The sequence below is a fragment of the Trichomycterus rosablanca genome, unplaced genomic scaffold, assembly GCF_030014385.1.
Source record: "Trichomycterus rosablanca isolate fTriRos1 unplaced genomic scaffold, fTriRos1.hap1 scaffold_149, whole genome shotgun sequence".
Lineage (NCBI taxonomy): Eukaryota > Metazoa > Chordata > Actinopteri > Siluriformes > Trichomycteridae > Trichomycterus > Trichomycterus rosablanca.
The window spans coordinates 21,489-93,577 of record NW_026946977.1 but is presented as its reverse complement, the minus strand read 5'-3'; the positions used below and the strand labels follow the sequence as shown (position 1 = coordinate 93,577).

Below are 72,089 nucleotides of genomic sequence, written 5' to 3'. Positions count from 1 at the left end.
TTTATATTCTCTTAGAGTTGTAGCATAATTTGATCGAATTTGATTATTGTTTGGTTCTCTGTGTTTTTGGTTTGATAGATGTCTTAATGTCTGCCTGATTATAGTCTTCATCAAACCATTCTTCCTTTTGTGCTTTTTGGTTTGGTTTGGTGTTTATAAAATTGAGACCTGCAATTTTAGCGGATTTATAATATATTCCATTAATTTGTGAAACAGCTCCATCAACACCTGATTGGTTTAATTCAAATGATTCTAATAAAAATTTGTTAATATGATTAATGATTTTTGAGGAACCAACAGCGGATTTAAATTTAGCTTCGCTGTCATGATTCCATCTGAATGTTCAGTTTAACTGGGATGTTTTGCAGGGCTCATATTTCATGATTTGATGCTGACTGATTCGTTTAAGATAAACATTAATTTGACAGTGATCAGAAAGTGGGAGTTGTGGTCTGACAGTGAACGCACTAATAGTGGAGGGGTCCATGTCAGTGATCGCATAGTCGACTACACTAGCTCCAAGAGCTGAACAGTATGTAAACCTCCCTAAAGAGTCCCCTCGGATCCTACCGTTAAGAATATACAGACCTGAGGATCGACAGAGGTGCACTAGTTCTTTACCATTCCTGTTCAGGGCGTGGTCAGGACTGTTTCTTTTGGAGCAGATAGTGCTGAAGTTGATGGATGTTTGTTTAAATATATATTTGTTACCAGTAGAATCGATGGTATCGTTCTCATTGCCTGTTCTGGCATTTAAATCTCCAACAAGCATGACATTCCCCTGGGCCTGAAAATGTCTGATTTCTTGCTGAAGATTCTCAAAGAAACAGTCCTGATAGTACGGAGACTCCAGAGGGGGGGTGTAAGCTGCACATATGTACAGGTCATTTTCACATTCAATTATGTTTTTATTTAATTTTAGCCAAATATGTGTTGAATGTCTTTTGGTTTCTGACAAATATGGTGATAAATTGTCCTTATACCATATTATAAATTTGGGGGACAGTGAGTGTTGGTGTTATCTTTACACCATGTTTCAATTAATATAATAATTTCCCTGTAATTTGGGGGACAGTGAGTGTTGGTGTTATCTTTACACCATGAAGTTTACTTTCCTTCATCTCTATTAACTCCATCTCTAGGAGTGAGAGGCAGTCCTGAATGCGCTTGACTGTAGCGGGTGATCTGGGCGCTGCAGGGCTGGTGGTAGTTGAGGCTGTGTTGGAACAGGCTGCTAGAAGAGGGCTGGAAGCTGAGTGTGGGGGTGTGGTAGACAGCACAGCACTGGATGTAGGGGCCTGAATTGGTTTGTTTCTTTCAACAACTGACCTCAGTCTTTGGAAGTCCTTTTCAAATTTCTGAAGTTGTATTTCAGGTCCCTGGATCATAATGGTTCCAGTTTTATAAAAATTTACGTTAAATTTAGGTGTGGTGTCAAGGTACAGCTGTCTAATTGTTTTGTTTCCACACATTTTATAGTTCCTCTGGTCAGCTAGAAGAGTAGTGTGCCAGATATCTGGGTGATCAGTGTAGAACACCAGGTCAGATTTAACTTCTCTTCCATTGACCAGAGTGAAATCAGCTCGGAGTGTCTCAGGGTGTTCTCTCAGTATTTCTGCCTTGTATTTTTTCTTTTTACTCTCACTGTTGGCCTCTTCAGGGTAGCTGATAGTTAGAGAGCTGAGGCTGTGCTCAGTTTGCTGGCTCAGTATTGTGTTCATTTTCAAACTGACACAGATTCTAATGGCAGTTGGTGGCAGTTGAAGATTCTATCTAACTGAGTTACAGCTAACAGTCCTTATAAATGTTTAAAATACACAAAAATATACACAAAAATAAGCTTACCCCCTTTCTTATTAGCCAACTCAGCCTGGTTTGTTGATTGGTTGTTGTTTTCCTGTGATTTTCTTGTTTTTTTCCAGATTTCTCCATTTTTTTCCTCTGTCTGTTAGTCAGTCTCTGTTGTTTTGATTTGACTGAGAGGGCCTGAGTTGAAAGGTTAAACTTGTTAGTTGTATTTCTTCTTCTTCTTTTTAGTTGATGGATCCAAAAATTGCTCTAAATGTGCCTGATATATTCATCCAGAGTTTAGATTACTGCTAACCGTCGTATATGTCCAAAAAATCAACAAAAAAGCTTAAAATTTCAGGAGCTCATATTTCTTGCTGTTGTTTAGAATTCTCACTCACTCTCTCTCCTGATTTCAACTCTCTGCGCATGCGCGGATTTTCCATGGCGATGTGTGGAGTTTTTTCTGGCTTTGCTAACTTTCTTACCTTCATCTACTTTATTTATTTTATTTTATTTTGTTAGTGTTAGCATATTAGTAGTGTAAGAAGGTGACCGATCGCTTTAGCTGGTGGAGGTTTTTGTGCCAGGCTGGCCGACATGGCCAACGAGGCCGGCGTGGAGACGCTGTCTCTACGCCATGGCGTCAGGTGTGTGGAGTGGAGTGGAGTGACGGTAGAAGACGTGCTGTTAGCGGTCGGAGAGCAGGTAGGATGTGAGAATATTTATTCAGCTTCTCGCATGAATAAAGCGATGGTGGTGTTCTTAGAGAAGGAGACTTGTGTGAATCAACTGATTGAATCGGGAATCTAGATACGAGGAGTGATGGTGCAGGTCAGCCCGCTGAGTGCACCTGCTACCCGTGTTGTTGTCTCAAACGTTCCTCCGTTTATTAAAAATGAAGTAATAATGAGAGAACTGTTGTGAACTGAACGTCCCAGATGTTTTGAGTGTGGCGATATTGGACACAAACAGTTTGGCTGCCCACATGTAGCAGCACAGCAACAGGATTTAGAAACTGATAAAGGGACCTCATCTGAGGGCCAAGAGGTAGATAGAAGTGGTGGGGAAGTGGCTCAGGCTTCAGGAGCCGATAGCAGGCTTGGTTCTGCAAGTACTGATGTTGTGGAAGGGGGTGAAGTTGGGCTCCAAATAGAGGAACAGACTCAGGTGGATCCTCATTGTGTCAATAACACTATCAAAAATAATGAAAAGGATAAAAAGATAAACAATAATACTTCTGATTGTGATCCTCTTAAAAACGGTAATAGCAGCCACCAAAAAGCTAAACGTAAAACTGATAAGAAAGGGAGAGAAGATGAAGACCCTGTTTTGGAGCAGAATTTAAGCATAGATAGCACTGCACACGAGGAAGGGTTTTGCGAACCAGTAGAAGTTGAGTTTGATTCGGAAAAAGAGAGTGTGTTGTCGGATTGCTCGGGGATGTCCGAGATACCAGCTAGTCTGCCTAGTCTGCCAGAATTGGCGGCTCAGGCCGGGACATCAAGTACAAGGTTGGGGGAGTCGGGCGAAATGTATTCACTCTCGGAGATAAACACTTTTCTGAAGGTTACAAAAGGGAAAAGAAATGTGTGTTTAAGCAATTTTTTCCCAGACTCACATAAGTTTATTCGGTCAGTGCAGCATGTGGCCAAAAATGAGACTATTAAGATGCTTTCACCAAAAAGAAGGTTCCGTTTAAAAAAGTGGACAATGGCAGTGCGTAAAAGTCTGCAATAACTCCTAAGATGGATAGGTCTTGTCTATTTTTGTTATATACTATAAACGTTTCTGTTTCTGGCTTTTTCTTTTTCCTCACTATGCATTCTTTACACATAGGGTCTCTAAACATAAATGGTGCTAGAGATGTTAATAAACGTGGAATGCTTGATCAGCACATACAGTATAAAAAGCTGGATGTGTTGTTTTTGCAGGAAACCCACAGTGATGAAAGTGATGAAATACAGTGGAAAATGTGGTGGAAAGGTCCCATGTATTTAACACATGGGACAAGCAGAAGTGCAGGTCTAGCCATTTTAATCTCTCCTGGATTATCTTTTAGCTTAATATCAAAAAAGGAAGTTTGTAAAGGACGCATGTTAATAATTAATGCGAAAATTCATGAGCAAGAATATAGGTTTGTGAACGTTTATGCACCAAACATAGGTAGGGAAAGGGGAGTTCTATTCACTACACTGAGAAAAGAACTAGGTCAGTGTAATCAGGATGCTATCCTTGTACTGGGAGGTGACTGGAATTGTACTCTAGATTTTATAATGGATAGGAATGGAGAGGAGCCTCATATGATGTCAGTTAGTGTATTAAAGGACATATTTAAAGAATTTAACCTGACTGATTGTTGGAGAATAAAACATCCTACTCTTAAGCAGTTCACATGGATAAAAACAGTTGGGGGGAAAACAAGTGCTGCTCGTCTGGACCGTTTTTACATGTCAAATTCACACTGTAATAGGCTTGTTAGTGCCTCCGTTGAGCCAATCAGTTTTTCGGATCATAGTGCTGTTATTATAAATTTAGCTGTCATGTCTAATCATAAACAAGCAGCTTACTGGAAATTTAATGTAAAGCTGTTACAAGATGATAATTTTTGCTCTAGCTTTTGTACTTTTTGGAATAAGTGGTCTGAAAGGAAGGCTGATTTTAACTCACTTAGACAATGGTGGGATGTTGGAAAAGCCCAGATTAAGCTGTTTTGTCAGCAATATACAGTACATCGTATACCACAGCAGAAAACAAAAGAGTACTTGCAGCCCTTGAACGTAATATAGCTCAGATGCAACAACAAATTGTGGGCCAAACCTGAGAGGGTCTACAGGCTGAGCTAGAGGAATTGCGACGTGATGTGAGTGCCTTTCTCCTTGATAGAGCAAAAGGTGCTCTTGTTAAGGCTAGGTTTAAGACGTTAAAGGAGATGGATGCTCCAAGCTCATTCTTTTTTAATCTAGAAAAGAAGTATAGTGAGAGTAAGCAAATACATGCATTGTACATGTCAGATGGCCGTTTATCCTCTGAAATAGGTGAAATGAGAGAAAGGGCTGTTGAATTTTATTCTGACTTATACAAAGCAGAGCAGTGTGATGATGCTTGTGCTGACACATTATTGGCAGACAGACCCATACTGGATGAGGAAGATAAGGATTCATTGGAGCTTCCCCTTACCTTAGAAGAGCTTGAAAATGCTGCTTTTAAAATGGAATCAGGTCGTACCCCTGGCATTGACGGCCTGCCGGTGGACTTTTATAAGACTTTTTGGAAACAGATTGGCCAAGACTTATTTAATGTGTTTTTAGAATGTATACAAATAGGTGAGCTCCCGCTCAGTTGCAGGAGAGCAGTACTGACTTTGTTGCCCCAAAAAAGGGGACCTATGTGAGCTCAAAAACTGGCGTCCTGTGGCACTATTGTGTGAAATCTTTTCAAAGGCTCTGGCAAATAGAATAAAGAGCATTTTGCACACCATCATACACCGAGACCAAGCGTACTGTATTCCTGGTCGTTCAATAACTGATAATTTGTTTTTAATAAGAGACATTATAGAACTGTCAAAAAGGCTTCCTATAGATCTTGGCCTGATTTCCATAGACCAGGAAAAAGCCTTTGATCGTGTTGATCATGGCTATCTTTTTAACACGCTTTTAAATTTTGGCTTTGGAGAGAACTTTCTTCGGTGTGTTAAGCTGCTGTACACTGGTGCCTATTGTCTCGTGAAGGTGGGAGGGGGACTAGCTGGGCCTATTGAGTTGGGGAGAGGAATTAGACAAAGATGTGCAATGTCAGGTCAGCTTTACTCCCTTGCCATTGAGCCTTTTTTGCGGTTAGTGAGAAAAAAGGTGAATGGAGTAAGTTTACAAGGGTCAGCCCGTATTTCGGTCTCGGCCTATGCGGATGATGTATCTGTTTTTGTGTGCGGCCAAGAAGATGTACAACAAATAGAGGATTGTTTATGCACATATAGTAGTGCATCATCTGCCAAAGTGAACTGGAGTAAGAGTGGAGCCTTGCTCTTGCCCTTTTTGTACTCTGTACAGCATCTTTTTGTAGACTGTTCACGTTTGAATGTGTTGTTTGGTTTTTTACACAGACTCTGTTTGAGTTTTGGAGTAGAATTCAATTTTGGACTATATATACTGGGACCTAGGTACAATTATAACCAAAGATTTAAATGTTGTTTAATGAACTTTATGTTTGGTCAAGCCAAATTAGCTACATGGCTGACAAGAAGAAATAAAATAAGACGACATGGCCTTACCGACCCAGATGAAATGCTAAAAAGTTTAATTTGTGCACGATTAAAAATCGAGTATGCATATTATAAACTAATTAATAATTTAATAAGGTTTGAAGAATGTTGGTGTGTTGATGAAGTACTGTGTTCTGTGTATGAGGAGGAACTGGTGGTTTATATATGAAAATTAAGTATCTATGTATATATTTATGTTGGTAAGAACTGAACAAAGGGGGGTGTAGGGTTTTTAAAAAAAAATTTCTGTAGAGGTTTGTTGTATATGATGTATTGATAAATAAAATAATGTAAAATCTCAAAATCTCTCTCCTTTAGTTCAGCAGAAGTGAAACTGATCTGATCCTGTTCTGTTCTCTCTCTCTCTCTCTCTCACATTTACATTTTCAGCACTTATCAGACGCTTTTATCCAAAGCGACTTACACAAGGAGCGGAACACGATGAGCAATTGAGGGTTAAGGGCCTTGCTCAGGGACCCAACAGTGGCAACTTGGTGGTGGCGGGGCTTGAACCGGCAACCTTCGGTTTACTAGTCTAGTACCTTAACCACTGAGCTATCACTGGCCCTGATTGATTGATAGTGTTGTACTGCGCGAGCTCTGAGACATAAAATGCTCTGTTGGCATAAAACGTGTGGCACATTTACGATAAAAAATGAAGCAAAGTTCGTTTTTTCCGTTTGTTTTATAACGAAATATATAAAGATTAAAAGATAGATAAATAACTTTAAAGAAAAAAACCCCAGAAGGTTTGTGTTTTGTGAACGTTCGGAGAATAGCGATGTGTATGTAGCAGAATGACTGAGGAAAATCCATTTGGTCAATGAGTCAGTAACAAGTAAACAAAACCTCATGAAAGGAAAGGAAAGAAATATGACATTTACATTAAAAAGTGTTATTTTTCCCCAATAAATAAACACACAAGCTGACATGCAGGTAAGTATGAAATAAAAAAAATTAAAATATGGTGATATTAGCGCTTTTTACAGCTCAGGGAATGCAATTTACAACCGGCAGTTTACACACTTTACACTTACATACTAGCGTTCACAATAAATAACACTGCTTCTCTTTGGACAAATATAGTTCTTCATAATAAAAGACACAAGATAGTAAGTCGAACAATGTAAAGGTATAAATTATAAAACACTGCATAAATAAACATCTATCAATTAACCCGGCTCTCTCTCTCTCTCATCTCTCTCTCTCTCTCTCTCTCTCTCAATTCAATTCAATTCAATTTGCTTTATTGACATGACAAATTTACATATTTGTATTGTCAAAGCTTACATTAGTATATATAAATATTTGAAAAAAGAACAAGTATATACATAAAAAAAATGGTAAGAAAATATTCATTATGTAATAAAACAATTGTTCACACAAAAAGAGAGAAAATATTAGTGTGTGTGTGTGTGGTGGGTGTGCGTGTGGGGGGGGGGGGGGGGGGGGGTGTTTATTTGGTGTTTCACTCACTGTCCCGGAGTGTGTGACACTCCTGTACATATTTGGCTGCAGTGGAGGCTGATGGCCCCTCTCCTAATATAATTGCCAGTTTCTCGCTGTCTGACAGCGCTCTGAAGCCGCTCACCTCTCTTCCAAACTGATCAAAATACTTGTGTCTGATTGTTGTGTATTTTGGGCAGTTTAGAAGGAAGTCCAATGTTCCAGATAAGTGTTTTTGAGGTGTTTGATAATTTGGGTGATTCTGATTGGCGTTTGGGAAGCAGTGCTGGTCAGAGAGTTAGGGTTGTTAGGGGTCAGTGTGTGGGTCAGTCTCTGGACCAGCTGACACAGGGGACTCTTTTCAGTGTAGAGCTCTTGGGATTGGAGTGCCTGAAACTGCAGGCTTGTTGTGGGACTGGATTTTAGGTGCATCCAGAATTTAAGGGCTGTTTTCAATATTTATAATTAATGGGTATCAACCTAATTCAGCCCTGCATGCATTGGTTGGGGTTTTTCTTTAGACATGTAAAATCATTCTGCAGAATTCTGCATGCAGGACTTCAGTGGGATGCGTGTCCCATCTAGTGTAGTCACAATGACTGAGTGGACCCCATACTTCACTACCGTATAGCGCAATGGGCAGGATTATACTGTCAAAGATCTTTAACCAGATTCCAATTGGGATGTCAATCTTAATAAATTTGTTTTTAATTGAATAGAGGGCTCTGCAGGCCTTCTGTTTCAGTACATCCACTGCCAGACCGAAGCCTCCTGAGGCGCTGATTTTGAGCCCTAGGTAATCATATGAAAGGGTGTGATCTAGGACAATCTCTCTCTCTCTCTAGCTTTGGCCCTGGCTATTTGCAGGGATAATGTGAGTGAAGGTGATAACTGAAGGTGGAGTTGAACATGTGTTTGTTCCTGGTGATAAGATACCAAAGTTTAGTGTTGAATAACTAGTTGCCATGTTTGGCCAATCATTGAGGGAATCTTAAATAGTAAATAAAGGTGTGCTGTTTAATTAAATAAAAACATAATGCTCTGTACATGTAAGCTCTCTCTCTTTCTCTCTCTCCCCTTTAGTTCAGCAGAAATTAAGTGTGGATCTGTTCCATTTCTGTGTTTGTAGTTTTGTTAGTAATTTAAGTTTATGAACACAGGTAAGTTTATACATTTCCACACTTCTGTACATTACTGTGTATTGTTACTTTATGTAGTTCAGATTGTTGATTTTATTTAAACACACAAACTAAACCAGGAAGTCTGAACTACTGTAAATAACTTGCTGTGTTGACTGGTGTTTCTATTTATGTGTAGAAAAATGGTGTCCAAAATTTCAGTTACTCAGGACGAGTTCAGCTGTTCAGTCTGTCTGGAAACACTGAAGGATCCAGTAACTATTCTTTGTGGACACAGTTTCTGTATAGTGTGTATTAATAACTGCTGGGATCAGGAGGATGATAAGGGAAGATACAGCTGTCCACAGTGTAGACAAACCTTCACTCCAAGACCTGATGTGAGTAAAAACATTATTCTGGCAAACGTTGTAGAGAATCTGAAGAAGAGAGAAGCCCAAATTCCACCTCCTGCTGGACCTGAAGATGTGGAGTGTGATTCCTGTACAGAAAGAAAATCCAAAGCAGTAAACTCACCTTCAGCCTCATTATCAAATTCCTTCTTATAAGACTCACAAGCTGGTTAAAGCCTCCAGACGACTCCAGGATCAGATCTGCTCTCAGCATGATAAACTGCTGGAGGTTTACTGTCGTACTGATCAGCAGTGTATCTGTGTGTTGTGTATGCTAGACAATCATAAAGGACATGATACAATATCAGCTGCAGCAGAAAGAACTGAGAAACAGGTAAAATATTATACAGCTCTATTTAACAAGTAACAACTCATTATCATTTACACTGACATTGTTTATGTGGTGCTCATACACAATGCAAGTAAATTCTGAATTGTTATTCTGTGTAGAAGCAGCTGCTGGAGATCCAGAGAAAATTCCAGGAGAAAATCCAGAACAGAGAGAAGGAACTTTGTGAGCTGATAAACGCTGTGGAGTCTCACAAGGTAAGTTGTATAAACAAAAAAGCTCTCTGGATCAGGACGACTCTCCTCCATCTCTAATAAAAATTTGATATTTTATATCTCAGGTAACTTTGCAAGTGATGGAGCATTTTTGTTCATGAATTTAAAAGATTCTTCAAATTCTGCCTGGTTAGTTGGTGATTGATGCTGTACAACAATTCTGAGGGTGTGCTAATAATTATGAGATTGATAAAATTAGATTAGGACTTAGGACCCAAAAAGATTCAAGGATTAAGGATCAAGATGCTTAAACATAAATTACTGTATACAATAGTAATATAGTAAATTATAAGATCACTACATTGAATTGTAAAATTTTCAAGGATTTAGCACCATCACCAAGCTATGAGTGATGAAAGTCTAAGTCTGGCCAGTAGCCACATATAAATGTAAAGGATGGACAAATATCTGAGTGAGAAACGTTTCCTCTTTCTGAATCTTCTAACAGTGTTCTGCACAGACAGCAGTGAAGAACATTGAGAGGATCTGTACTGAACTAATCAACTCAATTAATAGAAGATGCTCTGAGCTAAAAGATCTGATCAGAGATCGAGAGACAGCAGAAGTAAGTCAAGCTGAAAAAGTCCTGAAAGTCCAGTTGGAGCAGCAGATTGTAGAGCTGAAGAGAAAAGATGCTGAACTGGAACAGCTTTCACACACAGAGGATCCCGTCCATTTCCTCCAGGTAACAGCACTAAAAATAATTATATTACTGCTGCACCAGTCCAAGTAATAAATTCGTCAAAATTTATTCGTTGTTTATTGTTAGCATTCATTCAAACATGTTGGGGAGAGCCGGAAACGCAACAGAAACAACATCACAAGCAAAGCATCCTGTCCTGTCTTCCCAGAGGTCTCCTTTTTATAGGCGTCTCCCCCTCTTGGTAGCTTTGTGCATCTTCGTACATTTTCCACAAATCTGTAACATAGTGAAACCCCCCCTACACATTATGACCCATAAAGTCGTAACACTCGGGGTTCTAAGAAATTGTGAGAATCAGAATTAGCTTTTCTGAGAGATCATGAAATACTGTTAATGTTATTAGGAGAAACATCACTCTGTCTCTCTCGGCTCCTGCTGGATCTGCAGAATCAGCCGCCATCACAATCAGTCCTTTCCTCTCATTTGATGATGTTACAAAGTCTGTATCTCAGCTGAGAGAGAAAGTAGAAGAATTCTGGAAAGATCAGTGTGAGAAGATACCAGATGAAGGTGAGTTCAAGCCCTCAGTGTTCAATTGTCTTTCCAAATGCTTCAGTACTCAAACATCAAACAAAACAATCAAATCCACCAACATGAACATTTTACATCTAACAACATCATTCATTTACTCATTAACCCAGTACTGGTCATGGTCACAGTGAGTCCAGGGTTGAATGAAATACACTCACACTTGGTCAGTCACTCAAAATTAAGATCACTTTAGAAAAACACTGGGAGAACATGCCAAACTTCTTACTGGCTGTACCTGCGACAGTTTCTGGTGTAAATATGTATTTACTGTGATTAGTGATTGTACTGTTACTCTTTCTGCAGTGAAGAAAGTCCGGATTACTTCACCTCCTGAACCTGAAATCAGAGAAGATTTTCTACAATGTAAGTTTCTCACAAGCACACAAACATACACAGTGCAGTGAAAAAGTATTTGCACCCCCCAGTTATCTGTATATTTGTCACACTTCAGAGGTCATGAAGTTAAAACAAGTTAAACAATCATTTAAACTGCTGTCTGTATATTTTTGATCCAGGAGATTTTATGAGTCTCAATCATTCAGTCACACACACACACACACACACACACACACTAAAAAACACACATTTGCACAGACACAGTCACTCACACACAAGCTTACACACACACAGTCTCATACATGCGCACACACGCACACACACTTAAACACACACAAAAGAGCTTTATTAGCATGACTGTTTGAGTAGTATTTGTGTGTGTATATGCAGTGTCTGTGTGTATTTGTACAGTGTTTGTGTAGTGTATTGGGTTTGTATGTGTTTGTGTAGCGTTTGTGTGTGATTGTGTAGCATTCACGTGTTCTTAAGTAGTATTTGTGTGTGTACTGTTTGTGTAATGTATGTGTGTGTTGCATAGTGTTTGTGTGTGTGTACTGTCTGTGTATGTGCTTGTGTAGCATTTGTGCAGTGTATCTGTATGCCTGTTCAGTGTAGGGTTTGTATGTGTTTGTGTAGTGTTCATGAGATTGTGTAGTGTTTGTGCAATGTATGTGTGTGTTTGTGTGATTGTGTAGTGTCTGTGTGTGTGTTTGTGTAATGTGTGTGTGTTTGTGTAGTCTGTGTGTGTAGTATTTGTGTAATGTATGTGTGTGTTTGTGTGATTGTGTAGTGTTTGTGTGTATGTGTAGGGTTTGTGTGATTGTGTAATGTCTGTGTGTACATGTGTTTATGTGTTTGTGTAGTGTTTGTGTAGCGTTCGTGTGTGCTTGAGTAATATTTGTGTGTGTAGTGTTTGTGTGTGTTTGTGTAGGTCTGTGTCATGTTTGTGTATGTGTGTAGTGTTTGAGTAGTATTTATGTGTCTGTGTGTATTTGTGCAGTGTTTGTTTAATGTATGTCCATGTTTGTGTGGCATTTGTGTGTATGTGCAGTGTTTGTGTGTGTTTGTTTAGTGCCACACTCTCACATGCACACACTTAGACATACACACACACACTGTACACACACACTGTACACACACACACTGTACACACACTCTCTCTCTCTTCTATGTTAATTGGTTTATTTTGTGTTTCCTCTCCAGATGTTTGTCGGTTCACACTGGATCCAAACACAGTAAATAAAATCCTCCGTCTGTCTGAGGAGAACAAAGTAGTGACCTGCAGTGGAACATAACAGTCGTATCCTGATCATCCAGATAGATTTGATATTTACCTCCAGGTTGTGTGTAGAGAGAGTGTGAGTGGACGCTGTTACTGGGAGGTTGAGTGGAGTGGGGATTATGGGGTTTGTATAGCAGTGTCATATAAAAGCATCAGCAGGAAGGGACGTGGTAATAAGTGTTGGTTTGGACGGAATGATCAGTCCTGGAGTTTGTACTGTTCTCCATCCAACTTTTCATTCTGGCACAATAACAAAAAGACTGAAATTCCCACAATGCGGAGTGCCTCTAGAATAGGAGTGTATGTGGATTATGAAGCAGGAACTCTGTCCTTCTACAGCGTCTCTGATACAATGAAGCTCCTCCACAGAGTTCAGACCACGTTCACTCAGCTCCTCTACCCGGGGTTTCATCTTCATTCAGGATCAGTGAAACTGTCAGATTTAACAAATTAAATGTAAAATGTACATGAAAGTGTAACATTAAACTGTTTGAGTGATTTTAGAATCTGTGAGGCAGTGATACATTTATGAAGATTTTCTTTTTCAATTTATTAATCACTATTTATTCAGTGCTGTGAAAAAGTATTTACCCCCTTTCCTCATTTGGCAAGATGGCGGCGCGTGTACATCGCGTGTATTACTGCATTTCATTGGCTCTGTACTTGTTTACTCTGCACAATGACAATAAAGTTGAATCTAATCTAATCTGATTTCTTCTTTTCTTAAATATTTATCATCTAAATTCAGATATTAAAACTAAATTAAATAAAAGACAAACTGAATATTTAAAAACATAAAAGAGAAGATTTCTGTACATTACAAAATGGTAAATGTGATCATTTACACCTTAAACTTCTTTCTTCCCAAGTCTATTATAACCCCAAATCAGAAAAAGTTGGGACAGTATGAAAAATGCAAATAAAATAATGCAAATACTATTAAAAAGAATAAAAAATACATTAATAATAATAATAATAAAGTCACAAATCTGTACCTATTGAACAAGATGTAATATATTTCTAGCACCACTAGATGAGGATGATGAACTCCACATGATTATAAACTCCACTTTAAAAGTCAGTTAAACAGTAAAGATTGTAATTTGGCTTTTTTAAGTTTAGCTAATAATAAATTCAGAACAAGGAGACCTTTGATTTTCAAAGGCAGTTAAACAAAGTTACTTGCTGATATCGGTGGTAATATTTTGTAATATTTATTTGTTCTTTCCTATGTACCAGAAAAGTCGTCTTTGCTGCCTGCAACACCTTACAAATCACATTTTTTCTTGCTGATGTGATGTTGTATTGAAACCAAAATAAATTAATAAATAAATAAATTACAGCTTGTTGCTTGGGTACAGATTTGTGACATTCTTATTATTATTGCTATTATTATTATTATTATTTTATTTTTTTAATTATTAAATGTTCCTGTTGGGTTTGTTGTTATTTTTTTGAAAACTGTTCATGTTTTGAAGTGTAAAACCATAAACAGCACCATCTATAAATAAATGAATCTTGTGCTTCCACTTGAGATTTTTGTTTACGTGAACAATGTCTGAAATTTGATGAACTTGATTAGTTTGTAATATGTGTTAAGATGATGAATGAACATAAATGTTAATTACTTATTTGGTTATTTTAGTTTCAATACAATGTAAACTTTCAAGATAAAGAAAGCAAAAATAAAAATGACCCAAGTGTTTTTGTAACGTGTTGTAGACCTGATTTGTGACTGTTTTTGGTATACAGGAAAGAAAAGGCCGAATGCATGTGAAAATGTTTTAAGGTTGTTGTGTTGTGCAGTTTAACCGTTGTGTTATTACAACAACCCAAATGTGAGGTTCTTTCTTTACAATGGGTCAACTATGTAACTTTACTGCAGCTTGTATTTAAATGAAAGGTTTACATTGCTGTCTTCAGGATTTCCTCTTTAGTGATATTTAATGTTAATAGCTGTTCTGATCTAAAAGATGCTGCTGCCTTTGACCTTTAAAACTGAGAAGTGATTTGTGAGATAATTAAAATAAGTGAAATGTTTATTTTGTACTTTGGTTTTATATTATTTGTACAAACATTTGTTTTATGCAACTTTAAACCTGTAATAAAAGATGAACGTTTTAAATGTGTCTTTATTTGCTTTAACTAAGCTAAAGTTTTTAACAGGGACAGAAATGACAGTTTGTGTAGCAGGCCTGGACACGCCTCACTATTGAAGTGGAAGGTAAACCCACAGTCCTGCAAGAATGGAAATAGTAAGTAAGTAAAATGTTTTTATAAAGCTATAAAACTACTTCTACTGACCAAAGTACACAGAGCTCACACTTGTCAGAGACAACGTTTGAAGCCCAGGTCAATCGGACCTGCTAGTTAGAGAAAGCTCACTCGTTCGTTAGTTTAAGTCCAAAAGTGTACGTACGGAGATCAAACCCACGACCTTGGCGTTATTAGCACCACGCTCTAACCAACTGATGTCCAAGTGCAGTGCATATACCCACATACCCGATTCTACACTGACAGCCCTTCAGTTCTGTCCAAATTGGAAGAATGTTCTTTTGGTTTGCGTAGATGTTAAACAAAGCTACTCACCCAACGTGGGGCTCGAACCCATGACCCTGAGATTAAGCGTCTCATGCTCTACCGACTGAGCTAGCCGGGCTTAAGCAGCAGGTCAGAACAGACAGCTCATCGATCAGATCATCAGAGTGATGTAGGTTTAATTCACTAACATCACGACCAGATTAAGAACTAATTCACAGTTTACAAACAAACACAATTCAGAATAAGTAACAGAAACAGACACAGACTTACTGTCACTTTTAAACTACTACACAATTACTGAACCCGCTCCATTATGCTTTAAACCTCAGTGTATATTATCTAGAAACAGATGCTCTTCATACAGAAATATGCTTTACATTTGCTTGATGGTAATAACTCTTAGTGAAGTCTTAATGAACAGTTAAAACATCAATTCAGGTTGTTTTTAGTTCAACTGGAAAAAAAAAAATTAACAGTAGCTCAACTTCCTAAAACCCAGAATCTACACGTACAAATCCTAGGACCTGAGTCGTATCTGCTCCAGTCAGTGGTTGGCGGCATTAAGCTCAGTCAAGAACTTTAAGAAATATATAGTTTAAACAGAACACACATATAAGAACCCATTAAACCTCTTAGATGTGTATTAAGAAAGTTTGAACATAAGAAATGACTAGACAGTGATGTCTGAAGTAGGACTGAGATCTCGGATCATTAAAATAACATGAAACTGCTGCATTTCTGGTGCAATAACAACCAAATTCAGTTTAGGAGCCGCTCATTTCTGCAGATCTTCACTGTAGTGATGGGTCGGTCGCGAACATTTTTTTTTGTCAAAACCGCACGTGATTGGTCAAGATACATGGTGGCGTTTGTGTTTACATGTGATGGCACATAGACTGTGTATCTGTCCCCTCAGAGAGAATCTTTTTTAACAGGGCAGATCATAACAGAAAGGAGAAACAGGATCAACCCATCAAAGATGAGCTCCTTGGTTTTTCTGAATGCTAATCTTCACTAAATACTTACAAATAATACTGTCACCTGGATTTTCTTTTTGTTTTGCACATTTTCATTTATATTTTGTTGAGTGTGAGTGATGCTTCGTTGATGTTATGCTGTTTCATTCTAGATGCTTGTTTATTTTGTTTTGTTTATTAGGATTTTAATGTCACGTTTTACACTTTGGTTACATTCATGACAGGAACATTCACCTCACTTGCATGTCTTTGGACTGTGGGAGGAAACCGGAGCACCTGGAGGAAACCCACATGGACATGGGAAAGACATGCAAACTCCACACAGAAAGGACCCGGACCACCCCACCTGGGGATCGAACCCAGGACCTTCCTGCTGTGAGGTGACAGTGCTACCCACCGAGCCACCGTGCCGTCCCGCTCTAGATGCAAATGTACAATTAATATACACAATCAGATCTTTTTGTCTAATTGAGATGGGTCTTTGTTTTTGTATTTTATAATTTATTGTTGGAGCACTCTGTTCCATGTTGAGTATATAAATAAAGCAATTTAAATAATAAACATTTAATACAATGGTTTTTTTTTTTTACATTAGTAATTCATTTTACATGTAATTTGGTAATAAATTAATTTAAGCAACAAAAAAATCTAAGGAGCCACTTGGGAGCCGAAAGAGCCGGCTCTTTTTAGTGAGCCGAGCCAAAAGAACCGGCTCTCTAAAAGGAGCCGAAACATCACTACTTCACTGAAAGTGTGCAGACTCTCAAATGTTTGTTATGCTGCCATGCAGCTGGTTGAATGTAGTTAGTGTAGAATTATGTACAAAGATTTTAAAAACAAAAACTTAATGGATTAGCTCAATTGGTTAGAGCAGGGGTGCACAACTTCTTTATACCAAGGGCCGATTTCACATAAACACCTAAACCAGAGGGCCACACATTTCATTTTTACAGTTCTGTCCACATGAATTTGTAATACAGTTAGGGCTGGGTGATATTGAAAAAAAAAAATTCGATTATTTTCAAGTGTATTATCGAGTCTCGATTGCAATTTTTTTTTTTTTTTGTATAATGCAATTGAAAAAATTTTATTTAAAAGACGGCAGAAATGCAAAAATAGTAACAGCACCACCTATAATTATCCTTTCAAGGAAATCAAACTTTATAACAATATAACAATAATTAACAACAATTTGAACAAAACAGACATCTTAATTAGCTATATCCTTTATATAAAAAACTCACAAACAACTCACTTTAAATAATGTGCAGCATAAGAAAAGTGCAAAACCACAAACAGTTCTTTACAGGTTTTTTAAAAGGAACTCGAGCTTGTTTACTGTTTCCACCATATAAGTGAGTCTGTATCAGTATCTACACTGGGGGACATCAAGTAAACACTCAGCTCAGCTTTGATTTTGTCCTCTTGTGATTGGGGAGTGGATGGAGGGGGCACATTCCACGTCTAACCATATGGACTACAATTTCCATGAGCCCCTGGACTGTCACGTGACTATAACATGTCCCCGGTCAGCCAATCCTGATCGCGCTCACCGTCTCCGGAGTTTTGATTCAGTTCAGCTGTGTTCGGTTCCATGAATCTTATTTAAACTCTTCTGTTTGAGTCTCGTTGTGAAGTTTTGCCGATCGTGTTTGTGTCCTTATTTCTAAATCTAACCATTACCGTGTATAATCCTTGCTGTCTATATACTGGTCAGTTTCTGCCTCATAACATGTTGGTATTTTAATTAAAATATAAAGTATGTAAACAATCGCGATTGTCACATTTCTAACATCATGTGAAAACGTTCATTCGAATTAATCGTGAAAATCGCCCAGCACTAAATACAGTTATATCAAATCAGGTAGTTAGAAGAAATGTGTTGGTCAGTGGGAGATACTGCAGCATCTTTCTGACACCAGCTGATTAATGTGGTCGCAAGCACAGCAGACATGAGAAAATACCTGTATGTCCATTCAGGGTTAAATTTCCTCTGCTCGAGATCCACTTTACTTTTTTTACTCATACTTGGTTTGGACAAACACATGGTACCGCTGAGGTAACTTGTATTTACATCATTTACTTTTCAGTCGCAAGTTCATGGAATTACCCGGTGAATTTAAAGTGACAGCATCATTTATTTAAAAATGCATCAGCACTTTATTTGGCGGGCCGGATCGAGAGTTTTGCCGGGCCGGATCTGGCCCGCGGGCCGTATGTTGTGCACCCCTGCTTTAGACTGTTGTAATGGGCTGTTGTTATTGTTATAAACTGAAGCTACTGTGGCACCAGGCAGCAAAAAGTTATTTTGAATTCCTACAGTAAAATTATCTCAAAACCACAAGATTAGTACTAGAGTAAGTGTTCTTCATGGATGTCGGGGTGGCACCTGATAACAATTTATTTTGTTTATTTTATTGCTCTTCAAAAAGTGGTATTAACAACCGAACAGACACTTCACATGAGTTTGAGATCCGATCACATCAAATTCCTCCAGTAAAAATGTCTGAAATGTATTTCATTAATAACAGAGTCGATGCTCTTCTTGAACTGAGTGGATTTTGTGCATCAGAACGCGGTAAATAATGTTTATTAAACTGTAAACAGCAGTTTTACCCTCTTTAACGCTTTGGGTACCGTAATACATGGTTTAGAGGTACAGTAACATGTTTAGTGTAGATGGTGCAGTGATAATTAAGTACACAATTAAGGACACTCGCTTACACTTTTCACCTGACTGTGACTATAAAACTCTACAAACCACCTGTAAACAAAGTTCAACTGTAAACAAAGTTCAACTGTAAACAAAGTTCAACTGTAAACAAAATTCAACTGTAAACAAAGTTCAACTGTAAACAAAGTTCAACTGTAAACAACGTACAACTGTAAACAAAGTTCAACTGTAAACAAAGTTCAACTATAAACAAAGTTCAACTATAAACAGAGTTCAACTATAAACAAAGTTCAACTGTAAACAAAGTTCAACTGTAAACAAAGTTCAACTGTAAACAACGTACAACTATAAACAAAGTTCAACTGTAAACAAAATTCAACTGTAAACAAAGTTCAACTGTAAACAAAGTTCAACTGTAAACAACGTACAACTATAAACAAAGTTCAACTGTAAACAAAGTTCAACTATAAACAAAATTCAACTATAAACAAAATTCAACTGTAAACAAAGTTCAACTATAAACAATGTTCAACTGTAAACAACGTACAACTACAAACAAAGTTCAACTGTAAACAAAGTTCAACTATAAACAAAGTTCAACTGTAAACAACGTACAACTATAAACAAAGTTCAACTGTAAACAAAATTCAACTATAAACAAAATTCAACTATAAACAAAGTTCACCTGTAAACAAAGTTCAACTATAAACAAAGTTCAACTATAAACAAAGTTCAGCTATAAACAAAGTTCAACTATAAACAAAGTTCAACTATAAACAAAGTTCACCTGTAAACAAAGTTCAACTACATGACCTTGGTGTTATTAGCACCACGCTCTAACCAACTGAGCTAACCGGCCAGTTCATCTATTCTCTCTTTAGATCTTTGTACATAATTCTACACTAACCCCCATTCAACCAGCTGCATGGCAGCACAAAAACCATTTGAGATTCTTCACACTTAAAAGGAAGATCTGTAAAAATAAGCGGCTTCTAAACTGAATTTGGTTGTTATTGCACCAGAAATGCAGCAGTTTCATGTTATTTTAATGATCAGAGATCTCAGTCCTGCTTCAGACATCCCTGTCTAGTCATTTCTTATGTTCAGACTTTCTTAATACACATCTAAGAGGTTTTGTGGGTTCTTATATGTGTAAACTATCTAAACTATATATTTCGTAAAGTTCTTTACTGAGCTTAATCCCACCAACCAGCGACTGGAGCAGATACGACTCAGGTCCTGCACACAGTAAGTAGTGCTGATACACAGTACCAGCCTGCACACCAGAGGAGCTCCAAACATCAAGTTTTCACTCATTAAATAATGTATTTTGTGAACTTTGTGGAATGAATGTAGGATTTGTACATGTAGATTCTGGGGTTTAGGAAGTTTAGCTACTGTTAATATTTTTTCTCAGTTGAACTAAAAACCTGAATTGATGTTTTAATTGTTCATTAAGACTTCACTAAGAGTTATTACCATCAAGCAAATGTAAAGCATATTTCTATATGAAGAGAATCTGTTTCTAGATAATATACACTGAGGTGTAAAGCATAATGGAGCGGGTTCAGTAATTGTGTAGTAGTTTAAAAGCAAGAGATGATGTAAACAAGCTGCTTCTTATAGACGTCCGTCGTTCAGCCTTTCACTCCGCTGTGTGTCGTCTTTTACTTTCTCTGTTCTACACGCAGCTTTTCAAATAAAAGATCCTGAAACAGTGACAAAACACACAGAGAACCACACACACCGCTCAGCTGCTGCTGCTGATCCTCTTTCACCTGCATTTAGTACAAAAACACCACAACAAATCATCTGGATTCAACCTTTCCTTAACCATGTACCAGAAAAGTCGCTCACTGCTGCCTACAAAACCACACAAAACACTTTATACAGAAGGACCTTTAACTGTCTCTTACTTTTATTTTATTTTTATAAATAAATAAATAAGTAATTAACAGCTTAAAAAGCAAGTGTTTAGGTTCATTCATCATCTTAACACAGATTACAAACTAATCAAGCTTGTCCAATTTCAGACATTGTTCACGTAAACAAAAATCTCAGGTGTATAATGTTAAAATTTTAATATTAAAATTTGAAATTTTAATTTTATTGAAAAGCTGAACTGGCCGGTTAGCTCAGTTGGTCAGAGCGTGGTGCTGATAACGCCAAGGTTGCGGGTTCAATCCCCTTATGGGGATCATTACCCTCTTAAATGATTAAAGGTAGCATATTTGAGAGTCAGGTGAGCATGTGCTGTGTATCAGGACTTTCTAACCTGAGTAATTTAATCACTGAAAGTAAGAATACCACCCTGTTCTTCTGCCATCTTTAATTCTGGCTTTATTTCACCTAATGAACGTGGCATGACCTTTATAAATGCTTACAATCAATTTTGTCAATGGCAAAAATAAATAAGTAAATAAAAAGAGAACTGCTGTGTAATTTAGTGAATTCTTGCACTGCACATGACAGAAGACTAAAAGAAATGTAGACAGTGTAGAATAAAGGTATTAGGAAAGTATGAGGTTAAAAGCATCAGCTTTTAATTATTCTTAAAAGAAAAATACATGAACCTCAGTCATCTCACACGAAGATCTGTTTTGCTCAACAACAGTAAAGCTCTCCATCGTTTCTGTGTGGCAGGTCCATAACTGAAGGGCTGTCAGTGTAGAATCGGGTATGTGGGTATATGCCCTGCTACACAAACTGTCATTTTTTTCCCTGTTAAAAACTTTAGCTTAGTTAAAGCAAATAAAGATACATTTAAAATGTTCATCTTTTATTACAGGTTTAAAGTTGCATAAAACAAATGTTTGTACAAATAATATAAAACCAAAGTACAAAATAAACATTTCACTCATTTTAATTATCTCACAAATCACTTCTCAGTTTTAAAGGTCAAAGGCAGCAGCATCTTTTAGATCAGAACAGCTATTAACAATAAATATCACTAAAGAGGAAATCCTGAAGACAGCAATGTAAACCTTTCAGCTGGAGTAAAGTTACATAGTTGACCCATGGTAAAAAAGAATCTCACAACTTACAGTGAATACGCTGATGTACTTTAAGGGCACTACTTTGAGTAAAACTCTTTCCTCACTCTGTGCAGTGATATGGTTTCTCTCCTGTGTGAATTCGCTGGTGGTTTTGAAGGGTACCCTGTTGAGCAAAACTCTTTCCACACAGAGCAGTGATACGGTTTCTCTCCTGTGTAAATACGCTGGTGTTTTTTTAGGTTAACATGTTGAGCAAAACTCTTTCCACACTCTGAGCAGTGATACGGCTTCTCTCCAGTGTGAACACGCTGGTGTACTTTAAGGTCACTACTTTGAATAAAACTCTTTCCACACTCTGAGCAGTAATACGGCTTCTCTCCTGTGTGAATACGCTGGTGTTGTTGGAGTGTACTCCGTTGAGTAAAACTTTTTCCACACTCTAAGCAGTGATATGGCTTCTCTCCTGTGTGAACACGCTGGTGTACTTTAAGGTCACTGCTTTGAGTAAAACTCTTTTCACACTCTGAACACTGAAATGGCTTCTCTCCTGTGTGAATGCGCTGGTGTTTTTGGAGCGTACTCCGACAAGAAAAACTGTTTCCACACCCTGAGCAGTGATATGGCTTCTCTCCTGTGTGATTACGCTGGTGTAGTTTGAGATTACTCTGCACAGTAAAATTCTTTCCACAATCTAAGCAGTGATATGGTTTCTCTCCTGTGTGAATGTGCTGGTGTTGTTTGAGATGACTCTGCATAGTAAAATTCTTTCCACACTCTGAGCAGTGATATGGCTTCTCTCCTGTATGAATGCGCTGGTGTCCTTGGAGATGACTCTTCGTAGTAAAACTCTTCCCACACTCTGAGCAGTGATATGGCTCCTCTCCTGTATGAATGCGCTGGTGTCGTTGGAGATTACCCTGCGTAGTAAAACTCTTCCCACACTCTGAGCAGTGACATGGCTTCTCTCCTGTGTGAATGCGCTGGTGTCCTTGGAGATGACTCTGCGTAGTAAAACTCTTCCCACACTCTGAGCAGTGATATGGCTTCTCTCCTGTATGAATGCGCTGGTGTTGTTTGAGATTACTCTGTGTAGTAAAACTCTTCCCACACTCTGAGCAGTGATATGGCTTCTCTCCTGTGTGAACACGCTGGTGTTGTTGGAGATTACTCTGCTTAGTAAAACTCTTCCCACACTCTGAGCAGTGATGAAAGTTCTTCATGTTTATGCTTTGATAAGACTGTAGAAACTGTTTCCTTGAAAAGCAACAGAAACAAAGAAACAAGTCGATTAATTAGAATTACTTTTACTACATTAATACCACAATAATATTAAACTCATCACCTAGTAATAAAAACATTAAATTCACTTGACGTCTAAGTGAGAATCTGAATTCAAAGAACATCAGGATAAAATACTTATAAATACTGCAGATAATAATAATTAAATAACTATAAATAACTTGATATAAATAAAGATATAAGAGATCTGACTTTCTCAACATCAGTCCTGCACCAAGCAAATCTAATCCAGTTCATGACAGGACTAATAATTAGCTCACAAGTGTAAATCTTTGGTGTGCTGGGAGTAAAAAAGGCTTCATAAATCACCACAATTATGAGCATAAAGCTATTTTAAACAGTCTGAATATATTAACCTAATAATATTAAATAACATAATAAAATAAAAAGATCAACAAATGCAACATAAATGTAAAAGAAACAAACAAGAAAACCCTTTACCTTCCTGTTAGAATCCTGGCAGCCACTTTAACAAAGCTGGTGTCTCCAGCAGGTCGTTTCTAATGAAGAACGTGCAGAAGAACCTTCTTACCAAGTGACTCAGCTACAGGTCTAGAGTTTAGTCCTTAAATAGAGCTGAGGACAAAGACCCAAGACCAGTTAAAAACTCTGCATTGGTCAATCATCAGACAACTATTCACACCTTCTTGTGTGAAGTACTAGCTCATTATCTATGGAACGTGTGCAAATGAAGTAGATGAAGACACAAAGCATGATGGGTGAAGTCAAACTACACCTATTTATCTGAGCAGAGAAGTTATTTACATTTAATCCTAAACACAAACAAGGAATTGAAAGGCTATTCTGTAAAGTGAAATGACATGAACTTAGATAAAGCTTTTATGATAAGAATGTAAGTCATGTAAAATGCTGTATGTATATTTGTGTGAATTAGTTTCTACTGTATATGAGGAACAATAAGAAAACTATAAGAGGAAACACCCACCTGTGTTTATGGTATTGAAGCTGGATGGATAGATGGAAGTTAACATGTAATCTAATGTGACTATTAAGTTTATTTGCTGCTGTTGGCTTATAAAGTTTTACTGAACAAACTGGCTCGTATTTTGGCACTGATATACCTTCCTGAATGGTGATCTGCTTGGTCAACACAACTAGCACAAGTAATCGTGGTCTACACCCCACAAGCGCTCTGTTGTACTTGCACATGCGCTGAATGCTACCATCCTGAAACTGCTAAAGTTTCAAAACCTTGGACCTCACACCGGGCCCCAAATAAAAGCAGTGAGGTCCCACCAAGATCGCTGGATTCAGAGTCCAGAGTGCTAACCATTACACCATGGAATGCTGACACCACAGAATGCTGACACCACAAAACTAAACGTAATGATTCACCATTTGCAAAGTAAATAAAACAAAAATAAACTTCAGACTTTACTTTTACATCTCCAGTGATTTAAATTTACGTGATTGATATAATTGACTGAAATTAATTGACAAAACTGAGGTAATTTAGAATAAACACTAAATAAAGTTAATTTTAGTTAAACATTGCCACCCAAGTATCAAAATCACAACAAAACGTTCCACTGTTGGAAAATTGTTTAGTTCAGGATGCAGTTGGCCCGTCCCTTCTTGTCGCTCTGAAGCAGATGATTTGATGTTTGTGCACCTGTTCAGGAGATCACAAGTCACTAATGATCACACAGAAGTCACTTGATTTTTAATACTGTTTGGTTTTTTAAATGAGATCCAACAAGCTCATGGTAAGATGTCCAAATAATTTTTGCCACATAGTGTATCATTACTATTGCTAATGAGTTAATATGTGTGTCTACATCACTTCATGTATCTATACGTGTCTAACATACGTATCTACTCTGTTAATGTTCATAAGCATGCAAACACACATATACACACACACACACACACACATGCTTCCACATTTACATGTTTTTGCTGTATGTGTTATGTAGATAACAGTGGCGGCTCCTGCCAAATCTCTCAGGGGGGGGCAATTGTTGCGATGATGGCCAAGGTGACCCGTTCAATGGGTAAATTAATGCTTAAATAATTAACATCTTAAGTAATCTGTCAATTTGCCCTCACCCATAACTTTAAACATGGAGAGAGCAGCTTTACCATTAATAATAAAATTAAGTAAAGCTTCACACTAACAATTTAATTCAGTCTTCATCAGCATTTTATTTTAGGTGCTAGCTGCTCCAACTAGGGTTGCCAACCTTCAGAACTGTGCAACCCTAACCGTAGGCGGTTAGGGTTGCACCTATAAAAAAGTCATACACAGTTTTATTTAGGCTGTTTAACATTTTTTATATTTTCATTCTTTATAATAATAAATCAAAACCATATTTTAGGCAAAACTACATAAAGAACATCATGTAACATTTTTTCTCAATAGTGTAAACAACGTTTTTACATCAGGGGCGACTCGTTCATTAGGGCGATCGGGAGACGCACCACCAAAGGGCGAAAGGGAAGAAATGTTTCCATCACATTCAACCAGTGTTAAACTAGCTGTGACTGTTCTGGAGTCAGTCTTGCCTCTGAATATCGCAGTCCAATCAGCGTGGAGTTGTGTTCCGTACAGTACCGGCCCTTTCGGGGCGATCAGGCTCTGATTCAGAATCGCCCCAGATCGCTCTCATAGACTCTCATGTTAAAGCTCTTTTTTTCGTATTACAGGAGCTGTAATGCATTTTGAATGACTTCCGGGGGTCTCGCACTTATGTGCCTGCGTCACACGTATTCTTCCTTATTTGGAAACTAAACGAGGTGTCCCGTATTTTTATCAATGGGAGAGAAACGCTGCAGATAGACTGAGACAGCTAGGGCGATATGTATGAAACAGAAGAAAACTGCTGCTACCGCGGGAATTAAAAGGGGTTCGGTTATTATTGTAAGTAGTATTCACTTTTAGTCTTAGTAACGCCGTGTGTAGGGCGAAAGTAAAGTAACACACGCAGGGCCAGTTCTTCTCTTACTGCCCCCTAAGCAACGCACTCCAGAACCGGGGCTGCATGTCAGTAGACACACAGATTAACTCCTCAGCAATTGAGAGATACAGATGTGCGTGCTAATGAAGCTATTTTACTGCTAAGCTGCTGTTCAACTCCAGTCCAGTTGGTGACGCTGGTGCGTCTTAAGTTGTTCTGCCAACCGCCATTAAACATCATAAGAAGAACAAGAAGCTGCTGTGTTTGTGCTGTAGAGCCTCATCTGTAAGTAACATATGTATTTAATTATAACCCTTATATTTAATTATAACCACATTCTAATTAATAATAAAACTAGAGTTCATAATAAAACATCTGTGAGGATTTGAGGAGCTTTAACTCCAGTTTTATTTAAACAAACAAACTATTAGCTGCTCCCCTAACTGTTAGCACCACACATGATTCATTACTGATGAACCGATTCATTTGAACCGATTCACCAAAATGAATCAATTGAGCGAAACTGATTGAGTTTCTTCATGATTAAATCTCACAGTTTTATATAAACACGTCATATTCTTAAACTTTGTTTATAGTTGAATAGTCTGTCTGTCTGTCTATTAGATCTTTAATAATGCAGTCAGCAGAAGAGGGAGACGTCACCCCTGTGGATCTACAACATGAAGGATTCCAGAAGAAAATAATACAAAAGGAGGAAGAGGATGATGATGATGATTTTTTTCTGTAAGTAAATATAGAGCATGATGACACTTTTCCACCAGACAGTGTGGTACAGTACAGTGTCTGGATTTAAGTTTTAATCTAACTAGGATTTATTTATGATTAGAAAATCAAACCCACAACCTTCAGTTTCCTCCAGTTGTTGAGATTCTTCTTCTCATATTGATGAATTTCAGGTGAAGTCACTTTAATCCCTGCAGAACTTGTCGCTTCTGTGGAACTGCTCTTCTCAGAGGAGCAACAGTGTGGAGGTTTCCAGATGAAGCCTGTGAAGAAAGAAGAACCTGAAGATAAAGATGAACTCAGTAAGATATTTTTTATCTTGAGTAAAATAAGATTTGGATTGAATAGAATCAGAGGAACCTGGGATGAAGCATCATACAGTGAAAGCTTGTATTGTGCTCATGCAGATCAGTGTGAGCAGGAAATGATGAATGCAGGATGAATCACGTTACAGGACTTTAGCATCAGATCTCAGTTTAACAATTACTAACAGTATTTATTATTTATAATGTTATAAATGTATTTGATTATTTATAATGTTATAAATGTATTTGATTATTTATAATGTTATAAATGTGTTTGATTATTTATGTTATAAATGTATTTGATTTTTTATAATGTTATGAATGTATTTGATTATTTATAATGTTATAAATGTATTTATTATTTATAATGTTATAAATGTATTTGATTATTTATAATGTTATAAATGTATTTGATTATTTATAATGTTATAAATGTATTTGATTATTTATAATGTTATGAATGTATTTGATTATTTATAATGTTATAAATGTATTTATTATTTTTAATGTTATAAATGTATTTGATTATTTATAATGTTATAAATGTATTTATTATTTATAATGTTATAAATGTATTTGATTATTTATAATGTTATAAATGTATTTTAATATTTATAATGTTATAAATGTATTTTAATATTTATAATGTTATAAATGTATATTATTATTTATAATGTTATAAATGTGTTTGATTATTTATAATGTTATAAATGTATTTGATTATTTATAATGTTATAAATGTATTTATTATTTATAATGTTATAAATGTATTTGATTATTTATAATGTTATAAATGTATTTGATTATTTATAATGTTATAAATGTATTTTAATATTTATAATGTTATAAATGTATATTATTATTTATAATGTTATAAATGTGTTTGATTATTTATAATGTTATAAATGTATTTGATTATTTATAATGTTATAAATGTATTTATTATTTATAATGTTATAAATGTGTTTGATTATTAATAATGTTATAAATGTATTTGATTATTTATAATGTTATAAATGTATATGATTATTTATAATGTTATAAATGTATTTGATTATTTATAACGTTATAAATGTATTTGATTATTTATAACGTTATAAATGTATTTGATTATTTATTATGTTATAAATGTATTTGATTATTTATTATGTTATAAATGTATTTGATTATTTATAATGTTATAAATGTATTTGATTATTTATAATGTTATAAATGTATTTGATTATTTATTATGTTATAAATGTATTTGATTATTTATTATGTTATAAATGTATTTGATTATTTATTATGTTATAAATGTATTTGATTATTTATAATGTTATAAATGTATTTATTATTTATAACGTTATAAATGTATTTGATTATTTATAACGTTATAAATGTATTTGATTATTTATAATGTTATAAATGTGTTTGATTATTTATAACGTTATAAATGTATTTGATTATTTATTATGTTATAAATGTATTTGATTATTTATAATGTTATAAATGTATTTATTATTTATAACGTTATAAATGTATTTGATTATTTATAACGTTATAAATGTATTTGATTATTTATAATGTTATAAATGTGTTTGATTATTTATAATGTTATAAATGTATTTGATTATTTATAATGTTATAAATGTATTTGATTATTTATAATGTTATAAATGTATTTGATTATTTATAATGTTATAAATGTATTTGATTATTTATAATGTTATAAATGTATTTGATTATTTATAACGTTATAAATGTATTTGATTATTTATAACGTTATAAATGTATTTGATTATTTATAATGTTATAAATGTATTTGATTATTTATAACGTTATAAATGTATTTGATTATTTATAATGTTATAAAAGTATTTGATTATTTATAATGTTATAAATGTATTTGATTATTTATAATGTTATAAATGTATTTGATTATTTATAATGTTATAAATGTATTTGATTATTTATAATGTTATAAATGTATTTGATTATTTATAATGTTATAAATGTATTTGATTATTTATAACGTTATAAATGTATTTGATTATTTATAATGTTATAAATGTATTTGATTATTTATAATGTTATAAATGTATTTGATTATTTATTATGTTATAAATGTATTTGATTATTTATAATGTTATAAATGTATTTATTATTTATAACGTTATAAATGTATTTGATTATTTATAACGTTATAAATGTATTTGATTATTTATAATGTTATAAATGTGTTTGATTATTTATAATGTTATAAATGTATTTGATTATTTATAATGTTATAAATGTATTTGATTATTTATAATGTTATAAATGTATTTGATTATTTATAATGTTATAAATGTATTTGATTATTTATAATGTTATAAATGTATTTGATTATTTATAATGTTATAAATGTATTTGATTATTTATAATGTTATAAATGTATTTGATTATTTATAATGTATAAATGTATTTGGTTATTTATAATGTTATAAATGTATTTGGTTATTTATAATGTTATTAATGTATTTGATTATTTATAATGTTATAAATGTATTTGATTATTTATAATGTTATAAATGCATTTGATTATTTATAATGTTATAAATGTATTTGATTATTTATAATGTTATAAATGTATTTGGTTATTTATAATGTTATAAATGTATTTGATTATTTATAATGTTATAAATGTATTTATTATTTATAATGTTATAAATGTATTTGATTATTTATAATGTTATAAATGTATTTGATTATTTTCTGCTTCAGAACTGAACAAGGATTTCTGCTGCTCCTCGTGTCCACGTTCCTCTACAACCCAAAATCAGCTCCACAATCACATCAAGAGCTGCAACCATGATAAATATGAGACTCTGGTGAAGATTAAGACTGAACATGAGGATCTGACGCCCACCAGAAGCTCCAGTAATCAGCAAACGTCCTCTGGTACTGTCAGCATTAACACCTCTCTCAGTCCCACACAGGAAGAAGGAAACGTCTGCTCACAGTGTGGGAAGAGCTTCAGGTACCAGAGTAATCTCAAAATCCACCAGCGCATTCACACTGGAGAGAAACCGTATCAGTGCTCTCAATGTTGGAAGAGTTTTAATCAGCATTGTCATCTCAAAAAACACCAGCGCATTCACACTGGAGAGAAACCGTATCAGTGCTCACAGTGTGGAAAGAGCTTTAATATACAGATTCATCTCAAAACACACCAGCGCATTCATACTGGAGAGAAACCGTATCAGTGCTCACAGTGTGGAAAGAGCTTTAATATACAGATTCATCTCAAAACACACCAGCGCATTCATACTGGAGAGAAACCGTATCAGTGCTCACAGTGTGGAAAGAGTTTTAATCGACAGGGTAATCTCAAAACACACCAGCACATTCACACTGGAGAGAAACCGTATCAGTGCTCACAGTGTGGTAAGAGTTTTAACAGTCAGGAATCTCTCAAAAAACACCAGCGCATTCACACTGGAGAGAAACCGTATCAGTGCTCACAGTGTGGAAAAAGCTTTAATATACAGAGTAATCTCAAAAAACACCAGCGCATTCACACTGGAGAGAAACCGTATCAGTGCTCACAGTGTGAGAAGAGTTTTAATCGACAGGATACTCTCAAAACACACCAGCGCATTCACATTGGAGAGAAACTGTATTAGTGCTCACAGTGTGGAAAGAGTTTTTATACAGTCTAGTCTCAAAATCCACCAGCGCATTTACACTGGAGAGAAACCATATCAGTGCTCACAATGTGGAAAGAGTTTCTATAGACAGAGTGAGCTCAAAATACACCAGGGCCTTCACACTGGAGAGAAACCATATCAGTGCTCACAGTGTGGGAAGAGTTTTAATCAACAGAGTGTTTTCAAAAGACACCAGCGCATTCACACTGGAGAGAAACATTATCTGCATCCGGAATCAGATACTAACAGAGTCGGTACTAGATTTTAATCAACAGAGTTTGTGCTGTTAATACAGTTCATGTGGTAAATGTTTACTGTTTGTTTAAGAGTCGTTTGGTAACTGATGATGATTCATTGTAGCGGTTCACTAAGTGAAGCGATTCGTGTACGAGAATGTAGTGGAGCCTCGTGAAGTTCATTTCATGCCTTTGGATGCATTGTGGGTATGTTTATTTGTTAACAGATGTTTTAATTGATGTTTATTAAGAGTATTAGTTGATTATGTATTACATGCTTGAATCAGGTTAGCTCATGATGCATTAAGTTAAATGAATTCGCACATGTTGGATCATTAGTATTGAAATGCATAACTTGGAATAATATGCATATGGACTTTAAACTTAAATATTATTTGATATTCATGTCTTGATGTGCTGAAGTTTATAAACGTGTTGTTTTTACTTCTTTTAGTTTTAAACTACTTCCAGTTTGCCATTAAACAGAGTTGAACTAAACATCTTCTACAGCGTGGTGATTGGTGGAGGAGTTATCTATCTGCCAGTTTATGCAGGGCGTATAAAGGTTGCAGAATAGAGTTAATACACCAGCACATTCACACTGGAGAGAAACCGTATCAGTGCTCTGTGTGAGAAAAGCTTTAATATACAAAGTGACCGTAAAATACACCAGCGCATTCACACTGGAGATAAACCATATCAGTGATCTTAGTGTGGATCCAAGAGTTTTAATCAACATTGTCATCTCAAATTACACCAATGCATTCACACTGGAGAGAAATTGTATCTGAACTCTGTAAACACTGTAACACACAGGAATCAGACTCAGATTATCAGATGATCAGATTGTAAAAGGTAGAAGAAAGAACAGAGTTAGAGAAGCATGTTGGAGAACTAAACATGACATTAGAGGAACTGCTTGGAAGAACGTCTAGGACTGACTGTAGTCCTCTCTAAAGCTACCTGAGCGATACAGTGCTAATGGAAATTTATTAATGCTAAGCTGCTGTTAAACCATGCCATTATTTTAATTAGCCAAACTTAATGACCCTTCTGTAAATGGTTTAATGTGCACACTGCTGCTACTGGCTTGTTTTTCTTTTCTACAATGTAAGTTCATACCTTCAGGTTCATGTTATTTGTCTGTGTTTTGTTCATTCATATGAATGCTGTGTACTTTGGTCAGTGGAAGTAGTTTTATAGCTTTATAAAAACATTGTACTTACTTACTATTTCCATTCTTGCAGGAGTGTGTGTTTACCTTCCACTTCAATAGTGAGGCGTGTCCAGCCCTGCTACACAAACATTTTTGTCCCTGTTAAAAACTTTAGCAAGTTAAAATAACTCATGTCCTGACCCCTGCATACCAAAAACAGTCGCCATTGCAGGTTTACAAAAACACTTTGGACAGAAGAGCCATAAACACTTTCACTTATAAACACTTTTATATTATACAAATAAAATAATAATAATGTTACAAATCTGTACCCAAGTAACAAGCTGTAATTTATTTCTAGCACCACTAGATGGAGACGATGTCTGTACAACATTTTAATCTTCACTTTAAAAGTCAGTTGAATGTGTTTTACTGTAGTAAGAATGAAAGTATGAGCTGATCTTTGTCTCATTGTGTAGCTTTGATGAAGAAAAAGCCGCTGGGTCAGTGTGTAACAGGAGGTTTGGAGTGAAGGTGGGTGTGTGTGAATAAAAGCTTCCAGCACCTGGTATTCCCAAGCGGTCTCCCATCCAAGTACTAACCAGGCCCGACCCTGCTTAGCTTCCTAGATCGGGTGTTCTCAGGAAGGTGTGGCCGTAAGCGAGAGATGCTGTAAACAAGCTGCTTCTTATAGACGTCCGTCGTTCAGGCTTTCTAAATAAATAAATAAGTAATTAAAACCTTAAAATTGTTAGTTCGTTAAATTTCAGGTGTTGTTTATGTAAACAAAAATATCAAAAGGACGACTAATGAAATTTATTTATAAATAAATATAAAGTTTTACACTTTATGTTGATATTAATTAAAATAATAATACTAATAAGTCAGAAGGAAAGATTTATGGTGTTCAGGAAAATTCACGTCTTTAAAAGCACCACGTTTTGTTCAACTCTCTTGAGTTTTGCTCAGTAAAATGCCAATAAAAAGACAAGAGTTTCTTACATTTACACTGATTCTTATTCCACTGCAGATATGAACTCAAGATATTTCATGTTTTATCAGGTCAACTGTTATGATTCAAGAATAAATAAAGGCTGATGCTTTTAATCTCATATTTTCCTAATACTTTCATTCTACACTGTCTAAATTTCTTTTAGTCTTCTGCCATTAGGTGAAATGAAGCCCGAATTAAAGATGGCAGAAGAACAGGGTGGTATTCTTACTTTCAGTTATTAAATTACTCAGGTTAGAAAGTCCTGATACACAGCACATGCTTACCTGACTCTCTCTCAGCCATGCTACGTTTAATCGTTAAAGAGGCTGTGGCCCGTACAGGGATCGAACCCGCAACCTTGGCATTATTAGCACCACGCTCTAACCAACTGAGCTAACCGGTGTTAGGATGAATCTTTTGTCGCGAGGTCCTGAAGAAAGCAGTCGGGAAGTCCAGAAAGTACTCTTTAAAACACTTTATTAAGTGTAAAAATGATCTGTGAATATATGCCAGAGCTAGGCCGATCGGCGCTCTTTTCTCCTGCAGTCTAGAAACACAACCACCAAAGCAAGAGAGCCAGCTTCTCAACGCGCCTCTCTTTTTAAACTAGTCTAGGCTCCTCCTCCGCCGCTGCTGTTGGAGCCAATGAAATGTGCTAAAAAGCCCAGGGCTCCGCCTCCCCCCCTCAGTAGGAGTCAGGGAGGGATCCGGGTCACGGCGCCATTTTGAACAAAGGGAGCATGCGCAGCGCCATTTTGAACAATAGGCCATGCGGCCTGGATGTCGTAAAACTTGGAAAAATGCCGTAAAACTTCCCATATTGAATTTATGTTTAATAATGATGTTTAATAATGATGTTATGTTCCAAAAATCCTAACACCGGCCAGTTCATCTATGCTCTTAAGATCTTTGTACATAATTCTACACTAACCCCATTCAACCAGCTGCATGGCAGCACAAAAACCATTTGAGAGTCTGCACACTTACAGTGAAGATCTGCAGAAATGAGCAGCTCCTAAACTGAATTTGGTTGTTATTGCGCCAGAAATGCAGCAGTTTCATGTTATTTTAATGATCTGAGATCTCAGTCCTATTTCAGACATCACTGTCTAGTCATTTTTTTATGTTCAGACTTTTTTTAATACACATCTAAGAGGTTTTGTAGGTTCTTATATGTGTGTTCTGTTTAAACTATATATTTCTTAAAGTTCTTGACTGCGCTTAATGCCACCAACCAGTGACTGGAGCAGATACGACTCAGGTCCTAGGATTTGTACGTGTAGATTCTGGGTTTTAGGAAGTTGAGCTACTGTTAATATTTTTTCCCAGTTGAACTAAAAACAACCTGAATTGATGTTTTAATTGTTCATTAAGACTTCACTAAGAGTTATTACCATCAAGCAAATGTAAAGCATATTTCTATATGAAGAGCATCTGTTTCCAGATAATATACACTGAGGTTTAAAGCATAATGGAGCGGGTTCAGTAATTGTGTAGTAGTTTAAAAGCGACAGCAAGTCTGTGTCTGTTTCTGTTGCTTATTCTGAATTTTGTTTGTTTGTAAACTGTTAATTAGTTCTTAATCTGGTTGTGATGTTAGTGAATTAAACCTACATCTCTCTGATGGTCTGACCGATGAGCTGTCTGTTCTGACATGCTGCTTAAGCCTGGCTAGCTCAGTCGGTAGAGCATGAGACTCTTAATTTCAAGGTTGTTGGTTCGAGCCCCACGTTGGGCGACTTCATTTAACATCTACAGAAACCAAAAGGACGTTCTTCCACTTTGGACAGCCGGTCTCCAGTGACTTATCAGGAGGATATTTGTGCTTGTAGGACTGTTGTTTACTGGATGTTTATCAGTTACTTATTTCCACTATTCTGTGGGACTACACATTGTTTTTGTGTCTCATATCCGTTTGATCAACAGGCAGGTTGTGCAATAAAAGACACTCGTCCCTGGGTGGACTCGAACCACCAAGCTTTCGGTTAACAGCCGAACGAGCTAACCGATTGCGCCACAGAGACATGTGCACAGCTGTTTCATTGGATGGTACACACGGGTCACATGACTTGCTAACGTTTAAGTCAGGCTAATAAACAGTGTAATACTCAGTGTTGCCAGCTTAGCTATATTTAGCGAGTTTTCAGACCCTCTAGAGACTTTTTCTGGTGCTATTGGAGACTTTTGGAGACTCGGACGTGAGAGCACATATCGTTCTGCAGTTACTGTCCTCACCGAGCAGCGGGTGCTGCTGTTGTTCTGTTGATTTATTTTACCCAATACCATCGATTTGTCCTACCGAGCATGTGCACATCTGTTTTTGACTCGTTGAGTGGAACGCCTATAATTCTGTGCTTCCTTTGCCTAATTTCTTTCTGCTAGCGGTTAGTAATGTGTGGTTTTAGTTTTAATTCCTTTAAAAGTGTAAAGTTTAAGTGTATGTAATGCTGTTATTATGTGACTAATTTTGTATTCTATTTTAGAACTATGCAAGGTGCTCAAATTATACGTGATTGCATACAGTTGAATAACAGTTGTTTATCTAATGCTATGTGTTAACGTTTTATTTAACCACGTTTATACATGCGTTCAGTGATACATCTAGGAAAGCCAATCATTTTTAAATAACCATCTGCGACCTTAACATTACGATAACACAAAATGTATTCGGTTATTTTTCAGTTTTGTGCTTTCTTAGCAGTTCAGCTGATACAGTAAAGGTCGTGTCTAATAAAGTTCATTACTGAGTGAATATGTTGAGCATTTATTATGTTAGCTTGTACTTAGCTGTTTGTATACATAAAACTATTTTTGTTGCTTTTCCCTTGTCAGTTCAGGTCTAATGATTTGTTCCTTATTCCATGTTTTTGTAGCTATAAATAAGATCTGTGTGATCTATAGATTTCTCACTGGGATCTTATCCAACAGGGTCTGATAAATCACAGAGGCAAAACTTTAGAAGATATTCCTCATAGAGGGTTAGACTATTATTTACTACATGCCTGAGATACATGTAAACATACTACATTTTTACTATATGAGATACAGATCAATGGATCTATTGAGATGTGCTACCTATAGTTTACAATAATATATAGACCTATCCACATGTGCTAACCCTTATGCAAATTAGGCGATGGCGTCATTTAGCGACTTCTAACGACTTTTAGGACAGCCAATAGCTACTTTCCTTACTGAGGAGTTGGCAACACTGACAGTGACCCACAGTATCCTCAGTGCAGGACTATCAGCTAATCACACAAATACCACAGAAACAACCGGGAAAGTAAAAACACAAGTTTAGTAATTAGTGCAAAATGAAGAAACTGTAAACATGAAACATGAGGAACAGCGGAGCCAAAATACAGAAAAGGTTCAGAGCTTTTACTTCATCAGATAGTTTATCAGTTAAACATAAAGCGTAAAACCATGAACACTATTTATAAATAAATACATTTCTTTAGTCGCCCACTTGAGATTTTTGTTTACATATGCCTGAAATTTGACAACCTAACCTAAACAGTTTTAAGCGTTTAATTATTTATTTATTTAGAAAGCCTGAACGACGGTCCTCTATAAGAAGCAGCTTGTTTACAGCGTCTCTCGTTTACGGCCACACCACCCTGAGAACACCTGTTCTCGGAAGCTACACTCTAAAAAGTAATGTGTCATTTTTTCTACACAACTGCTGTGTCCTGTGGTCTGTAACATGTTTTGTGTCATTTCTGGCCACTTCTTACACAGACGCGTGTAAAGTAACTCCAATAGTTAGTCTACACATTTATGTGTAGAACTGTGAGAAAATACATTGCGTAAAAATATATTTGTTGGATAAAAAAATTTATTTCTGACTAGAAACATAGATTATTTCACATGGAAGATTAAAAATAAATTAATTAATAAAAAATATGCGTTAATCACATTTCTCCTATCATGTATATCTGTGTTTCATGCTTGATTTCCTCTTCTTGGACCATGCAAGGAAAGGAGCAGGAGCAGTATGTTTTATTAATGTTTATTTAGTTCATGTTTATCAGTGTTTTGTTGTGTGTTTTATGAAGTCAAGCAAAGCTATAAAAAGTAGGTTTTAACCCTGTGACCTGTTTTAACTTACAATCGACTCACAATTGACTTAGTTAGGTAAAAAAGGAGGCACTGAATTACATTAATATAAACCTAAGTTTGCTTTTCTGTTCCTATTCAGTAATAAATGTTCTGTTAAACCTGACAAGTCTTTCTTTTTATTGGTATTATTTATCGTTAGCTAACTGGCTAACCGTAAATTGGACTTTTAGTTTGGTCAAAATGGCGCCACCACAGAATGACTGTAGATGAGGTTACCATAGTAACCCTCTGTGTGTTGAGTTTTCTCAGGGTAATTTACTTAACTGATCTATTGGGACTGTGTGGTTACAGTGATTCAGTAACATTATTTCAGTTAAATCTCATTATGAGAAGCGAATTTTAATCATTTTAACATTTTTCTTTAGCTTAGTTTAGCTCAGTTCGTTTTACTGAATCGGTTCTTTTAAATCATCTGTTTAAATGAATCTAAAAACTGAATCGATTGATTCATTAGGATTTAAGAGGATCTAATGCAGTCGGTTCGGAGGTGCAGAATCGGTTCGGAAGAATCGGTTCTTTAAATCGAATCGTCAGGAACATTGCTTATTGTTATTAGCGTTAAAGCTGGTAGTGGTGGATATATTTAGGGTAAAGCACAACTCTTCCAAAATACATCATCCCATTTACTTTATTCTGGTACAGGAAACATTTTAGCTTGTAGCTGTAACTAGTTTTCAGGTGACTTGTTTAATAGTTGTTAAACAGCCTATGTGAATAATTGGAGACATGACAAATTTGGAGGAATATTAGTTGTGTTAGCTGATTACTCATTTGGTTGGTTGACTAATCAAATATTTAATGTTGTAAATGTCTAATTCAGTTAATATTTTGTAATGTGATTACACTAGACTCTCTGAGAGAGAAACACAGTACCTTGTAATGATATTTTTTGTCTTTCTTTTAGGACAGAGAAACAGACCTTTTACGAGTCATCTTTAAGAATGGAAAAGAAAAGTTCAAGAAAGATATATTTTGTACCTTTACTGTTAAACTGTTTGTAATTTGTTTTAATTTATCACTTGTCACAAAAAAAGAATGGTATTTAAACATTTGTAATATTGTACACTTTATTTTACCCATTTTCTTGATTACACATAATCAACACACATTGTGTAAGAACAACACATTGTGTGTGTTAAGTATCCTAACACGGTGGGTGTGCAAAAACAGGATGACACATTTACTGTGTTTAAATCAACACAGTATGTGTCGTCCCTGAGCACACTCTTCACATGTTGAAATTCCACACAGTGTGTGTCGTTTTTAACACATTTCTTTTTAGAGTGTAGGTAATGTGTGTGTGTTATGTGTGTTAGGTGTGACTGTGAACTGACGTGTGTGTATAATTGTGCGTGTGTGTGTTGTGTGTAAGGTGTGACTGTGAACTGACGTGTGTGTATAATTGTGTGTGTGTGTGTTGTGTGTAAGGTGTGATTGTGTACTGACGTGTGTGTATAATTGTGTGTGTTGTGTGTAAGGCGTGATTGTGAACTGACGTGTGTGTATAATTGTGTTGGTATGTATGACTTATGGGGACAATATTCCTGAATACATACCAGCATTATGGGGACTCTGGGTTTATAAGGACACTTTTGGTGTCCCCGTAAATCCTGCATGTTTAATGCTGTTTTTTTTAAGCCTTTAGTGATTTACACTTTATAAAAGTAGACTGGATCTGTAGGTAGTTCAGAGACACAACTACTACAGTAGTTAGATATTATAAATGATAAACGGTTCCATGGTTACTGGTTTATTTATAAATGGTCCCGGTAAACCTCAGACCGGTTTTGTGTAAGCGCTTGTGTATCGACAAAATCGTGAGTTAGAGCGTCAGCTGGATACACACTCCCGCCAAAATATACACACAGCCGCGCGCCCGGAGGAGCCTGAACACATACAGCGGAGCTCCAGAGGAGTTGCTCAGGAGGTGAATCTCCTCATATTCCTTCACCTGGTATGTATTTTATTTTGAATATATCCTCTAAAAACACCTATTTGTAAAAATAATACACATTAATTAGTTTGAAATGTGGTGATTTGCGTTTCTTAAAAGTACATGAAGCAGAACGCTGATTAACAGAACAGAAACACAGGCGGACACTGTGCCATTTCAGATCTCTTCCCTACACACTCGCTCCATATGCCCCTATAGTGCACTTAACATTCTTAAAGGGCCAGACACTATATGTGTAATTCACATAACATGGCAGGTGAGACGTTAGAAAACAACTTTCTTTCTTAGAATAGCCCCTTTTTAAGGAAAAATACATACATATTACATACATTATACATAATTTTATATATTATCTTATTACTGTGTGGAGTTTGCATGTTCTCCCCGTGTCCGCTTGGATTTCCTCCCACAGTCCAAAGACATGCAAATGAGGGGAATTAGAGACAATATACATATATATATATATATATATATATATATATATATATATATATATATTGTGAACTGTACTATATATAACTTTTGAACTGATGAATCTTGTGTAATGAGTAACTACTGTTTCTGTCATGAATGTAACCCAAGTGTAAAACATGACATTAAAATCCTATTAAACAAGTAGTAAATAACAGTACAAAACCTTTCTCTTTAAATTATATTTGGCCAGTTGATTTCAAAAGGGTTCTTAAAAGGATTTAGGAATTAAGATAAAGATGGTTAGCTTTTTATGCAAAAGTCAAGTAACTAACAACAGAATGAGGTAAGAGTAGTATTGTCAGAATATCTGCTTGAGGAAATGTCACCTAATTTTAATTTTATTTATTTTTTGCTGACCTCTTTCAGGTCGTAGCATATTTGCAAAAGTAAATATCGAGAAAGGAAGTTTTATTTTACAGTACAAAGGACGGCTAATCACAGGAAAAGATGCTAACTCTTTTGGGGAACAAGATTTCAAACACAATAGAGAAATTGTTTGGTGAGCACTCAGATTTTTTTCAATGTAGGTTTATAAAAGTTCTGTTTCTTGCTTTCACAGAAAGTGTGAAGGTTAGATCATTTGTAGTTTTAAGGTTGGAAAAATTAATTGATTGATAAATTTTTTTTTTTTAATTACTACTAATTCTTTTGTTTTCAACAGCATTGATGCCACTGATGATGATGGATCCTTCAAGAAACGTAACAATTCAAGACCATCTTGAATCAGACATCCCGATAAATAAATATTTCACTCATTGCAGTCTATTCATAATTAGATCAGCTCAACATTGTGGCAGTTATGAGGGATGTGTGTTTGTATACCTGACTTGAGACTGCTTTATAAGAACACAGTTTGGTTTGTGAGGACTTGGTACAAAAGTCAGCACAGTTTCCTGAAGCACAGAAACAGTGATCATTACAGTACTTGTAACACTTTGAGGAGTGATTTAGATGTCATTTCATATTTGTATTCATTATGTTTAAATTGTGCTCTGTACGATCTATGTACAGTCAGTAGGCTAAGTAGTTTGTGTATGAGTAGACGTGACACATGGCTGGTTTGTGAGGACATGATTGGGTTTGTAAGGACTGAACACGGCTTTGTTTATAGTGTATTTGTAGATCAAGTTAGTGACCATTAACGTTTTGCATGGTTTCATTAAGGATTACTTCCTACTGGTTTGTAAGAGCAGGGATTGGTTTATAAGGGGTTAATGGGGAACCTGAAGAGGTATAATTACATTTTGTCAGTATTTAAGAACTGGGTATAAATCAGTTGTGGTGTGCTCTACAAATAGACAAACATCCATTTCAAGAACATGGAGGATTTGATTTTAAATTCCATATTTCAATCAGACAGAGCAAATACATAATTATATGCCTTGGTTTATCAATAAATACTGACTGTAGGTTTAAATAATGCATGTTAGGGTTAATGTAAATTTAACTCTTTTACGTATTCAACAAATATGTTTTGTTGTTTATCTCTGTAGATGCCATTAGAAAAGCCTCTTGTAACATTGTTCTCTGAAAAGCTCTTTAATCCGCATTTACATGTAACTCTTAGTGCAACAGAGACATCTAGCAGCTCACCTAATGAGCTAAAAGTTATTTAACTTAATAATACTTGTGTTGTGTAGTTGTCTGAATCAGCCAGGTAGTTTGTGTATGAGTGAACGTGACTGATGGCTGGTTTGTGAGGACATGATTGGGTTTGTAAGAGCTGGATGTGGGATTGAGTGTATTTGTAGATAGTCGGTGATCGTTACTTGGTTTTATTTAGGATTACTTCTAGCTGATATTTCTGCAACAGTCATGTTGGTGTACTCTACAACAATTGTGTTATCTCCTTTTTCTCACTAGATAAACGATGACCTTGTGTTTGCTTCAAGTAACGTAACAATTCAAGACCATCTTGAATCAGACATCCTGGTAAATAAATATTTCACCCATTGCAGTCTATTCATAATTAGATCAGCTCAACATTGTGTGTGGTCCTATTCTGTACTTGACTTGGGCAGTTATGAGGGATATGTGTTTGTATACCTGACTTAAGACTGCTTTATAAGTAGTTTGTGTATGAGTACACATGACAAATGGCTGGTTTGTGAGAACATGACATGAGTCACGTCCACTCATACACAACTACTTGGCTGATTCAGACAACTACAGAAAATAGTTATGTTGTGGTAACCCTTATAAACCAATCCCTGCTCTTATAGACCAGTAGGAAGTAATCCTTAATGAAACCATGCAAAACGTTAATGGTCACTAACTATCTACAAATACACTATAAACAAAGCCGTGTTCAGTCCTTACAAACCCAATCATGTCCTCACAAACCAGCCATGTGTCACGTCTACTCATACACAAACTACTTAGCCTACTGACTGTACATAGATCGTACAGAGCACAATTTAAACATAATGAATACAAATATGAAATGACATCTAAATCACTCCTCAAAGTGTTACAAGTACTGTAATGATCACTGTTTCTGTGCTTCAGGAAACTGTGCTGACTTTTGTACCAAGTCCTCACAAACCAAACTGTGTTCTTATAAAGCAGTCTCAAGTCAGGTATACAAACACACATCCCTCATAACTGCCACAATGTTGAGCTGATCTAATTATGAATAGACTGCAATGAGTGAAATATTTATTTATCGGGATGTCTGATTCAAGATGGTCTTGAATTGTTGCGTTACTTGAAGCAAACGCAGGGTCATCGTTTATCTAGTTAGAAGGAGATAACACAATTGTTGTAGAGTACACCAACATGACTGTTGCAGAAATATCAATTAGAAGTAACGATCACTAACTTTATCTACAAATACACTCTGAAGCTCAGCATTGTGTATAATTGTGTTGTGTAGTTGTCTGAATCAGCCAAGTAGTTTGTGTATGAGTGAACATGACTGATGGCTGGTTTGTGAGGACATGATTGGGTTTGTAAGAGCTGGATGTGGGATTGTTCAGAGTGTATTTGTAGATAGTCAGTGATCGTTACTTGGTTTTATTTAGGATTACTTCTAATTTATATTTTTTTACAACAGTGTCGATGTTCTGTGTACATTTTATTTTGTACTTTTTTGCTCTTCATAAATGAGGGGATGGATCAAATGATTATTGCATTTGCTTCTCAAAGTGTCTTGTGTCATGACCATCTGGAGTTAGACATCCCAGTAAATAAATATTAGATTTTTTTAAATCTGTTCCTAATTAGATAGGTTGAGCGTTGTGTCCTATTCTGTGCTCGACTAAGGCATTTGTGTGTTTTTGTATACCTGACTTAAAGCTGCTTCATAAGGTTTGCTGATTTTGTATTTCAGGATACTGTGTTGACTTTTTTTGTATACCTGACTTAAAGCTGCTTCATAAGGTTTGCTGATTTTGTATTTCAGGATACTGTGTTGACTTTTGTACTAATACAGTGATCATTACAGTACTTGTAACACCTACAATATAGATACATACATCCACATGATTTATCACCATTATTTGTTATCCACATGCCACTTTATTATGCATGATTTATATTTGATTTTTTATAGACCTAGCAGGGTTTTTTTAGGGGTTCTTAATTGGAGACTGTAAAAGGTATAAGGGCATGTTCATCAGCACTTAAGAACAACTGAAAACATTAGTTTTGGTGATTTTGAAAGTGGATTTTACTGTTTCTCTAGTGTGATTGGCGAATTTTTAACCTGATGACCAGGATGTTATTTGCCATATTTTTGAACTTGTCTACACAGTAGCTAACAGTTTATTTTAGTTATGGAATAACTAAAGCTATAGAATAATGTTATTTGGTTCAAGTATTGAACCAGCTTTTAATACAAGAAATGGGTGTTACAGGTGTCTGTGGATTCTATATTCTGTTTGACTTTTTGGCTTTTTCATTGGTAGATGGTGTACCTGATACTACAGTGACAACAAGGAAAGTAGTTCGGAGGCCATGGACAACAAAGGAGGTCCTTGCTGTAATGAGGCATTTCAAATATCGGTCGTTTTCAAACCACAAAGGGTCGTTTGGCTTCAAAATTGGAGTGCGAGAAATGCAAGAAAGCAGAATTTCCCATTTTAGAAGGGCAAATTTTTTTGTTTAAAAAGTGTCTTAGATACTGTTTTTAAGATAGTTGTTGCTGTTGAAAACTACTTCCAATAGTCTCCTCACAAAAATCCCTTTTGATGGTTTTGAGTTCCATATCAAAGGGTGTGAATACTTATGTACCTATTATGTTTAAATGTTTACATTTTTAAAAGATTTACAAAAATGTCTGAAAACATGTTTTCTCTTTGTCATTATGGGTTATTTCGTGTAGATTTTTTAAAAAGAAAACTAAACTCAAATCGGATTTCGAATATGTCTGTAACGTAACAAAATGTGGGAAAAGTGAAGGGGTGTGAATACTTTCTGATGGCACTGTATATTTATATATTGATGACAGATTGGCAAAAACAAAGCTGTCTTTAAAATATTGGTTACATTAGATTGAAAAGACAGGCAGATTATGTGTCCTTTTATGCCTTTGATTGTCCTCTTAAGACAGTATCTGCTCATGTTTGTGTTTGTGTATGTGGTGTGTGCTGATAAACCATGCGTGTCCTTTTAAACACTCTTCAGGTCATGTCTCTCTAAGGCTGTAAAATGTCAGGTATATGATATTTCCATGATTTTAAAATAAAAAGGTGATTCTAATTTGGATGTATCTTTAGCAGGTTTAAATACATTTTTGGGAGTTACTTGCACATTGATAGCATATGTGGAAAGTGGTGTCCCCATAAAGTAGGTACTGAGTCAGGTGTCCTCATATACCATAATTACCAGTATGTGTGTGTGTGTGTGTGTGTGTGTGTGTGTTTTTATACACACGTTCATTACTCTGGATACATCTACATTTTGGATATTGTGCTACATTTGTAGCTTCCTAATTATCTGAAACTTCTAGTTTTACATTACACACACAATTCTCCACTTATCAAATGTGATGCTTACATTTCAGGGTAAACAAAAATGGTAAACAAAATTGCAGTATTTGATTTATCACTTTTAAAAAATAAAATAAAAAATATTGAATTAATTGAATAGACAGTTTGATATGTAGTTTGCTATATTTAAATCCACATTGTAGTTAGTTTTGGATATAAAAAAATTCTTGCTAGTGATTCCAAACATTATGAAAGGTAGTACACATTTACTGAGTTTTTGCATGCAAGAGTGGAATTGACACAAATTTGTGTTTATATGGAATTAGGAAGGCCTTCCCCTCTATTTGATCAGCTTTGCAGAAATGTATCGTTCTTGTGAGCCCATGAACCAAATATATGCCAAAGGTAGATGATGACAGTGGATAATCAAAGAATGATTCATGCTGCTCAAATCTGCTGTATGCCACAAATACCTCATTCCTGCAAGAGATGATATTTTTAACCTTTGCAACTTTTCCCTCAAGGTAAATATAACTGTTGGCCTGGTCAAGCTTGACAGTGAACTGTGGTGTTACCAGCTTTTTGTATTGGGTTGCACCATAAAAAGGTGAAGGAAGAGGACCAGAGATGCTTTGTCTTAATAAACATATCTCTTTTTCTGGGCTATCTCTCCATGGTACCTCTGACAGTCTTTTTACAATTTGACTGAGTGGGCTGCTAGGTTTTCTAATCATTTTTTTCATTTTACTCAGGTGGTTTTCATATTGGAAGGCACTGAAGCTGTCAAGAACACCGTGATTTTTAACGTCTTGCGCAAGATGCGCTAGATTGTGAACATTGTACGACACAAATTTAGGGCCATAGAGCTGTCCAAAATGAGAAACAAAAAGACCTAGGATGTTATTGGCATATTCAAGATAGTCCTCAATCAGAGTATTGTTGCTAAGGATGAAAATGCCCACAAATAGCAGCAGAAAACTTTGGTACACTGCGGTGCTCAATGTATCTTTGAGCAGAACAGGGCCAGTGTACAATAAAAATTGTCTAAACTCTGTGGCTTTCCACCTGTCAATTTCTCTGAGAGTCCTTGGTCGATGTGCAAACTCAATAGGTACATAGCTTTGGATACCCAGCAGCCTTTCCGTTAATGCGTTTTCCTGAAAGTTGGACAGCCTACAAGTGAGAGCACCTAACTTCAGCCACAGGTACAGAAGTCGCCGCATGACACCTAGGCACACAAGGTGCATGTAATCAAGAAGGAACCCAGATACCATTCCCAGAGATGTCTTTTCTAGAGCTGAAATACCATGGTGGTGATCCAAATCGGTCTTATTCCTGAAACTTTGATCTGTCCGTTGTGGCAGGTCGGTTCTAGGATACGTCATTCTGTTGTCTATGTAAACGCCTTCCTGTGTGCATTTCTCACACTCATGGTACCCTGTGTGACCTTTTATACACTTAATAAAAGCACGAGCTGGGGCATCACAGACCATTGAAGAGAGCTGCAAAGTTAACCTTACTCCCTCAAAGTCAAACCCCTCAGCAAGCTTGGCTATCTCTAATGCAAAGTCATCAAGAAACTCGTTTGGTGAATTAGGCTTTCTTTCACCACAAAACCGCCCAATTGTCACTGGCTCATGATGAGGCAAGTTAATAACAGTGCCAAGGATGGGCCACAGCTGCGTTGGTGAGCTTTTGAAAAGTGGTAGCCCATCAATATTGACTTGAAGTTTCAGGTGTTTTGTATTGGTCACTAAACCCTTGTTTTTTTGCAGAATGTGTGTAATTGATTGGAGCACACCAAAGTAGTAGTACTGACCACCGGCTTTATCCTGAATTGCAAGATCATTTGATCTTGCTGTACTCAAGAGTGTCCTGGCATCTTTTGGCAAGATTGAGTGATACTTGCCAAGGACATCTAGCAGTGCATTTATTGCACTGTGCGTGATGTGGTGTTGAATTGCCCATTTTGCTAGTTCATCACGCAAAGAATTAAACTCCAGTTCTGACTCTGATCCAGAATCAAAGTCCTCACAGTCAAAAAATCCATCATTAGTAATGCAACTGAGGTCATTTTTACACACAGCAGATTGGCAATCCATGAACTCCAAATCATCATCATCGTGGTCTTCGTCTTCAAGTAGAGCATTGTTTTCCATTTCTGAATCAATGCTCTGCCCCCCCTCCCCCCCTTGTGCCTGAATTGACTCTAAGTCTCGATCAACCCATGCTTTTGTTTTTCGCCTAAGTGTCCAATATGATGGTTTTCTGCAAGACATTCTGTACAGTTAGACAAAAGATACAAAACAGAATCATTGTCACATTCAATGTATGTTATTAAAGTTATTAAATGATCTATTGCTTGTTCATTACATACCTTTGTCTTCTGCGCACCTGTCTTGCTAGTGAACCTGATTATAAGAAGACAACTGTGAGTAATTGTATAAAAAAAGGTTAATATGGTAAATAATCCATACTCCTTTGATAAGTGTACTCACTTAAAAAAATATATGGTTCTTCAAGGGTTCTTTAGTAAAGTGAATGACCATGAGCATTAAGGACCTATATAGAATGGAGAATTCGTTGTACATGTTTCTATTTAGCACCAAGAGGGTGCTTGTAGTGTTACAATGTCAAGCTTGTAACAGTAGAAGAACCCTTTTGGTGCTATATAGAACCATGCACAACACAATCTCCATCAATCTAAAGAACCATTTCACTATGCAAAGAACCTTTTAAGCATGAAATTGTTCCATATAGAAGTCATAGTTCTAAGTAGAACTACTTCCTTAACTAACGAACCCTTGAAAAAAATCATTGTTTTGTCAAAGGGTTCTCTGAGTCATGCCACAGAAGAACTACTTTTGGTTCCATAAAATACTATGTTTGTAGAAGGGATGTGTGAGTGTGAAGAAGTCTTAAAGAATCTTAATTTGGAAAAGGTTGTGTTTTTTGTTTTTTAATGTAAAGGTTCTTCACACTCTCACGTTCCTTGTGCAAACTTTGTATTTTATGGTAACAAACGTGGATCTTCTGTGGCATCACTCAGAAAACCCTTTGACAGTTTTCCATAAGGAAAAAAGTAATCCTGGATTGATCTTAATCACTATCTGGGAACACTGACCCTGTGGTGTGTTGAAATGTTTGCAAAGTTCCTGATTTTGTGCACTTTTTTGACTGCTCAACTATAGTGAAGGTAAATATATTTAAATGTAGGTTTGATCATTTTTACACATGTATTTAATAATAAATGGGAGATAATGTTAACTATCCATTGAACGACTGAATGTACCATGCTTCTTTAATATATAGTTTCTTGATGTTTGAAAGAACCTGTGTATTTTTATTCAGCATTGTCCAGAGCTGGACAGTTAACTGCTGGATTTCTTTCCAGACAAGCCAGAGCACATCAGGTTAACTGTTTAAAGACTGAGGCCAACTGATTACACAAGTATATGTGCCCAGGCTACTTTATGAAAACCTGCAGCCACACCGGCCCTTTGCGGATGTAGGGAACCCGCCTACTATTTATTTAACTGGCTGAAGCATGTATCACATGCTTTATGTGGAGAGGCGTGACTTCTCAAAAAAAAAAAACCCAAAGAACTAAAGGTGAGTGGTTTAGCTGCAGCTGATGAGAAACGGAGGGATTTCACGTAGTATGTTGAAATTTTCACTGCTTAAAAGTCTGCAGAGAGGTAATACTAACATTTTGTGTTTTTCTAAAGGCATGTTTCTTAGCGTTAGCTAAAGCTAAAATTAGACATTTACATTTTCAGCATTTAGCAGACGCTCTTATCCAGAGCGACTTACAGAAGTGATGAGGTTAGCTAGCTCGCTAGAAGGCCAATTAGTGAGGATACTAGTGCTTGCTAGCAAAAGTCGTTTAGCCCGTAATTACGCCACTGATGTAACCTTCGCTAGTAGTGTTAAGTTAACAGAATTGTATTCAGAATTGACACTTCTAACTAACAAATACCAAAACTATTTCCGGCTAATGCTATAGCTAGTTTTTTTTTTTGCTTCAAGCTAAAGTCGTAATGCTAGCCAAGTTAGCTAGCTAGTGCTACTTACTTTGTAAATGGGGGTAAATACTTTGTATGCAAACAGGAATGTAACTTATACTCAGGGAAGATGTATTGAAGAAAAGTCAGTGGAATTACTATATACAAAAAGCAACTATATGCTACAATAAATCGATGGTTTTGACGGGTAGAAGAGCAGCGTCTCGGGCTATAGCTTACAAAACCGTTGAGTGTCCGTTAACTGGTTCGCTCGCGCTAACCTTTTAAATTCGCCACGAAGATTCTAACTCATCCACGCGCACAGTTAGTGTTTCGTGCTTGAGCTATAACTCCTAATGAGATGATTTGTTAGTTCAGTGTTGGTATAAAAAGTGAGAACTTCAAAATATACAGGGATATGGATTTTAAATGCCAGGATTGGTAATCACTGGACTCCATTTCATGCCACCGATAGTCAGAGCGGTCAGATGACCGGAGCTCAGCGCTTCTATAGGTATAAGTAGGTCAGACCTGCGCAGCATTGCTAGTAATAGCTATCAAATAAACAAAAGGCATTCCCTGTGTGATATATACTATTTATATTTAACATAAAACACTCCTCATATGATGGGTTAGGTTGGGTGGTGTTCTTACCTGGATAATGTTTCGAAAGCAGAACTGTATAAGTGACTTGTCCAGAAAGTCGCCAATAAACAAGCCCTCGTCTTTCAGTTCCCCAAGCAGCTGTATCCAGTATTCCACACCTTGTTTGCGCATCATTCCCCACCAACTCTCAATTCTTTGGTTTGTAGTACTTGACCCACTGATAAAGCTCCTTTCTCCAGCTTTGTCATCAGTATCATCTTGGCGGAGGAATCTTTGCATGTCACGAATCACCACATTTTCCATCCCCAAGTCTGTACGGACGATCCTGGGGCAGCCGCCTACCTGATCCACGGCTTCCAAGAAGTACCCTCCTATAACCCGTGGGTCACTACTCGTGTGGGCTGCTTTAAGCCAAATTACTTTACGGGAAAAGCCATCGATGCAGCCATTAATGCAGATCCCATAGGTTTTCAATTTGTCATAAGAATCTACATGCCAGATGTAGTTAGGCCCTTCAGCAAAATACCGCCTACGGTTAAGTCGCCGTCTGCAACGCATTGCTGAGGCACCTGGGTTTAGAGCTGCAAGGATCAGTCGAACATCTTCCTTTCTTGCTTTAATGCCCCGTTCCAGGCATTTGCTGAACATCCATCTGTAGCCGTGTAGCCTTCCAGGTCCATCAATTTGTTGGGCGATGAAATCTGTCACTTCTGCCAAGTCTGTATACTGTCTGCGTCTGAGTTCATGTGCTTTCAGTTTGCGAAGCAAATGTCTCTTGCTCAGGATTATGCCATGTCTCACTGCAAGAGACTCCAAAATATCAGCATAATTCATTCCAAGATGGAAATAAAAAGAAATCAATTCACTCTCCATTTTCTAGGGAGCCGTAGATTGTTTGTTTTGGAGCCTTGATGTAATATGCAATTTCCTGGGTGTAAGAACGGAGCCCCTTGTACATTCCCACTCCTTAGTAAGTCGTGGCCACGCGTTACTAAGTCGTGGCCACGCGTTACTAAGGCGTGGGAACGCGTTAAGTAAGTCGTGGCCACGCGTTACTAAGTCGTGGCCACGCCTTAGTAACGCGTGGCCACGACTTAGTAACGCATTCCCACGCCTTAGTAACGCGTGGGAACGCGTTAAGTAAGTCGTGGCCACGCGTTATTAAGGCGTGGGAACGCGTTAAGTAAGTCGTGGCCACGCGTTATTAAGGCGTGGGAACGCGTTAAGTAAGTCGTGGCCACGCGTTACTAAGTCGTGGGAACGCGTTATTTTTTTTTTTAGGGGATGTCACCTTAGGGGCTCCGTACTTGGGGGCATTTCAGCAGGTGTAAAAATACAGCATGAGATGTATTTTTTCCAATTTGTTTAAACAGTTTTTTTATTTTTTTTTCTGGTTAAATAGTCAGTAGTAAGTTCCAAGACTCAGCCCATACGTATTCACTACCGTCCTCCACTGGAATTTGTTTTCATAATTTAGCATGTGAAGATCTTTTGTTTTTGGATCACTGAGATTTGATTTTTATTGCAGGTGTTTCAGTGTTAATGGTTGAGGATTTTATTACATTTATATACTGAATGTGTAATGCTATGTTATATTCAGACTGTATCTTGATTGTGTCAGGTACTGGTTGGAATAAAGTAATGCAATCTTGTATTTTCTTGTTGTTAACTTGTGCTTAATGTCTTACTATAGTATATGTTTTACAGCATGTGAAGGATGTGGTAATTTAGGATAGGATTTGGCAAATAGAAGTAAGTACCGGTTGAGTAAAGAAAGTAAGTCGGCTAAACAATAGAATTTTAGTAAGGCCAATGTAAAAATCGTGATGCATCATGTTGCCTTAAAATTTTGAGTTCTGCCAACAACTTAATTTTTTCAGTCAAGTTAGAATTTCTTGTTTTGCAAACAGGGCATTTATAGTTCAATGAACTCAAAAACTGAACAGGAATTTTGTAGTTATCAGAACATTACGTTCTTAATAGCCTGAACTAAATAATCAGTGTTGCTTATACAAGCAAATCTAAGTTGGCTAAACAAGCAAATATTAGTAAGAATGACTTCAGTGCAGTTGTTGAGATAACTAAAAAATCTTAGTGCATCATGTTGCTTTAATATTTTGAGTTTTCTCAACAATTTGTTTTTTACAGTGCACTCCATAAAAGATGGCTGATGCCACCACTGTGTCAAAGAAAGTCCTCAGGAGTGCCCCCCGCACTCCAAATGACCTCAGTCGCCTAAGCAGGTAGAGTCTGCTCTGACCTTTTTTATAAAGTGCAGTAGTGTTAGCTGACCAGTCCAGTTTGTTATTTAGATGAACACCCAGGTACTTATAAGAGTCCACTCTCTCAATGTCCATTCCCTGGATGTTCACTGATGGTAAAGTGGATCTGCACCTGCGGAAATCCACCACCAGCTCTTTGGTCTTTCCCACGTTTAACTGGAGGTGGTTCTGCAGACACCAGTCCACGAAGTCCTGAATCAGTCCTCTGTACTCACTGTCCTCGTCATTGTTTATGAGTCCGACAATCGCTGAGTCGTCAGAGAACTTCTGGAGGTGACAGTCCGGTGAGCTATACATGAAGTCAGCCGTGTACAGGGTGAAGAGAAACGGTGCCAAGACCGTTCCCTGAGGGGCCCCTGTGCTGCTGACCACCATATCAGACACACAGTCCCGTGCCCTCACATACTGTGGTCGGTTAGTGAGGTAGTCCAGTATCCAGTTGGACAGGTGACTGTCCACTCCAACAAGATCCAGTTTGTCCTTCAGGAGCCCCGGTTGTATGGTGTTAAAAGCACTGGAGAAATCGAAGAAGGTGATTCTCACAGTGCTCCCAGGTTTCTCCAGCTGAAAAAGAGCTCTGTGTAACAGAGAGATGATGGCATCATCCACCCCGACGCCAGGTTGGTAGGCAAACTAAAGAGGGTCCATGAATGGGCTCACCAGAGGGCGGAGATGGGTAAGGACCAGCCTCTACAGTGATTTCATCAACTGTGTAGCTGTCGAGGTCCTTTGGGTGCTGTGTTTTCGGCACAGGTACCACACAAGATGTTTTCCACAGCTGTGGTACTCTTCCCAGCTTCAGACTCAAGTTGAACATGTGCTCGACTACCCCGCACAGCTGATCTGCACAGGACTTGAGGAGCCTGGCACTGATGCCATCTGGACCTGCAGCTTTCTTCACCTTGATTTTCCTCAGCTCATTCCTCACCTGGGCTGTTGTGAAGGACAGATTGGAGCATGGGGGCTGGGTGTTGAAGTGCGTGAATGGGAAGTTAAAGTTGCTAGCAGATGAACCAGTGGGGGGTGGTGGTGATAAGGGCGTGAGTGTGAGAGACGACGGGGGAGGGCAGCAAGTTGGTGGTGCCACAGAAGGGGGATTCAGCCGTAATGTCTGTGTAGGGGGAGGGACAGGTGAGTGATCAAATCTATTGAAGAACAAATTGAGTTCATTCACCCACTTCTGGTCCCCCACCACCTGGGAGTCGGGCTTCTTGTGGCCAGAGATGGTTTTAAGGCCTTTCCAAACTCCGCTGACATTGTTCTGCTGTAGTTCTTCTTCCAACTTCCTCCTGTAGCCGGCTTTCCCCTCCCTGATCTTCCTTCTCAGTTCTCTCTGCACAGCTTTCAGCTCATCCTTATCGCCCGATCTGAAGGCCCTCTTTTTCCTTTTTAGGAAAGCCTTTATGTCAGGATTTATCCACGGCTTATTGTTGGAGAAACACCAAACAGTCTTGGTGGGGACAGTGTTCTCCACACAGAAGTTGACATAATCCGTAATGCAATGAGTGAGACTGTCAATGTCCTCCCCATTAGGCTCACACAGTTCTTCCCACACTGTTGTTTCAAAACAGTCCTTCAGAGCCTCTTCAGTCTCCTTAGACCATTTCTTCACTGTGCGTGTGACTGCTGGTTCTCTGTGCACAAGGGGTTTGTACACAGGCAGAAGATGAACCAGATTGTGATCAGATCTTCCAAGGGGAGGGAGAGGTGATGAGTTATAAGCCTCCTTTGTGTTGGCATAAAACAAGTCCAGTATTTTATTGTCTCTAGTGTGGCAGGTTACATATTGTGTGAAGGTGGACAGAGGGCGGGACATACGCAGCTATCGCGATAACATGCGAGAATTCCCTCGGGAGATAGTACGGTCTCATGCTAACGGCTAACAGTTCAATGTTTTTACAGCAGATTTGTTGCTTAATAGCGATGTGTCCAGAGTTACACCATATTTCATTCACAAATACTGCCAGTCCTCCTCCCTTCCTCTTACCGCTCTCCGTTGTCCTGTCCGCTCGGATGAGGTGAAAGCCATCCAGAGATACGAGCGTGTCCGGAATGAGCGCGTTGAGCCATGACTCTGTAAACACCATGACGCTACATTCCCGATACTCCCTCTGATGCAGCGTTAGCGCCGTCAGCTCGTCCATCTTATTGGTGAGATATCTTACATTCCCCATAATGATGGAAGGAAGAACCGGTTTATAACGTCTCCTTCTATCCCGACACCGAGCTCCAGCCCGTTTCCCCCGCTTCCTCCTCCTCAGCTCGCGGGGGATGTCATGCCTCTCATGCGGTAGCACAGCTGTGTTGCTAAGCGCTAACAGCTGATCCCTGGTGTAAACAATAGGAGCGTGGCTCCGCACGGGATCTCCAGACACAGTCGTAAACAGCAAAAATAGTAGTGCAAAAACCAAAACAAGCACCAGTTTGGTGTCCATTGTGCATAAAAACAAGTACAAACACTTAACTAACAAAAAGTAAAACTTAAGTACTTAAAAGTAAGGAAAAAAGTAAGAAAAAACTCAAACGTGAGCAGGAGCTGTTGCAACAGGCAGCCACCTCTGCGGCGCCTTCCGTTAATAAAGGGGGTAAATACTTTTTCACAGCACTGAATAAATGGTGGTTAATAAATTGAAAAAGAAAATCTTCATAAATGTATCACTGCCTCACAGATTCTAAAATCACTCAAACAGTTTAATGTTAGACTTTCACGTAAATTTTACATTTAATTTGTTAAATCTGACAGTTTCACTTCTGACCCTGGATAAAGAAAAAACCCCGGGTAGAGGAGCTGAGTGAACGTGGTCTGAACTCTGTGGAGGAGCTTCATTGTATCAGAGACGCTGTAGAAGGACAGAGTTCCTGCTTCATAATCCACATACACTCCTATTCTAGAGGAACTCGGCATTATGGGAATTTTAGTCTCTTTGTTATTGGGCCTGAATAGAAATCCGAATGGAGAACACTCTAATCTCCAGGACTGATCATTACATCCAAACAAACACTCACCACCATCTCCCTTCCTGCTGATGCTTTTATATGACACTGCTATATAAACCCCATAATTCCCACTCCACTCAACCTCCCAGTAACAGCGTCCACTCACACTCTCTTTACACAGAACCTGAGGCCAACAATCAAATCTATCTGGATGATCAGGATACGACTGTAATGTTCTACTGCAGGTCACCACTTTGTTCTCCTCAGACAGACGGAGGTTTTTATTTACTGTGTTTGGATCCAGTGTGAACCGACAAACATCTGGAGAGGAAACACAAAATAAACCAATTAACATAGAAGAGAGAGAGAGAGTGTGTGTGTGTGTGTGTGTGTGTGTACACTATGTGTGTGTACAGTGTATGTGTGTGTGTACAGTGTGTGTGTGTACAGTGTGTGTGTGTGTGTGTGTGTGTACACTGTGTGTGTACAGTGTGTGTGTGTGTGTGTGTACAGTGTGTGTGTGTGTGTGTGTGTGTACACTGTGTGTGTACAGTGTGTGTGTGTGTGTGTACAGTGTGTGTGTGTGTGTGTGTGTACAGTGTGTGTGTACAGTGTGTGTGAGAGAGAGAGTGTGACTAAACAAACACACACACACAAACACTGTACAATCACACAAACTCTACACATACACACAAACACTGTACAATCACACAAACTCTACACATACACACAAACACTGCACAATCACACACATTAGACAAACACTACACAATTACACAAACCCCACACATATACACAAACTCACACATACATTACACAAACACTACACAATCACACAAACACTGCACAATCACACAAACTCTACACATACACACAAACACTGTACAATCACACAATCTCTACACAATCACACAAACTCTACACATACACACAAACACTGTACAATCACACAATCTCTACACATACACACAAACTCTACACATACACACAAACACTGCACAATCACACAAACTCTACACATACACACAAACACTGGACAATCACACAAACTCTACACAATCACACAAACAATGCACAATCACACAATACAAACGCTACACAAACACAACACGAACACAAATACACAGACACTACACATACAAATACTACTCAAGCACACAAATGCAACACAAACTCATAAACACTACACATACATGCAGTCACTAAACATGCATACAGACACTGCACAATTACACAAACACAAAAACAAATGCTACACAAACACATGAACAACTACACAAAAATACACAAACACATACATTACACACACTACACATACACACAGATAATACTCAAACACACACAAATGCTACACAAACACACACATACATTACACAAACACTGCACATATACACACAGACACTACACATACACACAGATAATACTCAAACACACATAAATGCTACACAAACACACAAACACTACACAAACACACACATACATTACACAAACACAACACATTCACAAACAGTACACAGACACACACCAGCAACACACAATCCAACAACAAACACACACACAGTAATGCTAATAAAGCTTTTTGAATTGTGTGTTTCAGTGTTTCAGTGTGCGCGCACACGTGTAAATGTGTATAAGCATGTATGTGAGTGGGTGTGTCTCTGTAACTGTGTGAATGTGTGTTGGTTTATGTTAGTGTGTGTGTGTGTGTGTGTGTGTATTTCAGTGGTTTCTGTGACTGAATGATTGAGACTCATAAAATCTCCTGGATCATAAATATACAGACAGCAGTTTAAATGATTGTTTTACTTGTTTTAACTTCATGGCCTCTGAAGTTCTTGGTGATTTTAAATAACTATTGAAGAAGAGTACATGGAACCGTGGTCTTTGGCAGGGACTCAAAATGTCCCTAATCTGAGGCATGATCACTGTCAGAACGATGTCACCACTGTCCAAACAAATTCAAAAACAGATAAAAAAGTAATTGCAATATATCAGTCTGGAAAAAGTTACAAAGCCCATTCTAAGGTTTTAGTACTTCAGCGAACCACAGTAAGAGCCATGATCTCCAAATGACATCTGGAACAGTTAAGATTGCTTCAAGAGCTCATCAACGTCTCATCAAGGAAAATATACAAGAACCCAGACAAACATTTAGGAAACCGCAGGACCTGCTGTCCTCAATTTAGATCTGATTTAATGATTCCAGTATTAGAAGGAAACTGAGCACAAATTAAGTCCATGGGAGAGTCAAGTAGTAAAATCACTGTTAACTAAGAGGAACATAAAGCCTCGCCTCTCATTTACCAATATAAGATCCTTAATGACCCTCAAGCATTTTGGTGATGATGTTCTGTGAACTGATGAGTCAGAATTCTTATACTTGCAATGAAGTTAAAACAGCATTTTACAATAAAAACATCTTACTAACAGTCAGTCATGGTGGTGGTAGTGTGATGGTGTTTTAGGGCTAAAGAAGAACATCTGGTCATCAGTCCATGATTTAAAGATTAAACACCAATAACAAGAGCAGATCTTTGTTAAAATAAATCTGAGGAAATAAAGTTTAGGTTTTGGACTTAATCAAATCTGGACTTGAACCAAACTGAGCTGCTGTAGCATCTTAACTAGTAACGTGTAACAAATATGTAAAATAACAGATAACTGGGGGGTGAAAATACTTTTTCACTGCACTGTGTATGTTTGTGTGCTCGTGAAGAACTTACATTGTAGAAAATCTTCTGTAATAGGTGAAGTAATCCGGACTTTCTTCACTGCAGAAAGAGTAACAGTACAATCACTAATCACAGTTAATACATATTTACACCAGAAACTGTTGCAGGTAAAGCCAGTAAAAAGTTTGGCTTGTTCTCCCAGTGTTTGTCTAAATTGACATTAAGTCTGGGTAATTGACCAAGTGTGAGTGTATTTCATTCACCATGACCAGTACTGGGTTGATGAGTAAATGAATGATGTTGTTAAATGTTCATGTTGGTGGATTTGATTGTTTTGTTTGATGTTTGAGTACTGAAGCATTTTGGAGACAATGGAACACTGAGGGCTTAAACTCACCTTCATCTGGTATCTTCTCACACTGATCTTTCCAGAATTCTTCTACTTTCTCTCTCAGCTGAGATACAGACTTTGTAACATCATCAAATGAGAGGAAAGGACTGATTGTGATGGTGGCTGATTCTGCAGATCCAGCAGGAGCCGAGAGAGAGTGAAAATTCTACATCCAGATAAATAATGTTCACAGAGAAACAACAAGATGATGATGAATCACAAATGATGGACAACAGACATGAAGCACAGAGTGATGTTTCTCCTAATAACATTAACAGTATTTCATGATCTCTTAGAAAAGCTGATTCTGATTCTCACAATTTTTCAGAACCCCAAGTGTTACGACTTTATGGGTCATAATGTGTTTTGTGTAGGTGGGGTTTCCCTATTTTACAGATTTGTGGAAGATGCATGAACATGCGCAAAAGTTACCACCATGTGAAGATGCCTATAAAAAGGAGACCTCAGGGAAGACAGGAGAGGATGCTTTGCTTGTGATGTGGTTTTTGTTGCATTTCCGGCTCTCCCCAACATGTTTGAATGAATGCTAACAATAATCAAGTTTAAGGGAACAAATCTTTCAACAAAAGGCATCAGGTTTTAAAGATTTTTAGTTAAGGGGACGTCAAGTTACAAGGTACCGCTGTAATTTATTACTTGGACTGGTGCAGCAATAATATAATTATTTTTAGTTCTGTTAAAAATAATTCTGTTAAAAATCACTGAGGCCAGTACTGGGCTAGTAAGCAGAAGGTTACTGGTTCAAGCCCCGCGGCCACCACCAAGTTGCCACTGTTGGGTCCCTGAGCAAGGCCCTTAACCCTCAATTGCTCATTGTGTTCAGGTCATTGTGTAAGTCGCTTTGGATAAAAGTGTCTGCTGAAAATGTAAATGTTACCTGGAGGAAATGGACGGGATCCTCTGTGTGTGAAAGCTGTTCCAGTTCAGCATCTTTCCTCTTCAGCTCTACAATCTGCTCCTCCACCTGCTTCAGGACTTTTTCAGCTCGACTTACTTCTGCTGTCTCTCGATCTCTGATCAGATCTTTTAGCTCAGAGCATCTTCTGTTAATTGAGTTGATTAGTTCAGTACAGATCCTCTCAATGTTTTTCACTGCTGTCTGTGCAGAACACTGTTAGAAGATTCAGAAAGAGGAAACGTTTCTCACTCAGATATTTGTCCATCCTTCACATTCATATGTAGCTACTGGCCAGACTAAGACTTTCATCTCATAGCTTGGTGATGGTGCTAATGGCTTGACTTTTCATACCCTTGAAAATGTTACCATCATCATCATGTCCACATGATGCAGTACTTGATACTCTACTTCCCAAATATAAGAAAGAGTTCCAGTCTTCTACCTTCCACCTTAAACTCCAGCACTTCTTCAGTGTTCATCATCACTTTAGTTTTTACTGCATTTATCAGCATGTTATATTTCCTCACAGAACACACCTGCTCCTGTATGTCCTTAATTCAAAATTATATGTGTGGATTAAATCTAATAATACGCAAAAACACCATATATACTGTGAAATGTGCTGGTGGTAGCATATTGTTACAGAAATACTTTTGAGTATCAGGAAACACCAGCCGGGACAGGACTGGGATTCAATTTAGTGATCTTCTCAAGTCAATAATCAATAACAACTATCAATAAGTCAATAACAACAATCAATAATATTCTTGGGTGGCTCAGTCAAAGCCCTAATCTGATCTTATCACCCTTATCATTATTAGCACAACCTTAAAATTGTTGTACAGCATTAATCACCAACTAACCAGGCAGAATGTGAAGATTTTTTGAACAAAAATGAACAAAAATGTTTGTTTATGTTTACAAAGTTACCTGAGATATAAAATATCTCATTTTTAATGGAGATTGGTTTAATGGAGGCGAGTCGGACTGATCCTGAGAGCTTTTTGTTGATAAAACTTACCTTGTGAGACTCCATAGCATTTATCAGCTCACAAAGTTCCTTCTCTCTGTTCTGGATTTTCTCCTGGAATTTTCTCTGGATCTCCAGCAGCTGCTTCTACACAGAATAACAATTCAGAATTTACTTGTATTGTGTACGAGCACCACATAAACAACGTCAGTGTAAATGATAATGAGTTGTTACTTGTTAAAGAGAGCTGTGTAATATTTTTACCTGTTTCTCAGTTCTTTCTGCTGCAGCTGATATTGTATCATGTCCTTTATGATCATCCATGGTACACATCAGGCAGATACACTGCTGATCAGTACGACAGTAAACCTCCAGCAGTTTATTATGCTGAGAGCAGATCTGATCCTGGAGTCGTCTGGAGGCTTTAACCAGCTTGTGATTCTTATAAGCAGAAGATTCATAGTGAGGCTGAAGGTGAGTTTCACACAAAGAGGCCAAACACACCAGACAGGATTTAACAGCTTTGGATTTTTTCCCAGTGCAGGAATCACACTCCACATCTTCAGATCCAGCAAAACAGTGACCAGGATGTGGAGCTTGAAGTTCTGTTTTCCTTAGTTTCTCCACAACTCCAGCCAGAATTGTGCTTCTTCTCAAAACAGGTCTTGGAGTGAAGGTTTGTCTACACTGTGGACAGCTGTATGTTCCCTTATCATCCTCCAGATCCCAGCAGTTATTAATACACACCATACAGAAACTGTGTCCACATGATGTAGTTACTGGATCCTTCAGTGTTTCAAGACAGACTGAACAGCTGAACTCGTCCTGAGTTACTGAATTTTTGGACATTTTTCTACACGTAAACAGAAACACCAGTAAACACAGCAGGTTATTTACAGCAGCTCAGATTTCCTGGTTTAGTTCGTGAGCATCATGTTTATGTTTACTTTTCTCGATTTCTGTTCATTTAAAATTTTTTGATTATCTTTTGTACTCATGCTGTGGGACTTTTAATTTGCAATGTTGTTGTAGTAAGTAGTATAAGACACTAGTTAACTACTACAACCTTCATCTTATCAAAACTTGCATTTCTTAATTTTTGTTAATCTTCTATATTTTATTATTGCTGTACCTTTACTGTAGTACATTTTATGATTCGTTACTGTACCCATGCTTTAGGACTTTTATAATGTGGTTGTAGTAACTAGTACAAGTGACAAGTTAACTACTACATCCTTGGTTGTAGAATTTTTTTTTTTTTTTTTTTACTTTTAATTCTTTATTACTGTACCCATACTGTAGGGTTTGTTTCTGTAATGTAAGTGTAGTGGGTGGTACATGTCACTAGGTAACTATTGCATCGTTTATTATATTAAAATGATTGATTTTAGAATTGTTGACACTATATATTGTTACTGTACCCATACTGAAGTACTTTATACAGTTATATTGAATGGTACATGCCACTGGGTAATAACTACACCTCGGCTTCATGCACTTTGTAGACGCTCCCTTAGCACTTCCTTATCATTTCAACTCAGATGAAGCTCACATTTACAAAATAACAGAAAATAAAAATGTACAGAAAAAACGTTTTAAACATATTTGATTGTAGTTTGTTCCTTGTTTACTGCAGAATCAGTTAATGCAGTTTCACTTATTTTTGGATGTTTATTAGCCGAGAACGAGACGAAAGAAACTCGAATGTCAGGCGAATGTCCAAGACTTCCTGGTTTAGTTCGTGAGTGTTCTGTTCAAAACAAGTGTGTTTAAATCAAATCAACAATCTGAACTACATAAAGTAACAATACACAGTAATGTACAGAAGTGTGGAAATGTATAAACTCACCTGCGTTCATCAACTTCAATTATTAACAAAACTACAAACACGGAACAGATCCACACTCAAACAGAACAGGATCAGATCAGTTTCACTTCTGCTGAACTAAAGAGAGAGAGAGAGAGAGAGAGAGAGAGAGAGAGAGAGAGAGAGAGACTTTTTTTGACTTTTAAGACACCTTTAATCAACATTTTCAGATAACACCAGCAGTTAAAACCAGCTCAAGGAAAATCCAATGAGACAAGGGAGAAAAAAATTAAAATAAAATTAATAATAAATAAATTATACAACAACGATTAAAACAGTCATATTACAGTGACAGTAATTTAGATATTCATCACCAACTCACCAAGATCACCAGGTTCACACAAAATACCCCCAACCCCCCACACGTCAAAAAAATTATCTACATTATCCATGATGGTATAATATGTAAATTCAATCAATAATCGCTTTCTCACTAAACCTCTGACCATCAAGACTGGATCGGTACCACCACAACCCTTGATCCTGCTCTTCCTTGTGCACCAGATTGCCAATTTTGCGGCACCATACAGAAAATTTAAAAGAACCACTTTATGTCTATTTGTAACAGAGTACTTGGGCCCATAAATAAAAAAACTTTTGTCAAAAAAACCTACAAATCCAATTCCCCAGTTCTTAATTAAATTCAAAAGGGGGTCTAAACGTGAACACTGTAAAAAGACATGAAAAAGTGACTCAGTGGCCCCACAAAAAGGACAGCTGTCACTAGCCGAAGGATCAATCCGTGCCACGTGCCTGTTGGTAGCTAAGATCCCATGCACAATCCTCCACTGGAGGTCACCCACCCTCTTCTGAATGGGTCTTTTGTACAGGGACCGCCAGCTACCCTTAGGGGAAAAACCAGCCCCAACAACCACTGCCCATTTGGTCTCTCTTAAGTCTCGCAAGTTGTGAAAATGCACAGCTTTAACACAAGCCATGTACAGTGACCGTTTTTGTAGAGTGCTAAAGACACCCAGTGTAGGCATTTTGGAAGACAGCAGTGTCCCCTGTCCCTCCTGCCAATCCTCCCAGCCCAAGTCCATCACTATATCTGGAAAAATGGCCTCATCACTCCGACATTGCTCAACAGGGGTCATTCTAAGGTACTCGGACACAGAGGCAGACATATCAGATTTTAAATGGTCTAGTACCTGCCCAACCAGGCGCAAAGACCTAAAACCGACCCGTTCTGCCAGCTGTTCTACCGGTACCCAGTCCATACCTCTCCTTAAGTGGCAGAGCTTAGTAATTCCACTCTGTATCAGACGACCTCTCACAGAGCCTGAAATCTGGCCCAGAGATGGAAAAACCGGGTTAAAAAACAGTGGCTCTTCAAAAATCCATGCAGATGGTACATCACACTCCTTTGAGAAGGAAAACAGTTGCCAAGCCTCCATAGCAGCCGAGTAAAAGGGTGTCAGGCCCCCTAAATCCATGGTCTTCAGTGAAAGAGAGAACAAATGTCTATCCAAGCCCAAACGCCCAGCAGTTCTCAAAAGAGCGCAGGCTACCTCCGTCCAACTGTGATGCTCATGGTACAGCAGGCGTTGTATAGCCTGCAAACGCAAGGCAGCCACTCTGGAACGAATGTCCATGAGCCCTTGTCCCCCCTCTTGCACAGGAAGGTACAAAACTGCAGCTCTCAACCAATGTTGTCCATTCCAGAAAAAATTCACCAGCTCTCTCTGAATATCATCAATAAGTCCCCTTGGTGGATTCAAGACAGTGAACTTATGCCATAAAGCAGATGCAACAAGGTTGTTGGCGACTAGAACTCTACCCCTATATGATAACTGGGGTAGCAACCAAGACCATTTGGACAACCTGGCACGGACTTTCTCCACTACACTTTCCCAATTTTTTGTTTTTGCTTCATCAGTGCCCAACCATACTCCTAAAAACTTCAGACCAGTTCTGCTCCACTGTATACTACCTGGAAGTTGTGGCAAAGAGTCACCCCTTATTTCTGAACCACACCAAAGAGCCTCAGTCTTACCCCAATTTAGTTTTGCGGAGGTGGCCTGTTCATAAACCTGTAATGCATTTTTCAATGCCAAAATGTCTTGTTTATGACGTACCACTACTGTGATGTCATCAGCATATGCTGAAATCTTAACTATGCTGTTCCCAATCTGCAAACCAGACAACCTTTTCCTAAGTGAACACAAAAAAGGTTCTACAGCGAGCGAGTACAACTGTCCAGACAAAGGGCAGCCTTGACGTATTCCCCTTCCTACCAATACAGGAGTACTCAGACCCCCACCCGCCTTTATTATACAAGATGCCCCCGCATATAACAGCTTGATCCAAGAGATAAAACCATTTCCAAATCCAAAAGCCTTCAAGGTTGAAAAAAGATAGCCATGATCTACTCGATCAAAAGCTTTTTCTTGATCAAGCGATAAAAAACCAAAATCTGATCCAGACAGTTTAGCATAATCAAATAAATCTCTAATTAAAAACAGATTATCATAAATGGATCTTTTTGGTATGCAGTAGGACTGATCTTCGTTAATCACCATGTCTAAAACAGTTTTCAATCTATTTGCGATTGAACGAGATAAAATTTTATAATCAGAACACAATAAAGACACAGGTCTCCAGTTCGTCAGTCGGCAAAGATCCCCCTTTTTTGGAATGAGTGACAAAACAGCACGCTGACAGCTTATTGGAAGAACACCAGCACTGGAACTTTCCAGTAACACCTCATAAAAGTCCCTCCCTATAACTCCCCAAAAACTTCTGTAGAAGTCCACTGGTAAGCCGTCTATCCCAGGTGCTCTCCCAGGAGTGAGTTGATATACGGCCTCAGTGACCTCCTCAAAAGTCAATTCATTGTCCATTTCCAGTTGATACTGTTCATCCAGTTGAGGTAAGCCCTCAAGCAGGACATCTGCACTTTGCAGATCTGGAACATCTGCAGTGTACAGGTCTGAATAAAACTCTACAGCCAGCTTCCGAACCTCAACTGGGTCTGTGGCAATCATACCATCCTCTTTACGCACTGAAATCAAAGTCTTATGTACAGATGAGGGCTTTTCCAGATTGAAAAAGAAAGCAGTGGGAGCGTCCATGTCTTGCACAGAAAGGAACCTTGACCTCACCAGTGCTCCCTTTGCTTTTTCATGCAGAATGTCACTCAGCTCCTGAAATTTTGTGGTGAGCTCCGTCCGCAAATCAGGAACATTCTGATTTATCAATGAATTATGTATCCTTGTAATGTCCTTTTCTAAAGCAGTCATAGTGGTTCTTAGTCGGGATGTAGAGTAGGAAGTAAAATCTTGGCAGAAAACTCGTATTTGAGCTTTCCCCACGTCCCACCACTGCATTAGATTATCAAAATCTCCTTTTTTTCCTACCCACTCAGCCCAAAACAGCTTAAAATCTTCACAGAACCTTCTGTCTTGTAAAAGTGACTTATTAAAATACCACAGACAGGGTCTAGGTGTATGAAAATTAAAAGAAAAATCCACAGTACATAAGTGGTGATCAGAAAAAGAAGTGGGCTGTATACTAGATCGAGAAATTGTATCACGTGCACAGTCTGAAACATAAAACCTGTCCAGACGTGCTGCAAACACTCCCCTAGCCTCCACTTTAACCCAAGAATACTGCCTAACAGAGGGGTGTTTCTCTCGCCACACATCTATCAGTTCAAAATCAGAAACAATATTAGTAAGAACACGAGCAGACTGGGGGTGTGGCTCCTCTCCATTTCTGTCTTTAACAAAATCAAGGGTACAATTCCAATCACCTCCTAAGACAACAACATCTTCAGACGAGAAAGATTGTAAAAACTGCCTTAGCTTAGTAAACAGCTCACTTCTCTCTGATCCTCTATTAGGGGCATACACATTAATAAAAATAAAAACATGATCATAAACCTTGGCTCTAATCACAAGTAAACGCCCTGCTACAACTTCATTCACCGATAATACAGTTACTAAAGAGAATTGAGAGAAAAGAATGGCAACCCCTGCACTAACATTCGTCCCATGACTAAGATAAGCCTGCCCCTTCCACCATAAACCCCATTCAGAGACTGAATTATCATCACTGTGTGTCTCTTGTAAAAAACAAACATTTAATTTCTTAAAATTAAAAAGTTCAGAAAAAAGGGCCTGTTTACTCCTATCTCTAAAACCATTTACATTTAAAGTACCCACCCTCAAAACCCCCATTAAAACAGAAAAAAGAGAGAGGGAACAATAAAGCAGAAAACAGGTAAAGAGGACAGGATAAAACTTCTCCCCATGTGCTCTGTATTTATACAGCCTCACGATCAGAGACAAACCGTAAACCACTCCTCACATTTTTAGCTTTTCGGATGGCAGTGATGTGTTTTTTCAAACGGAACCGTTTCTGTTTGGAAAGAATTTCATACCCAACATCTCTTTGCGCCTTCAACACTGAAGCCACAAACGTATCTAAATCCGGGAAAAAATCAGTCACATCCACAGTTTTTCCCTTCGTCATATCCAAAAAAGAGTTGATCTGATCTACAGAGTACAGCATCTCACTTCCAAGTTGACTACCTCCAAAATCAGACACCACAGACATTCTGTCCTCCTCCATGTCCTCTTCTTGGGACACAACTGGACCTGACTGAGCGTCACATATACTCGCAGACATCTGCACTGAAGCATTGGCACCAACAGTGCTCAGGCCTTCCTGAGCACCCCCCTCACCACTTATATGAGCACCCTCCTCACCATTCACCTGAGCATCCCCCTCACCACTTACATGAACACCCTCCTCACCACTCACCTGAGCACCCCCCTCACCACTCTCCTGAGCACTCTCTTTATCACTCACCTTAGCACCCCCTTGCACACTCACCGCACCGCTCACCTGAGCACCCTCCTCACCGCTCACCTGGGTCTCCCCCTCACCACTCACCTTGGCACCTACCACACTTTCACCCTGGCTAGCTTGCTGCTGACCAGCCTCACTGTCTGAAACACTAGTTTTTAAACGCTCACTCACCTCAACTCCACAATGCGCCTCCGGAGCTGGAGCTGTGGACGATCCCTCACCTGAATCCTCAGGAGCGGTATCCGCAGCGTCCCTCTCCGGGGCGCCACCATTCTCAGCTGCGGTAGAATCCCGGTTCTCCTGCACAGTCCTCCGTTCATTCAATGGGCACTCAAAGCGCTTATGCCCTACATTGCCACACTGAAAACACCTCAAACTATCCGTACTGGCGAAGACCAGGTACGAGCCTTCACCATCCGAAACACGGAACGAGGCCTCGAGGGTTTTGTCCGCGCTGTTTAGAATCATGAGCACCTGGCGCCTGAAAGACAGGACGTGCTTTAGTCCTGATTTCTTGCATCCTAGTGGTATGTCCCTGATCTCACCCACAAATTTGCCAAAACGACTCAGCTCCTTTATTATTGGTTCATGGGACATGTACGGGGGAACATTAGAGATGGTGACCTTCGTCACGGGTGTAGAAAGGGGGGACACCGGCACAAAAGTCTCCTGCACCCAAATCCCACTCACTATCAGCTCATTGACCAGCTGTTTATCCTTCAAAAAGACAACCACAGCTTTATTCATGCGGGACGCGGAGTGGATCTGCTCACAGCCCACTTTCTCACCCACCGCGATCAGTACGTCTTCCACTGAGGCGGCAACAGGTGGAACACACCTGAAACCGTTTGATCGGGAAGAGAGAGACGGCGTCCCCGCCACGCGACGAGACGCCATTACTCCCCCCCGACTAGGCTCAGCTAGTTACCGATTACAGTGCACAGTAAATGAAATATAAAGAAAAAAGAATATAAACTCCCAAATAAGACTGTGAGAATTTAAAGAAAAAAAAAGAAAAGTAGTGTAGATTACTCACTCACTTCCACACACACCACCGCTCTCGCAAACTCACACTCGCCCCGCCCACTCCCAGCATGCAGAGAGAGAGAGAGAGAGAGAGAGAGAGAGAGAGAGAGAGAGAGAGAGAGAGAACCATCAACTTCTGGAACCATCTAAATGAGAGCGACCCCCAAACTTATCATTATAAAGCCCTGAAACACCAAGAGCTGAGCAAACATACCAGTCCCCTCATCCAACTGGTCCTGAGTCACTGCACCCATACACCACTAACACACACAGATACACCACTAACACACACAGATACACCACTAACACACACCGATACACTAATAACACACACAGACACTCCAACACACACAGATACACCACTAACACACACAGACACTCAAATAACACACACAAACACATTGCTAACACACACTGGCACACTAATAACACACACTAACACAATAAAGACTCAGGAACAAGAGAAATCTGTAAACCCAATTAGAATAAACCAAATTACACAAAAACTCCGAACTAAATATCTGAATTATTGGGAAACTGAAACTAAAACTCAAAGTAAAATGCAGTGTTATTTGGCCCTAAACAGACACTACAGTGCAGCAGATTATCTCAGCACAGTATCCGACCCTAAATTAAGAAACACCCTGACGAGGTACAGACTGAGCGCACACGACCTGGCCGTGGAGACGGGGCGACACACCCGGTCCTGGCTGCCCCGGGAGGAGAGGTTGTGTCAGCACTGCACTCTCAGTACAGTAGAGACGGAGCTGCACTTCCTCACCCGGTGTACCAAGTACCACCACGTCCGCTCCCAATTCTTCCCTAAATTTAACAACATCATCCCCAACTTTACCTCCCTCCCAGACCCCGACAAACTGCCCCACCTACTGGGGGAGCACAGAGAGAGCTGCACACTAGCAGCACTCTATACTTACACCTGCCACCAGGTGAGGGACAGTGGGTGACCATGTCTCATACACACATACACACACACATGCACAAACTGATTGTTTTACTACCTCATTATTGTAAATATTATACTTTTTATTGTTATTATTTTGCACTGTTTTTATTAATATTTTATTCTATTCTATATTTTTTGCACATGTAACTGTTCTGTATATTTTTGTTCTTTCTTATTTTTATTGTTTATATTTCCCTGTAACTTGCTTTGGCAATACGAATGTCCTTATTTGTCATGCCAATAAAGCTTCTTTTGAGTTTGAGTTTGAGTTTGAGTTGAGAGAGAGAGAGAGAGAGAGAGAGAGAGAGAGGTTTTCACACAACTTTATTTAAACATTCAGGACATCATATCCATAATAATTTTACATTACCTAAGTAAGCAAAGTGGAAGAAAATAAATAAATAAATAAAAATAAAACAAATAGATAGATAAATAAATAAACATTAGTACTTAAAAATTGTAATTATGGTTCAAAACCTTAATATTCAACATCACATAAAATCTTTCCTATACACCACATCGTACGGAATTCTGCAAGATTGTTAACCAGTTTGAAATATGTATATTCAATTCTGATCCGGGCGGCTAACATTCCTCTTAAAATCCCCTCAGCACTAACAGCTCCAGCTCCCCTTATTCTGTTTTTACGGCTTTTCCACACCGCTAACTTAGCGAGGCCTAAGACACAGTTAAGGAGACAGATTTTCTTTCAGTATTTGAAATTGTATTTGACACTACTAATAAATGCTTGATGTGAGAAGCGCTCATCAAATTCTCCAAACCACCTGGATAGTATTTGAAACAGACGACTTAGTCTGGGACAGAGAATAAAAAGATGTTCAACTGTTTCAACAGCTCCACAAAAGGGACAGTTTGACCTCACCTCTGAATTGAAATGGGCTACATGTTTGTTAGTGGCTATGGCCTTGTGGATCAGTCTCCACTGGAGATCTCCAACCTGCTTCTCAATGGGGGGCTTATAAAGAGAATGCCAGTGTCCCTTCATCAAAAGGCCATGCCCAAACACTCCTGACCACTTCCATGCCTGCACCTGTTATAGGACACTCTGATGGCGCACTTAACAGGGGTGTATCAAAGGACAAGATACTGTTCACATCTTCATTCTCTCCTACTCTCAGTGCTGAAACACTGATGGGAGGAAAGCACATGTTCCTTGTATGGATCTGCAGGTGCTGTTGTTCTATCACCTCTCTGCAGATTCCTGGGACTATCGCTATCACTTCATCCAGTATCTGTTTTAACAGACGCATGGAACGTATCCCTGTTGCGATTTGAAGCGATTCTGGCGATTTCCAACCAACCTGTTCCCTAAGATGCCCCAATAATGTGCATCCTGCCCTCACAAAAGCCTCTTTCAAACACCTTGAAGCCAGCAGTCTAAGAGGGAGAAATGGGTTATGAAACAATGGTTCTGTCATAATCCATTCTCCTGGTTCTATTGTTTTTCTATTGATTGAGAGGGTTGTTCGCCAAACTTTCAGCACAGATTGATAAAACGGTGACAAGTTTGTAATTTCTAAGTCTGTCAAATTTAAAAGGAATAACTGGTGATCATAGTTCATGTTTGTTGCTTTTCTGAGTAGAGCGCAAGCAATTCCTGCCCATCCTAAATGTTCTGTGAATAGCAACTTCTGAATGGTCTGTAAACGAAAGGAATCAACACGACTTCTCAGATCGATCAGCCCCTGTCCTCCTTCCTGTTTAGGAAGGTATAATACTGGGGCACGCACCCAGTGTTGCCCAGACCAAAAGAAATCTACCAGTTTGCCCTGGATTCTGTGTATTAACTGCTCTGGAGGTTCTAAAACAATAAACTTGTGCCACAGCATGGAGGCAGCCAGATTGTTTGTAACTAAAACTCTCCCTCTATAGGAAAGTTCTGGCATTAACCATTTCCAGCCAGCCAGCTTTGTTGAAACCTTATCCATCACGCCTTCCCAGTTTTTCAATTGATAATCAGTGGTTCCAAGAAACACCCCCAATACTTTTAGACCATCCCTCGCCCACTGTATATTCCCAGGGAGTTGTAAGTGCTCTATTTGATCCCATTGTCCTAAAAGAAGTCCTTCACTTTTACTCCAGTTAACCCTTGCTGATGAAGCCTTTTCAAAAATAGACAGACATTTACATAGATCTAAAATATCTTCTTTTTCTCTAAAAAACACACTGACATCATCCGCATATGCTGATACTGAAAGGTTTACAGAGTGCTCAGCGAAAGAAAAACCTCTGATGTTTTTCCTTATTCTGTTCAGGAGTGGCTCAATAACAAGGGTGTAAAGCTGTCCTGATAGCGGACAGCCTTGTCTTATTCCTCTCCTGACTGGCAAAGGGTAGCTGAGCCCACTCCCCACCTTCAGCATTACAGCAGCATTATTATAAAGGAGTTTGATCATGGATATAAAATTATTACCAAACCTAAAAGCTTTTAAAACGTTAAAAAGGTACCAACTCTATCAAATGCTTTTTCTTGGTCGATAGATAAAATCCCAACATTTAGATTGTCTCTTATTGATATGTCAATGATATCACGAATTAAAAAAAGATTATCAAAAATAGTTCGACTTGGCACACAATAAGTCTGTTCTATACCAATTATCTTACATAAAACGTTCTTTAGTCTATTTGCCAAACATTTTGAAAAAATTTTGTAGTCCACACACATGAGTGAAACCGGCCTCCAGTTTTTCAGTAACCCCAAGTCTCCTTTCTTTGGTAAAAGTGAAAGCACAGCCCTCTGACTGCTGGACGGTAGCAAACCAGTTTTAATGCATTCTAGAAGTACTTCATGCAAGTCTGTCCCAAGTTCCTTCCAAAAATGTTTATAGAACTCCGCTGGCAGTCCATCCACGCCAGGCGACTTGCCCGTTGACAGTTGCTGGACTGCTTCAGTAAGCTCCTCAAATACCAAGTCCATATCCAGTTCACTGCTGTCCTCTAGCCGCAATGCAGGGAGCTCCTGGAACAGCATCTGCATACAGCCATGATCGCAGCTGTCAGTCCCATAGAGTTCTGTGTAGAACGCTGTAGCCATCCGTCTCATCTCCACTGGGTCGGAGATGATGGAGCCATCTTCTCGCCAAAGATATATCATCTGCTTTTGTTTTACAGCTTTTCGTTCAAGATTAAAAAAGTAGGAAGTGGGGGCATCTACGTACATCTTTAATTGATGCTATTCTTGTTCTTATCAATGCCCCCTTAGCTCTTTCATTTAAAAGACTACTTAATTCTAGTTTCTTTTCTTTTAAAATGTTGATAGTATTCAGGGGGTTTAAGGTGTTATCTATTTCAAACGTTTTAATGTCTTCTTCTAATTTTTTAATTTTATTTTTTAAAACAGCTGTCATATTATAAGTAAAATTTTGGCAAAACACCCTTATTTGTGTTTTCCCAACCTCCCACCATTGTGCTAAACTTTCAAAGTCCCTCTTCTTGACCCTCCATGTGTCCCAGAAACTACAGAAAGAAACACAGAATAATTTGTCCTGAAGTAATTTCATATTAAAATGCCAATAATAGTTAAAACGTTGCAGTTTTTTAAGACATAAATCAACAGAAATCATGTGATGATCAGAAAGGCCATTTGGACTAATAAAAACATTGAATACTCTATTATTAAGAAGTTTGCTAATATAAAATCGATCTAATCTAGCACCAATTATCTGTGAGTTTAAGAACTTCACCCATGTGCACTGCTGGACTGATTCATTCCTCACTCTCCATATATAAATTAACTTAGAATCTTTTGTGATGTTTAGCAGTTCTAAGCTAGACTGTATATGGGGTTCTTCTCCATTTCTGTCCAGTGTGAAGTCTACAGTACAGTTCCAATCTCCTTCTATTATTATATTATCATTTGTATACCTGGTTAAAATTTCCTTTAGTTTGTTAAAAAGCTGTATACGTTCTGTGCCTTTATTTGGTGCATAGATGTTAATAAATACAAACTCTAAACCCATTATTTCTGCTCTTACTAAAAGCAATCTACCTTTAGCAATATCACATTTGTATATTTACATTTAATTCTTTAGAAAAAAGAGTAGCCACACCAGCCCTATTGTTTTCACCATGACTCAGAAAGCAGCTTCCTGTCCACCCCTTATGCCACTCTAATTCATTATCTACATTTGTATGGGTTTCCTGCAAGAAGATAATTTTAACTTTTTTTATTTTAAGAAACT

General features: G+C 37.9%; 1 protein-coding gene, 1 long non-coding RNA gene, 1 other non-coding gene and 1 pseudogene across 3 annotated transcripts; 2 read left to right on the top strand and 2 right to left on the bottom strand.

Moving 5' to 3' along the window:
• Positions 1 to 20,755: 20,755 nt before the first annotated feature.
• trnai-gau (transfer RNA isoleucine (anticodon GAU)) lies at positions 20,756 to 20,831 on the top strand. The gene has a single exon. It is a non-coding gene; the product is annotated as a tRNA-Ile (tRNA).
• An 11,678-nt stretch (positions 20,832 to 32,509) lies between these two features.
• Positions 32,510 to 32,618, bottom strand: LOC134305853 (5S ribosomal RNA; annotated as a pseudogene).
• A 6,340-nt stretch (positions 32,619 to 38,958) lies between these two features.
• On the top strand, positions 38,959 to 44,119 carry LOC134305852 (uncharacterized). Its single transcript, XR_010008852.1, has 2 exons — positions 38,959 to 39,029; positions 43,412 to 44,119. It is a non-coding gene; the product is annotated as an uncharacterized LOC134305852 (long non-coding RNA).
• A 9,878-nt stretch (positions 44,120 to 53,997) lies between these two features.
• On the bottom strand, positions 53,998 to 60,064 carry LOC134305851 (tripartite motif-containing protein 16-like). The gene is made up of 6 exons (XM_062990198.1): positions 59,480 to 60,064; positions 59,267 to 59,362; positions 58,225 to 58,458; positions 57,333 to 57,492; positions 56,987 to 57,034; positions 53,998 to 54,584 (listed from the first exon to the last, which is right to left on the bottom strand). The coding sequence occupies exons 1-6, from the start codon at positions 60,062 to 60,064 to the stop codon at positions 54,049 to 54,051; spliced, it is 1,659 nt and encodes a 552-aa protein (XP_062846268.1). The 3' UTR covers positions 53,998 to 54,048.
• Between the last annotated feature and the right edge of the window lie 12,025 nt (positions 60,065 to 72,089).

Excerpts from the sequence above, each read along its gene's own strand:
- LOC134305851 (XM_062990198.1), bottom strand. The coding sequence starts at position 60,064 with ATGTCCAAAAATTCAGTAACTCAGGACGAGTTCAGCTGTTCAGTCTGT. Across the intron at positions 57,493-58,224 it reads ATCCCGTCCATTTCCTCCAG|AATTTTCACTCTCTCTCGGC; the intron begins GTAACATTTACA and ends ATCTGGATGTAG. Across the intron at positions 54,585-56,986 it reads TACAGAAGATTTTCTACAAT|ATGTTTGTCGGTTCACACTG; the intron begins GTAAGTTCTTCA and ends TTTCCTCTCCAG.